Source organism: Cannabis sativa, chromosome 5 (assembly GCF_029168945.1).
Source record: "Cannabis sativa cultivar Pink pepper isolate KNU-18-1 chromosome 5, ASM2916894v1, whole genome shotgun sequence".
NCBI classification, from domain to species: domain Eukaryota; kingdom Viridiplantae; phylum Streptophyta; class Magnoliopsida; order Rosales; family Cannabaceae; genus Cannabis; species Cannabis sativa.
In genome coordinates this window covers 58077448-58149536 of record NC_083605.1, presented here as the reverse complement: position 1 = coordinate 58149536, position 72089 = coordinate 58077448, and the positions used below count along the sequence as shown (strand labels likewise).

Genomic DNA, 72089 nt, shown 5'->3' with positions numbered 1-72089 from the left:
TGCTAATTGTAAAGTGACGGTGGTTGGCCTTGCTTCTCCAATTCCCAACTTCCTAAAAATAGACATAGGCATGAGATTAATACTAGCTCCCAAGTCACAAAGAGCTCTTCAAACATCTCGACCCCCAATAGAAATTGGAATTGTAAAGCTGCCCGGATCTTTCAATTTGGGTGGCATTTTACTTTTCAACATAGCACTACAACCCTCTGTTAAAGTGACAGTTTCAAACTCACCAAGCCTCCTTTTCTTTGTCAAAATGAACTTTAAAAACTTCACATAGGTTGGCATTTGCTCCAAAGCTTCCACTAATGATATATTGATGTGGAGCTGCTTTAAAACATCAAGAAATCTCCGGAATTGACCATCGTCTTGCTGTTTCTTGAATCGTTGAGGAAACGGTGGAGGTCGCTTTTGCAAAGACTTTTCTGCAGCAGAATGCTGACCTGATGCTGTAACATCTATGGCAATTTAAGCAACTGATTTTGCTGGTTTTTTCTTCATTTCCCCCTCTTTTTGGATTGAAGAGTGCTCCGTACTGCATGTTGCAGCCACATTTGACTCAAGAATTTTTCCACTTCTCAAGGTTACCGCTTTGCAATGTTCTTCGCCATCTCTTAGTGGTCTATTCTTCAAATCATTGGCCAATTGTCCCAATTGAATTTCAAGATTCTGAAGAGATGCTGCCTGGCTTTGAATTACATCGTCATTCTTGGCCATATAATCTCTCATTAAGCTCTCCAAAGAACTAGTTTGAGAGCCTTGAGGTTGGTGTGGTTGTTGAGGTCTTGGTTGTTGAGAAAATCCAGGTGGAAATGATTGTTTTCCTTGTGCTTGTGCTCCACTTGAACTTGCTCCTTGACCTCCCCATGAAAAATTGGGATGATGCTTCCATGCCGGATTGTAGGAGTTTGAGTATGGATTGTTGTTGCGGTTGAAATTTTGATTACCCACATAGCAAACCGAAGCTGGATTTTAAGGGCAATTTTCAAAAGTATGCCCATCACCACAATACACACAAGAAATTTCTGCCCTTTGAATGGCAGCGGCTGGTTGTACACTTCCTCCCATATTCATGTTCTTCAAAATGTTGGTCATTGAGGCCATTTGAGCGGTTAGAGCGGTCAAAGCATCTACTTCAAGAACACCCGCTACTTTTCGACTTGTAGGAGCTCTATTAGTTGACCATTGATAGTTGTTGCTAGCTATCCTTTCCAAAATCTCAAAAGCTTCATTGTAAGACTTGGAAAGAATGGCTCCATTAGCTGAAGCGTCCAACACCATCCTAGATGCCCAATTGAGACCATTGTAAAATGTCTCAAGTTGGATACAATGAGGAATACCATGGTGCGGGCACTTCCTCAACAACTCCTTGAATCTTTCCCATGCATCACTAGTAGTCATATCTTCCAATTGTTGAAAGGACATGATCTCACTTCGAAACTTTGCATTTCTTGTTGGAGGAATGTACTTCCTCAAGAATTTTTCAGCCAAGTCATTCCAGTTAGTCATCGAATCGGGAGGGAGAGTATTAAGCCAAGCTCTAGACCGATCCCTCAAGGAAAATGGGAACAACTTCAATCTTAAAGCCTCTTCACTTACTCCTTGTAGCTTGAAAGAATCACTCACCTCCAAAAATGAGCGAATATGGAGGTGAGGATCTTCCGTTGGCGACCCACCAAATTGACCAACCGTTTGGAGCATTTGAAACATGACGGGTTTGAGCTCAAAGTGAGGTGCTTGAATTTCGGGTCTCACAATACCCGGATTAAGCTCATTGAACATAGGGGCTGCATACTCTCTTATTGCTCAGGCTCTATCATCGGCCAAAGCAATAGGATTGGCTTCATTATGAGCATCCCCAACTTCAAATCTGTTGGGTTTTGTGCCCTAAATAAAACCCATTTCAGTATAATCAGATTTACTTATTAATAAAGATCAGAAATAACATTTTATGTTGTATGGTTCACATGATTTATTTCATGATTATATATAATGTATGAATTCTATTTAAGTCCAGAACATATGAATTTGTTAATGATTATAGTGTTGTCAGCACAGTGGAATATAATCTTAATTATATGTTCGAAAGTTTATTCCCTGATTTGTCAGAACACTGGATTTAGACTGACATGGTATAATCAGCGATAGGTATTCTTACACCTTGGAAAAGTGTTATGTCCTTTCCAGGACATTGGCAAAGTTTACCAGTATCGGATGTATGGAGTATACATCGGAAGGGACCGATATTAAACTTTGATTAGATATATTAAAATTTACCGTAATATCTATTCAATTCAATATCACCCGTTGATCCTAGATCAAATGATCTTAATCCTGATATGGTTAGGTTCGATCTCAAGAGTACTATACATGTTCTTTGATTTGTTAGTTAAGTGATAACTCTATGAAAATAGAGTTATTTATAACTTTTTGGGTATTAAAGTAGCTTTGTTCTCAAGTATTTTTAGCTTATTTTAGTGAATTTTAATTAGTTTTGTTTAGTTTTAAATAAATATTAATTTTAATACTTTTTAGATTAGTTTTGGTTAAATTTTGTAATATTTTATCAATTTAGTTTAGTTTCCCTTTTCATAAGTGTAATTCTTAATGTTGTGTATTTTTGTAAAAAGATTAAATGTATATTTTGAACTTATTGTCAAAATTGAGAGAAATGATGTTAAAATCCATGGATTTACTAAAAGCCCATTTGATTTATTAAGAAATATTATCATGACTTTAATTGGGCTATTGTACAAAAGAATGAGATTTGGGCTCACTAAAAGAAAAAGAAAAAAAAAAACAAAGAATGAAGGGAAAAAAATAGGCCACGTGATATTGCAAGGTATTACCTATATGATCTAAATATATATAACATCAACAAAGAGGCGTGATAGAGATTGGAGAAGAGGCGGCTGCTACAGAGCTTCACACCAAAGAGAAAAATGAAGAAAAAGAAAAAAGAAAAAGAGAGAGAGTTTTATTTAGGGTTTTAATTTAGCATTTTTATTTTGGAGATTGGCAAATATTCAAAGGAAGAAGAAGAAGATTTTGGCAAGAAAAAGCTTGGAGTATTGTGACAACTCCAATATGGGTTTTTCTTTTCCTCTTTCTCTTATTTTAAACTTTGTAATTTTTGCACAATCCATTATGAGTTAATTTTTATTTTGCTAGAATTATTTTGTGGACTTAAATTGTGATTTGGTATTTTATTGCTATGTTTAGTGAATTGGTTTTGTTCATTCAAGAGTGTTTATTGTGCAATTACTTACTTTTGCTTGATCACCATTAGTAAATAGTAGCTAATCTTGATTTTGGAAAAAATAGGGTTAGTGAAATTGCTTGAATGATGCATGAATATCAACTTGGAAAAGTGTGATTTGTAAATAGCATAGGAATGTGTTATTTACCTTGTATGACTTGAAGGAATTGTGCTTAAATTGGTATTCTTAAAATTAATTGGGCATAGGAATATGTTAATTAATTAGAGAATCAAACCATAAACACTTTGGAAAAAGGATTATGACATTTTAAATTCCTAGTTGACATTATCAATTTACAACAATACTCATTAGCACCATTATATCAACTTTGCATTTTTAGGCCAATTTAATAATTCTAGCTTGTTTTCTTCATAGTTTGTGTTTGTTAATTTTTTACATATTCTCATCACTTTATGTTATTTTTGTTGAAACCAATTTGTGAGTAATTAGTTTTATAAATTAATTTTCAATTTTCAATCCCTGTGGAGACGATACTTGATATATCACTTTATTACTTGTTACGATTGCGTACACTTGCGTATACAATTTTTTACAACATTAAGCCTACTTTTGGGTCAGGGTGATACGTATATTTTGGGAACATGATAGTATAATTGAGTGGGAGCGCTAACATAAATATGGAGTCTATAACTTCTGTAGGAATTTAGAAGTGAAACGATGATATCCTTCGAGCTTGGCTAAACAGAGATAAATGGTGGAGATCTCATTTCACTACGCTGAAATATCATTTATACGGAGCTAAGTGTTTTAAGGATAAAATACATTGAAGGTGTAACGGTAACTTAGTGCCTATTCAATGTAGATCATCTATTAGAGGGTCATTGATTAAATTAGGATTATAACAATGGATAACTAATGACGTATCTATATCGTGGAACATATAGAGCATTCTATATGACTGAGATTGCAATTCCAAGTTCTAAGTGTGGATTCAATAAGGAATTAATAAGTTAGGGAATTTACTTGATAAATTCGGTTCGAATTATTGGAAGCTCGGAAATATAGGCCCATGGTCCCCATACTAGTTGAGACCATACTGCTTGTAAGACTCAGTTAATTGATTTTAATTAATCAATTATAATTCTAAAGTTAGACTATGTCTACTTTATGAATTGTCACTAAGCAAGGGCGAAATTGTATAGAAAAGAGATTCTAGGTTTATTTATTAATTAAGAGACTTTGTATGTCTTAATTAATAAATATATTAAATGACAATATTATTTAATAATTATATTTAAGTTATTAAATAATTAGAATTGACATTTAAATGGTTAAATTGGAAAATTGGCATTTTTGAGAAAATGAGAATGAAAAATAACAAAATGGGAAAGTTGCAAAGTGAGACCCAATTTCCTTATATGGCCGCCCACTATGCAAAGCCTTTACCATTTATTTTTTCATTATTTTAATGCCATACAATTCTAACATAAACCTAGTTGGCATTCTATAAATAGAAAGTGTTAGCTTCAGGAAACTAATGACTTTGCATATTGTTCCCATCACAAAAAGCCATGCGCCACTTTCCTCTCTCTTTTCTTCTCTTCAAAAGATCCTTGAGTGATAGAGTAGTGCCCACACACATCAAGTGGTATACTCAATCATATTGTGTAAGACTGTAGGAGAATCCAAACAACAAGAAGGAGAATCAGCATCAAATGAAGGAGAGAAAAAGATCCAGGTTCAGATCTTGATTATGCTCTGCTACAGAAAGGAATCAAGGGCTAGAGATCTGAACGGAAGTAGTCATTATATTCCGCTGCACCCAATGTAAGGTTTACTAAACTTTATATGTGTTTATTTCATTGTTTTAGAATTCATATTAGGATGTTAATGAAACATACTTGGTAGTAAATCTAGATCCTAGTAAAATAATTTCCAACAACTGGCACCAGAGCCATGGTAATGATTTACTTTCATGAAATATGAATTAAAACGATGTTTTGTGTTGATTTGGATGGTTTCATTTTGGTTTATGTGCTTATGTGATGAATGTGTGTTGTACGAAATTTTTCCATGAAAAATATTTTTTCTATTTTTGAAAATATTTTATTTGGATTTCTTGTGAAAAATTAAGCAATTTTGTTTTTTACGTAACTCGATTCCGATAAAAATTGAAAAAGTTATGAATTTTGGAAAATCGAGATTCTTGGCTGTCAAAGCTAGGTGCACGCATGCACCAGATGCTTCGGACAAGCAGAAGACGCGCGCGTGACACGCCCGTGACGACCCTGCCCGACCTCCATCCGCGCGCGTCCTAGGCTGATTTGTAGCCTCCTAGGGCTGCACCTGCAGCCCTTCCTGGGCAGCCAGCACCCATTGCGATTTTTGTGGGTTTTTCCCCAAAAATCCAATTTTTTATGGGATTGTTTCCCAAAATTCGATTTTTCCAATTTTAAATATTTCTAATTTGAAATATTTCTAAATTTTAAATATTTTCAATTTTAAATATTTGTAATTATGGTAAGATTTAAAAATTTGTTAACTTCTTTAATATTTATATATTATTTAACTATAAGATTAGATATTTTGATATTTAACATATTTTAAATTAAAAGATAATTTTGTCTTTTTATTTAAAATATTATATTAAAATTATCTTATATGACAAATTAAATAATTAATAAATTTGAAATTAACATAGATATTTTTATAGATATACTTACCATAATATTTTCAAATTCAAAAGTTTGTTATTTTGTTAAATGTTTAATTATTTATAAATTATAAGTTTAAAAATGATATTTTTCTATATATATCATTTTTTTCCTTATTGGAAATTTATGAATTATATTTTAAATATTTAAATAACTTCGATATTTTTGTAGAAATTTGAATATTGCTTAATTTGGATATTTTGACATATAATTATGGTAATTATTATTTATTTATTATTTTATTCCTAAAATAATGATTATCTAACCAAATCTATTTTAAAATTGGTTTATTTTAATTAAATTATAAGATTTGAAAGTGATATTGAAGATTCTTTCTTTCAAATCATTGATCTTATTTGATATTTAATTTAATTTGATTCAAATAAAAATTTTTGAGGTTTGTTTTTAACAACCCTAAATTTTTTCAAAAACTTAGTTGGTTAGTTTAAGAATAATAATTTAATTATATTAATATCTCATTTCACATCTGTTACATGAACATGTTTGTTTATTTATTTATATTGTTTATTCAATTTTTTTTTAACAAACCTATTATTTATTTGATTTAAATTGCTATGATTAACTTGCTGACAGATCCAATGATTAACTTGTCAATAGATCTTATAAATAATTGTAACATGTAAATTTTGTACTTCTTTCATCTGTGTAAACCTAGTAACATGATAGGGCCCATCCAAATCATTTGACATGTGTGAGCCTATATGTTTGCTATTGGGCTTAAATGCATATAGGAAGCCCATTTAAGTTTTACTAAGTAAATGGACTAGGTTGCTAAAATAAAATTTGATATAAGTAATTTATTTAGGCCCAATTAGATTTGGGCTTATTCTATGAATAACAATTGTTTATTTAAAGGTTAAATTCCTCTCTTTTGGGCCTTATGTGAGAGTTGGGAGCCAATAGAAGTGGTTACGGCATACTGAACCCAGCTCCCCTCACATGAACTACCCCAATTGTGAAGGCCCATTTGCCTTATTTGCCTTAATTATTTATTTCTTGAATTTAATACATTTAATTAAATTGAAAATTTCAATATTTAAGTTGATTTTCATCATGATACTTAAATATTGTTATTTTCATGTTATTTAATTAAAGTTGAAAATTATCTTAAGTTTGGAATCTTATTTCAGAATAACTTAAATTTGAATAATTTTCAAAATATATTTTATTTTATTAATCTTTTTCCCACTATTTTGAAATTGTATTTTTTTTAAATGCAGAAATTTCGAATTTTATTTGAAAAATAGATTAAAGTTGAAATTATTTATTTTAATTTTGGACCAACTTAAATTAATGATTTTTTCATTCAATGATTAATTAAAATAAATGAACTAAAATATATTATAATTAGAAATTGAATTAATTAGTCAATGAAAGTCTAGAGAGTTATTATCTGTTTTGCTTGAAGTATTTTTCTAGTGTATTTAATTAAATAGAAAATTAATATTTAAGTTGATTTTAATCATGATACTTAAATATTTGAAATTTTTTCTTTAATATTTAATTAAATAGGAAAATTATATTTTTGTTGTAAATTAATTTTATTAATTAATTTTGGGCCAACATAAAATTAAGATAATTTTTCTAGGATTTATTTTTATTTTATTTTAAAGCATTTTCGAAAGTAGTATTCTTATACACTTCATTTTTCGAAATGCAATATATATTTATAGAAAATTAAATTTGAGTTGTAAACTAATTTAAATTAATTTTGAAACAACTTAAATTGAATAATTTTCTAAATATTTATTGGAAATTATTACTGAAATGGAAATAATTCACGTTATTTTCATATCCATCTAAGTATAATTTATAAATATTAAATTAAAATTTATATTTAGAATTTTTTTATTCTAATTTGGAAATTTTAATTAAATAAATATATATTTATAATAAATTGATTAAAATAAATATTAGAAGAAAATACAACTTTCATTAAATAATGAGCTTTATTATTATTAGGGCATTCGATCTCCATTGTTGGTTTTACATAGCTATTATTTTAGTGAGTAATCCTCCCTAATGGAGGAACGTTCATTAGCAAGTTAGCACCGTTTAATCTCGAAAGATAAGTATTCTTGTAAGTTTTTTATGTAGTATTGATCACCCTAATGGCGGCGACTGTATAAGACTTGCAAGAGTATGAAACAATGGTGGACGCTCATAAGATAGAATAGCCTTGACTCTCGCCTAAACGGGACAACGCGGATTCCAATCTTGATCGAATAAAAGGTTGCTAGAATGTTTATCATTTTAGATGAGCTGACAACTCTATTCAATGGATGGTATCACTGACTCTCGCCTAAACGGGACACTGATATCAGTTTGTTAAAGACCTTGGAAATTATTTAGGATTGTATGTTTTAGTATTTTCACTTGTCATTCCTACTTGCTATATGTTTAATAATTTCTGATTTGTGTATGAATTTATATTGAACCATGTTATTTTCTGTTATTAAATTGTAGTTTAATTTCGAATCTTCATTGTTGGTCTAACTTGGTTTGTTGTTCTAATGAGATAAATCCCTAATGGATTTTCACCATTAGACAAACATAATAGTGTTAGATCTCGAAAGATAAATATTGTAAATGCAACATCTAGCCAGTGATAACAAAATTTCTTATGTGTTTATGAGAATTTTGCATTACTCACAATTTAAGTTCTAACACCTAGTTCCATATATTCCTATATCAAACCAGATTAGAGAACACTAATTATGCATCAATTTTTAAGTTATGCAAGGTAAATGAAATATTCCTATTCCATTTACAAAGAAAAACCAAAATCTAGGATTTCTCTTGCTCCATTCAAGTTGAACTACTAGATCTAGCCCTTCCGGAATAAGATCTAGCTTAGCAAATTGTTATTAGTGGCCAAGAAACAATAATCAATTAAGAATTAGAACTCACTTGAATGAACAAAGGCCAAAATACTAACATAAGCTTTAAAATTAACCATACCCAACATAGGAGTTCATAGCTACTGAAGCCTTAAGAAAATTAGCTCATGTTCAACACAAAAATTACAATCCAAATTCAAATTTTCTCATCCATGGCTGCTGCCCTTTTTAAACCTTAACAAGTTTTTGATATTCAAAGATAAGTAAGAAAAGAACAAAATATAAAAGGAAAGGGAAGAGAAATTCAAACAAAAAAAAAAAAGCTTGTGTCCTTCTCTTCTTTTGCACTTGGGTCCCCCTTCACTTTTCTTCTCTTTGTACTTTCTGCAATTAAAGCTCTTCTTCAGAAAAAAAAAATGGCAGCTGCACATTATGGTGGATGATGGTGTACTTCCCTTTTCTCCTCTTTTAGGTGTTGGGTCCTTAGGGTACAAAATGATACCCTAAAAATAGAAGCCCAATCTTTTTCCACTTTGGCCCACTAGGTTTTGTCTTTTTTCTTCCACAGCAGCCAGCTGGTGCATTTTAAGTGACTTGGACGAATTTGCTGATGTGGATAAGTGAAAGTCGTTCTTTTAGACTTTTTCCACGTTTCTTCCCAAACTGCCCAGAATGCTATAGCATTGCTTCAGCATTTCTGCCCAATTTTCAGCTTTTGTTCAAACTTTTCCTTTGCTTCACTTCCTTTTTCCTAGCAAATTAATTCTTCTTTCCCACAACAAATAGGCAACATTTAATTAAAAAAAAACACACTTAACACAATAATTTTTACAAGACTCAAAAGTTAGCTTCCTAACTAGAAATTAAACTAAAACTACTTAAAATTAAACAACTAACCACATTTTTACTACTCTCCTCACAATATTTTCAATTTAAAATCATAAAAAATAACTCTATACCATTGAGTTATCATAGTGCAATTGAGTGGGAGCGCTAAACATAGATATGGAATCTATAGCTTCTTTCTTGACATAGAAGTGAAATGTTGATTTCCTTCAAGCTTGGCTAAATAGAGATAAATGGTTGAGTACTCATTTCAGTGATTATGTTCACTGAAATATCGTTTGTAGGTGGCTAAGTGTTTTAAGGATAAAATACATTGAAGGGTGTAATGGTAATTTAATCCCTATACAATGTAGATCATCTATAGAGAATCATTGATTATTGGGATTATAACAATGGATAACTAATAGCGTATCTATATCGTGGAACATATAGAGCGTTCTATATAACTGAGAGTGCAATTCCAAGTTCTATGAGTGGATGCAACAAGGAAATAATAAGTTAGTGAATTTACCTGGTAAGTTCTTGGTCTGCTTATTGGAAGCTCAGATATATAGGCCCATGGTCCCCATAATAGTTGAGACAATACTACTTGTAAGACTCAATTAATTGATTTTGATTAATCAATTATAATTCTAAAATTAGACTATGTCTAGTTTGTGAATTTTCACTAAGCAAGGGCTTAATTGTGAAAAAAGAGTTTATAGGGTTCATTTGTTAATTAAGAGACTTTGATTAGTCTAATTAATAAATATATTAAATGACAATATTATTTAATAATTAATTTTTAGTTATTAAATAATTAGAATTGGCATTTAAATGGTTAAATTGGAAAATTGGTGTTTTTGAGAAAATGAGATAGAGAAATGACAAAATGGCAAAATTGCAAAGTGGGGCCCATTATCCACATTATGGCCGGCCACTTATAGTGCAATTTACCATTTAATTTTCAATTATTTTAATGCCAAATAATTCTAACCTAACCCTAGGTGGTTTCCTATAAATAGGTAGTGATGGCTTCAGGAAAAAGATGATGCATCTCATTCCTTCGGAGAAAAACTCAAAGCCTTCTCCCTATACCTAGCCGCCACCTTCTCTCTCTTTCTCTCTTCTAAAAACCGAACCCTATAGTGAGTGAGTGAGTGCCCACACACATCAAGTGGTATCTCAATCATAGTGTGGAAGATTGTGAAGAATCCAGATTCAAGAGAAGGACATTCGGGCTCAGATCTTGGTGATACTCTGCGACAGAAAGGATACAAGGGTTAGAGATCTGAGTCGAAGGAGACATTATAATCCGCTGCAACCACTGTAAGGTTTCTTATACTTTATATGTGTTTATTTCATATCGTTTTAGAAGTTCGTATTTAGGATGTTAAATAACATACTTGTTAGTAAATCTAAGATCCTGGTAAAATACATCCACAAATTCACACACCAGTCTCGTATTTTCAGGTCCAGATGACATAGGATGGCTAGTACCCACTGTAGTTACTAGGAATCCTAGACAACCTCTGCGCATCCGATCCTTAGCTTTTAAGAGTGTTATTCTAGGTATGCGCGATCCTTATACTTTACCCACAAACACTGCTGGATTGGCACAGTCAGGTTCAAACACCACCATCTTCTGCTTGCAGTCTATTGTTGCCCCATATTTAGACAAGAAATCCATTCCCAGGATTATATCAAAATCAGAGAATTGTAGCTCAATTTGGTTGGCGGTTAATTCATAACTGTCAATCCAGAAAGATAAAGACCTAATCCACCGAGTAAATACAATTAGGTCTCTAGAGGGTAACAGGGTACCAAACCCCGAAGCACATACATCACATAGTTTATGGAAACTCTCTATTACTCTATTCGATACATAAGAATGAGTAGCTCCTGAATCAAATAATACAGAGTAAGAACAACCGTTTATGGACAACTGACCTGTCACCACTAATGGACTAGCATCAGCGACAGCCTGAGTCATAGTAAACAGACGCCTGGATTCTGATTGTTGTTCTTCTTTGGTTCTTCTTTCTTAGCCCGCGAATAGTCTCTAATAAAGTGGCCCACCATACCGCACTGGAAACAAGTCTTAGCCTAGCACTCACCCTCATGGTGCTTCTTGCATTTAGGACACTCTAGGTATGATCTGAACGTAGACCCACGACCTTGATAGCCACCTCTATTTCCCCAAAAGTTTTTGTTACTTCCCGGTGTCTCAGAATCTTCAGCCTTCTATTTGTGATCTGGGTTGCCTCTATCGGTCCTCTTACTGACATTACCACCCACATTAGGGTTCGATGTTGTGATGACATCCTTAGCAGCTTGCTCTTTAATTACATGTTGTTCTGCCTCTTCAACAATCAACGCTAACTCGATCACTTTCTTGTATAATGTGTCATGATCGGTGGTAATTTTCAAGTCCCAACTGATAGTGGAATTCGGTCACCTTACATATTTTTTTTCTAGGTAAAGTCTGTCGGTACCAAATCACCCACGAACTTGGATAGACGATCAAATTCCAGGGTTTACTCGACCACTGTCTTCTTCCCTTGGGTCAGCTTCACAAAATCTTCCATATGTGAAGTTCTTACATCAATGTAATAAAAAATTTCTTCAAACATGGTCATAAACTCTTCCCAAGACATGGTGCTAACATCTCGGGTCTGACCCACAATATCCCACCAGATACGTGCATGATCTTGTAACATGAATGCAACACAATTAACTGGTCCCTCCCCGTCACCCTCATGTTATCTAGGATGCGGGTAATAGTGCCCATCCACTGCTCAGCCTTGATAATATCAGTACCTCCCAAGAACGTTGGAGGTTGTAGCTTCACAAAATGTTCGAACACAGAATCTCGGTGTGGCAGAATAAATCTTGGGTTACCCACCAGTGGAACAGGAGCTGGCGGTAACACTTGTTCTACTAGAGCTGCTGGTGTCGGTTGTCTAAACTGATGCAGTTCATCTTCTTGACGAAGTATAATGCTTCGCATTTTGTGAAACATTTGCTGCCAATCAGCAGGTAGATTAGCATTATTAACCCCCGCGTTATCCCCTGAATTCTGCGGAGGCGCAGGCGGTTCTAGTGGATTGGCTTGGTCATTACCAAGCTCTATGTGCTCGCCTTGTGGTCTAGATGATTGTAGAGGGTCCATTTTTTTTACAAATAGCCCTGAAATCAACAACTCTGGCGAGTCAGGCACCAGTACCACACTTACGCACTTATTGCCTTAACCTTAACTTAAACTTACTATTTCTCTTATTAAAGTAAACATTTATCGATTTAAACATTAATCATGCTTTTCATATAACTGTCACTTTTTGATGCTCATATACTGCCTAAAATGAAAAGTGGTAATTAAATAATCACATAAGCAGTTAAGCATTTACTCTCAACACTTACTGCACCACGAGTCGAGCTTGTCTTTAACGATGATTGTACATATTCAGCCAGTTTACAGGAAGTTTAAAAACCTTGGCACTCTGATACCGAATTGTAGCACCCTAATAATTAGGCAGGCTACCATTTTCAGATAAACATAAACTAATCCCGCTAAACAGAAATTACTAGAAATAACAGCGACATTAAACTTTAAATTATTTACAGAATGAAAACATAACTTGTAACTATTTAAACTTTACAAATCATTCTAAAATATTATACATGTTTCAGGATCTCGTAAATTTTTTTCACAAAATATTGCAAGTCATTTAAACTTGTCGACCTAAGCGACAAAACTGAGAATATAAAATACATCAGCTGGTAGACCCAACCCACATGGTCTAGTGTGGCCTGAACATGTACAATCGACCGCCAAGCCCTCGAACTTATGGTTGATCACAACCAAATTTACCCTTTCCTGCACAGTAGAGCACCCGTGAGCCAAGCCCAGGAAGACAGTAAAAAAACAGTATGCAATATATTCTCAATTTAAATAAATACTGATGTCACTGCATCTACTATCTATTTAGCATAGACCTACGTGTTGCTCTCACACGTCTATTTACAATAAGACCTTAGATTGGTTTATCTCGATTTTGATCACCGAGTCTAACCTAATTACGATTTACCAGCATAATTATTTATCTTAACATGTATAGCAATACATTGCATTCAAAATCATTTAATCACTAGAGTAATAATCTTAGACCATATAACCACTCACTTTAGGGTAATAACCATAATCTCGGTTTCTCACTTAATCACAAGCATAATATCAAACATGAGAGCCACTGCACTTAACTCTACGTGCTAACTACTGTCTTACATGGTATCCCAAGTATGTGGAGATTCCAAATCCCCGGGTGTTCTTGAGCAAGCATCGGTAGTCCTAGTCACACATTCCTAAGATTTCACAAATAGGGTTAATCCCAAAATTCACTTTCAATAATCACATAATTAGCATTCCATTTATAGACTAACATATAGAGTTCAAAACAAGCTTTCAAACGATATAAAGAACGTCCAAAACGGAGTCCCGAGTCAAAAGTTATGGCTAAAACAAAATTGGAAAAAATAAGTAATCCCACTGCGAAACCTAGTCGCGGGGACTGGGTCCAAAACACCCAAAAAATGCATTTTTAACGCCTAAAAATGCCCAAACACAAACCTAACTTCACCTAAGTCATACACAAGCAAAAACCATGCTAAACCAATGTATTTTCAGGCATTAGACTCCCAGAATATAAGCTCATACATAAAAGCATGATCCAAATATCAATACAAATTCTCAATTACACATGCTTGAACACAAAGCTTCAAACCAACTAAAAATACCCAAAAAAATTAGAGCACAATCCCATAAATTCAATCCATAATTTCAACCCTAAAATCACTTAAAACCATCTAGATGCAATCTTTATAGTCCCATTAGCTTAGATACACAAATAATTACCAGTATACCTTAAAATTACAACAACATGCATCATCAATCCAAGAACATCATAAAGAACAATTAGTGAACTTCAACTACCAGAATTTAAACATAATCAAAGAGGGATTAGAAGCTTGCCACAAACACAAGCTTCAAGAAATGAGATCACACAACAATCCCTCACCAAATCCACTCCAATTTAAGCTTGATTTTCCAAAATTGATTTGAAAATGAAAAAGGAAAATAGAGAGAGGGGAAGGTTGGCAAGGGCAAGAACAACCCAGAAATAATTTATCAATTTGTAAAAATTTCATTTTTATTGAAAAAGTCATATATGGTCAAATGACCAAAATACCCTTATAGTCAAATATAACCATATACACATAAGTAAGGGCAATGTTGTCATTCAAATTACACATGTATAATTCAATAAATTCAGATTTCTCATTTAACATATCAATGCCACAAATAAATCTCAAAAATATATTTTGGGCACTAAACCCGGTTCGGCCCAAAATACCGATTGTGATTATACCGTGCCGACTTGTCAAAAAATACCTACACATAGACAGAACAAACATGCTATATAATAATATAGTCAATAAGCACGATATATCATTAAAATTACAATCTTACCCTTCTCTGGTCAAAATTATGAAAATGCCCCTAATACACCAATGGGGTCTTAAAATGTAATTTATAAGTATAGTTTCACATATTAAATTTAATACATAATTGAACTAGTTAGGGTTGCTAATCCGGTTTCATAATCCCTAGGGTATTACAATAACTATGTCAGTGTCACTCTGACCACCATGTTCTGGGCATTCCTAAGGTGTTTTTCTCATTTTGTTTTGGTAGATTTCGATTCTCAAAATTATTTTAAGGTGTTTGGTGAAGTTTGATAATTTTTTGAATTTATTTAAAATTATTATAAATTATTTAGTTTATTTTAGATAATAATTATAATAAATAGTTAGATTGCTCAGATAATTATATATTAATTTTATATGTCTCACTATGGACTATAAAATATTGTAGAATTGTTAAATTTAGTTTTTTTTTTTAACATTTTTATAATTTTCATGAATTTATTTAGCTAATGTATAAATTAAATATGAAAAATACTTAGGTGATGCTAAAACAATAAAACGTATTTTTTAATACTATTAACTATTTATGCTATGAAATAGGGTTTATAATTTATTGATTGATGTATGTATTTATTTTAATTATTTGTGACTAATTAACTAATTAATTTAGTTTCAATTAGAATGAATAGTAAAATAGTGTTCATTGTTTGAAAACTGTTAATATGATATTACAACATAAATCTAGTGTCTAGAATTAATTTTAGACCAATTTGAGATATTTTATTACTTTTAGTTAATTAATTTATGTTTTGTACAATTTACAGTGTAATTTTGAACATAAATATGAATAATATATTATACATATTTTTTTAAGTAGATTGAATATATTTTATGATCTATATAAATAGTAAAGAAATATGATAGTTTATGATTTTGATAGTAAATAATTATATATTTGGTTATTATTGTGTATGTAAAGTAATAAATATTAAAAATTAAATGATGATGGAAAGAAAATAAATTTCTTTCTAAGTTTATCAAAATAAATAAACTTTCTAGCTAGATTAAATATTTAATATGTAATTATTGAATTTATTTGCTACTTTGTACGAAAATGGTATTTTAATAAAATTTCAAGTAAAAGTGTTTGTATGAACTAATATTTACATTAAAAATGTTTGTACCAGTACATGTAATGTGTTGATGTCAATCAAAGTGATAAATTGTTATGTTTGGTGTGCCATGCAAGTAAAATTGACTTTCGTGTTACGTAGTTTGACGTAAAATTTCATTATTAATATTGGGCTTTATGCTTGAATATACTTTAAGTGTTATTGTGTTATTGGGTATTTAGGATCTTGTTCTCAATAAAGAAACTCGACGAGAGGTTTGAGGGAGAGAAAAAAGATATACTTAGCAACTGAGGTAAGAAGAGTGAGCATCTATGAACAGGGTGTATGTTGAAACATGCGATTTTATTGTGAGTTTGTTGTTTATGTGCTTATGAGATTTTGTGTTATGGATTGTTTATGTTGATATTATTAGCATGAGATAGAGATAAGGTTTTTGATTGCTTGTGTGAGAATAACACTTGTAGGATAAGTTTTTCTGCTGCTTGTGTGAGCATAGCACTTGTAAGATATATTTTTCGTTGCTTGTATGACTTTACTAGCATGTTCTCTTATCATGGGTAAGTACAACTTGTGATAACGGATTTTCCCATTGGATGCAAGTGTGGGAACAGCACAAGGCAGGGCAGGTTACACTTCATGTCTAATCAACATGAGTGAGAGTAGATTATTATATGTGAAGATAATATACGATAAGATACTGTGTGATAAGTGTGTGAGTAGCATGTATTAAGTTTATACTATGATATGATATATCATATGTAGGAATAATGTGTGATACGATATGTTGATATAGTGTGTATTGATTTGATGTTAAGATATTGTTATATTGTATTCTATTGATGATTATGTTATCTAGTTGGGAGAGTTATGTCATATATAGTTCTTCTTACTGAGCTTTAGCTCACGGGTACTCTATGTGTAGGTAAAGGAAAAACCAAATAGCGAGGATGCGAGCTCAAAGGTTTGAGTCAAAGGCCAAGTATCCATTTAGGTCAAGGTCTTGGTACAGGATCCAAGTCCAAACCCATCAGGATCCGAGTCCAGGGTTAGGGTCCAGGTCTGAGGTTTGAGCCCAAGTCCATGGTCATGGTATGGGACTGGGATAAAAATCGACCCTAAACTCTTTGTGAATATTATAATACTAGCTAATACATGTCATTTGTTATGTATTAAATAATACGAGTCACATTATATTAAAATTTATAATCGTAATAATTAATACAATACAATATTTTATCCAAACAGTATTACTATTTAATACAATACGACCCTTATATGGTCTGCCAAACGAGCCCTAAGTTCATTAACTAAGAAAAAAAGATGGAACTAGTAGGGATGTCAATTCGTGTTCACAGATCGTATTCGTATTCATATCAAGACTCATGTATTACAGGTATATGTTTGTCCTGGATACGACTCGTATAATAATCGTGTCAAAAAATAAAACCCTTACATGACTCATTTATACACAACACAACTTGTGAAACCTTTTATATATAAATGTTGTTTACACATGTCAACCCATTAACATATTAATGACATGTTTAACACATGACAAATTAACACATTTATGACTTGTTAAAATATTAAAATAACTTTAAATATCTCGTTAACCAGTCAGTTTCATATTGGTCGTGTCAATTTAAACACGACCTCGTTTATTAAACAGATTAGACAAGTTAACTCAAATACAACCCAAACCTATTTAAAGCAACATTAACCTGCTAACTTTCGTGCGATCAACACTGCAAAGCTCTCTCTAGCACCAAAGTCGATCCTTGAAGAAGATGAACACTCCTCTCTCTCATCTATCCTTCTAGTTAGGACTGCTTCAATCAATCATATATCTACAGTGTTCTATCTCACCACATCCTTGTTCCTCCATAAATAAACAATGTCCTAGTCAATCCATCACCACATGCTAATTACTCAAGTTATTGTTAGCAATACGGAGCATGTGATGAATCTTCTCCTATGACACGTATCCTTCATTTGTGTTAGATATTCAAAGAAAATCTTTCCAGAGGGAGCACACATTCCGATCAAGAACCAGGTCATCTCTTAGAGATGCAAAACCATCATCTAACCAAAAAAAATACAATAGTCCCATTCCTTCCTCAATAGGAGCTTGGAACTTATTTCTCTAAGTCCCTCCACTACATGGTGCACAGATTCAGTCACAAAACATGAATGTTGAACCTGTACACAAACCACCTTTCCGTGGTTACAATAATTCTCAAAATACGATAGAATACGAGCATGATTCATTCGGCTGCAGCTGCAAGTGACTCTATCGTTCTGTCTCCCACATCAGTCATGTTGAAATGAGGCTTACAAGGGAACACAAAAATAGTAGACTCGCCACTTGATGGCTGAAATGCAGATGAATATCTGGTTGAAGTTACTGTAAATCTAGGCAACTGTTGCATGCCAGAGGCAAGTGGTACAAGCTTGTAACCAACAATTTGCTCAGACTTTGGAAGAACATAGATGGCATCATTGTGTGACCCAGACAAAACAAAACTTTGTGCATCAGCCAATGACAACTTGAGTTCTTGAAGCAACTGTGTTTGGTTCCTCACTTTAATATAGTATGTAAAGGGATCTCCCAGAACAGCATAAGGAGGACATTCTAAACTCACAACCAAAGGTGACAACTCGAGATTCACATCAGGAAGTCTTTGATCAGTCAAAACCAAAGATGCTGCTGAGCCAGGCTGGTCTCCAATCCCAGCATATCTTCTCCATTTGATACGTACACTTCCTAACATGAGTTTTGAGACATTCATCTTTGGCTTGACACTAAAAACCTTCTTAAACTCTTCTCCCGGTACAAGAGGCTCAGGGTCCGAGTGATCACCACTGTTTTGCACAGAACATAACTTTCCAATGTCATCATCTGATTCAACTGAAATGGATATTAACTGCAATGGTACATCAGAGCAATTTTTAGCACTAACAACAAGTATACTTGTTTCACTCAGAGGTAGTGTTACCAGCTGATCAGAATCAGGAACTGGCTTGATTTTTGAGGGTAACAATGGGTCATTCCTGAATGGCAGCATAAATTGATGGTTTATTAAGATGGCTGTCTTTCCTTCAATCTGTAAGCTCTTGTGGATGTTAACTATATGGGCAGTTGAATCATTGCCATCGGGGGAATAACCTAGTGATGCATATAGCATAACTGGTTTCGGCCTGTGCCACTTAATTTCCAATTTGCAAGACCACGAGTCTCCAGAATTTAGAAATGGAACAGACACCAAACCAAATGATTCTTGAATTTTCTTGATATTATCAGCACCCAGATTAGATTCATCCTCCCCTTCTGGTCCAGATATGCCAAGAAGTTGAACATGATGACTATCCAGAGTGATAGGTTCAGTTTCCCTCGGACTGAACAAACCACCACCCCTTACATCTACCAGATTGATCTTTAATTCACCAGAATGAACAGCATGTCCCTTAGAGGCCACGGTAACAGGTATCACAAAGCTCTCTCCAACAAATGCAGGGCCAGAAGCATCTATGTTTAGATCAACTTGTGGATCTGGTTCCTCAACCTGGGTCGCTTTCTGTCCAGTAAATGCCAGAGCACGATCCTTGGTTGGATAAGCCTCCACACGGTCTTCAAACTTCCAAAGAGGCAAATCACCCATCGAAGCGGGACTCTCAGCTCTGCAACAGATTGTGAAGTGGGGACCCATTTTCGCAATAACAGATATGCATTCAAGTTTTCCACTTTGATCTGGAATCAGTCAACAAGCTCACTTTATTATTAAGAAATGAGAACATGGAGATGTCACAAATAAGTAAAGGGAAAATGAGAGCAGAAACAAGAAAATAGCTAAAGGTAAAGTGACCAAATCTCGAAATAAGAATTGAACCCCTTGTAATGTAAATTACTAGCATTAATAAAATAACTAAATCCTTGATATCAACCTAATCTAAATGCTTGAACAATTCGTCCGATGTTGACACAATCACAAGGAAAACAAACTCAGTAGCATTTCAAAGGTCCAATGTTTTACCCTCGAATGTCATTTTAGTTGAAAGGCTTAATATAGCAGTTTCTATATAAAAAAAAAAATCCATATTTGACCATACCGTTTCATCGTAAGTTGAGTTTTTTTATATACTACTATTACTAATTTAGTTTTTTCAACCTACTGGTTGAGGTTAAAAACCATTGAAGAGAGTCAGTATGCCCTTTGACCATATTCTAGCAAACACTAAGCACCTTTGAGGAATCACTTGCACACATTAGTTAATCCAAACTGCAATTAATAATATAATTTTATGTGGAAGGGCAGGTGTACAATACTTTGAAGAGCAAATATATGTTTATTCTTGTCTATATGAAGGAAGATGAGATTAGAGTTGATTTACCAGATTTGATGTCATATGTTAGGCGCAGCCACCTGTTTTGAGAAAGTGACAGAGAAGGGGCAGCCTCTACTCGTTGACTCTGTTGATCATCATTTGCTGAATCTAACTGAGTTCGTTGAGAATTCACAACAAAATTGCAAGCAGACTGATTGAACTGGACTTCTAACTGATCAACTTCAACAGTAAGAGGTAGTTGTGATAGAAGTGACAATGTAATCAAAGTGGAGGAACCAGGTTTAACTATGTGTTCATGAAAAGCAACTGAAGCAAGAAGAACCACTCTGAGGGGGCTGACAAGATCAATCTCAAGATGAAGTTGATTAACTCCAGTTACTCTGAGATCAGCATCGCTTTCGAGTGAAGTCAAACTCAACTCTCCACTAATAAGCTCAAACACTTCCTTGTGTATTAATTCCTTTTGTTCAATACTAGCAGACCCAGCTGGATTACATTCTTTTCTGGAATACTGGACACCACCAGTATCAGATGATACAGGGAGGGCAGCCATTTCAAGAGAGTACTCTATAAAATCCTTAAGCTGACCTTGTTTCCTAGAGCATTCTCGCAAATAACCCAATACTTCCCACAGCAAGGAGACCCATCCTTCTTGTCTGTATAGATTTGCAATACCATCAAAAAGTTGTTTTGCACTGCTGAAATCCCCCACAACATAGTATTCTGAAGCCATCTGGAATCCACAAAGAGCAGCCATTCTCTGGACTTTAAAATTACTAAATGATTCATATGATTTTTTAAGCAGAGCAATAATTTCAATGGAATCTTGAAACCTTTTTCCTTCAGAAATGGCATAGTGAATATATTCATCATCAGTGAGGCTGAAAGTGAAGAAAATAATTTCAAGCTTTATAGAAAACCTAAGCCAAATCAAAGACAATTTTTAAGGAAAAATATGGCTGTACATCAATAAAACTTGACTTACGGTTGCATTAGAAATGCATTTCCTTGCTCAATTAATCGAGCAAATTGACCCACAAATAGTGAAGCTACCACAGAGTCAGTGCTATTATCACTATCATTGAAAGTTTCTGACAATGAGACGGCACTTTCCAAATATGATCTTTTCTCCTTCAAGTACTTAGCAGCCAACTGTTTCAGGTAAATGTTTTCATTCAGCTCAGCGATATGCATCAATAACAAAAACAAGTAGCTGATTTTCTAATTATTATAGTTGCATACTAACTTTACAGCAACTGGATAAGATAACTAACCAAGTTCAATTATAGGAGCCATCTAGTAAAATAGAAAATGAAGACTACAATTAATAATGGGAGGACAAGTGCATAGGTGAGCAAGTCCCATAAAAAATTGATAAAAATAACTAACCAATGGACAAATTGCTTGGAGAACAAAAAAACAAAAAACATAAAACATAGCCAAACATATGTTATAGAAATATATATTTATACATAGTATATTATCGGTATCTTTGTGGATTTTTAGTTCTACGGATTTTCATGTTTTTTCTACCTCTACTCTACTCAAAGATTGGAATCGGTGGTTGTAATTTAAGATTATCCCTTATCATTTTCTGTAATTCACCTTACTCTTTAATAATAATATTGTTCATATTTTTTAAAAAAATAAAAATAAAAAATAAAGAAACAAAAGACACGTATCCATGAGTGACCTCCACCAAAATTTATTAAAAACCCTCACATTTCTTTTTATATTTTCTGTGTGAAACTAAGATTCCCACCTAACTGTACACTAAGGAAACTTATTAAAAGCCCTCACTCACTTATGGTAGAGGAGAACTGTGGTGACAAACATTAACTTAGAAGTTTAAACAACAAAAACAAAAACAAAAATATAAAGCACGACATGAAACTCTCCATTGTTCTTATTTATTTTTTATAAAAAAAAAATACAAAGAGTAACGTGAGTTGTATAATCTAATATGTTTTGTAGATAATCTATCAAAAAGGTTTAAAAGGATTTAAGTTAACTATTCACATAATTCTAGTACCTTTAAACGTACTTTTATGTTTTGTTAATGATGACTAAAAGGTATGTCATGACAGGGCATAACATACTTACCCATTAAATGATTTTCCCAATCAAAATGCAGGAGATCTGAAGTTATGCCTCTCCAAATTCACATTTTCAAATGAGGAGTGAGAACATTGCCTGTTACAGTCTTACCTTACAACCGCTTATCCACTATATTTCTATTAGACAAATACATCTATATTCACCCTCCAAAAAAAACAAAAGACATTACATCTATACTCAGGCTATGCATGACGATGTATGTCCAAAAACATAAACCTCCTCGACAGACATCAGAATTCTTTGCGTGTGTGTGCACAAATAAAACTTTTTCATAAATAATTTTCATACTAAAGACGTTACATGCAAAGGGACAGATTTACCATTGCTTTCTTGATGTTACTTGTATGATGTGCTTACTTGAGGTGAATGGGAATCATTTGTATGGTAATGATTCCCGTTCACATATTTACAAAAAATTAGCACTGAAAAAATTAAGTGATACCCACATAAATTAAGGAGAAAAGACAAAGGAATGTCGTTACCCGTAATTATTATTTTTTTTTTTTTTGTCATTTTGTTTTGTTTTAGGGGAGTTCTATTTCCACCCCAAGTACACCCAAATATTAAAAAAGAAATTAAAAAATTACTACCATTTTATTTTACATTATTTTGCATTAATTTCAATAATTATTTTAATTCTTTTGGTATATATTTTTTAAAATCATGTATAATTTTTCTAATAAAAATTCATATATTTTTTTCCTTTTAATTGTTTTGTCTTAATATTTAAAATATATTTTATTTTATGTGTACATTTTTTAATAATATGAGAAGGAAGAAATGTTTTTAAAAAAATTAATATAAATTAAAGATATATATTTTATTTAAAATAAAATTTATTAAAATGGGACGTCTTTATAAAATTTTTGGGTACAAATAAAACTCTCCTTATTTTATTTTGATATTTAAAGATTAAAAGACAATTGTATCCTTAAAATATTTATGTTATCATGATCTCAATGTAAACTTTTTTATTTTTTTTGTTTCATTGTCTCTATTTGCAAAAAAATCTTTTTAAAAATGCACAATTTTCATTCGAATCTTTATTGCAACTTTTTTTACTTCAAACATGTTACAATGATATTTGTAATTATAATATTATTAACTCTGGAAAATAAGTCACCCATAATATGTACATTCATGTATTTTCTTATTCATTTTTTCATATTACATCTATTAATAAATAGAAAAAATGAAAAAATAAATAAATAAGGGCAAATTGGTCAATTTAAAATATTCCAATTACATTTTTTATATAGGGGTGGCAATTCATGTCATGACACGAACACGGCACAAACTCAATACAAATTATTGTGGGGTCATGAAAAATAGATGCGGGTTGAAATTACTAGGTCGAACCCAGATGACACCATTATTATTTGGGTAGGGTTAGATTTAACGCATGCAACACGAAATCGACAAGAATTGACCCATTTATATCCAATATATTATTAAAATAATGAATTTATAGTTAAAATATTATTAATTTTCATACAAAAATAGATAAATTAGAAAAAAAAAATGCTTACAAGAATATAAGATAGATAATTTATATTTGATATTAACAATTTTATTCATTGTATTGATATTTTGTAATAAATTATTTTATAAAAATTAAATATGCTATACCAATCATGTTGATCAACATGTATTGTAACAAAAGTATAGTCGACAAGAAAATACGACGGAACGAGTTAGGGTTGAGAGTTCTTGACACAAAATATATATGGGTCAGCTTATAATTCACCATATGTCAACCTGCATAACACGAACACGAATATGACACAACAACACGAATTGCCACCCCTATTTGGATATGTAAATAAGATAAATGATCATAGTTCCCTTTCAGCTATTTTAATTAAATAACATCATAATACAATTTTTTTTTGAAAAGTGACGAAGGTCATATGTATAATGCACTTTATATTTTATTCCAATTCATGTCTCCAATAAAGATTATGGTATAGTAATTGTGTCATTAATGCTTTAAATTCATGGTAAAGAGAACTGCTTACTTGATAGTAGTTTGCCGGACGAAATTCCCATTCAGTCAAAGATTTCTCTATGGTGCCTGCAATGAGAGATGAGATGCTCTGAATGGCTCCTGAACTTGTCTCTAGCAATTCAGCAAATACCAGGAATTGTCGACTCATCCACTCCCAATGAAGAAAAACCGCTTCTGGTGGTCCTATGACCTTTCTGTATGAAGCATTGTGCTGACGAAACCATGTAATGGCTTCTATAATCTTTCCACCATGCAATAACAAGGTTGATATTTTGAAGTGCACTTGCTCTGCAACAGTTTTAATCTCAATTAGCCGCTGTATAGCGGGTAACCTAGTCGATGTTCCAATCATCTGCATACAATATTTGACATAATCAAAAATGAAAAATGGAATCATTTTTATGAGATTAAGAAGTGTGATCTCTAGTTTCACAAAGAAAATAGTAGTCACCTGAAATACAAAGAAAATAGTAGTTGATTCACAACAAATTCAAGTATTAGCAAGAATCGCAATCTGTAAGTCTCCCACCAATACTTCATTGTATTCTTTAAATTACATTTGAGATAGAATCATTTGTTGAGCATAACTAAAGGGTTTGGAGTTTGGAGACTCTTCAATTGCACAAATAAAATATTGAGTATCATACGAGAATTGTTTCATTCAAGATTAAATCATGTACATGGAAGAGTTCTCCAACTGCCTATAGTTCACGGTTGGTGGAAAATTTTCTTATGCTGACATAACCTTATACATGCAATATGATTTAACAAGAAAGTTGAACAGCTTCTGAGCAAAATGGTCTGTTTTGGGTAGGAACTTGGCAAGCTACCATAAAACTCAACCAATCGAAAAAAAAATGACACTTTAAAGAAATAGGACTTGTATTAATAAAGAAGAAATAGAAGCTTAAGAGTGAATGTATAATCTATCCAAGAAGAAAGAAATCACATAACAAAACTCCAGTCCCTTGTAAAAAAAAAAAAAAATTACTCACTGATAGCATCTATGATCTATAAAAATTCTTAACGATGGAGTGAAAAGAATTAATAAATCAAGATATACCTCTCGCAGCGTGTGATAAGCATCTTCATAGAATCTAATAGCTTCAACCCAATCCCTTCTAAATTCAGCATACACAGCAACCTATATTTCAAAGGAGGTATGATAGAAAATTAGCACCACAATGAAGGTAGCGACAAACCAAAACCAGAAATATCCAAATTGCAACCCCAATAGTGCCAATAAAGGTTACAAAATTCTCAGACGACCAAGATCGTGCTGTCTTAGTTTTGGGGCAATGTTTTAACTTAGAGTAAAGGGGAAAATGCAGATTTTATACATTCCAAGAACCATTAATAAAGAAAGCAGACCAGCTCCCGCATTGCATCATTGTTTGATCTTTTAATGAACAAGCTATCTAAGAGGTTTCCCGCTTTACACCAACGAAACATTAAACTTACTGTTTGCATCAAATATTAGTAGTGCAAACAGATAAGAGAAAAAATGACCATAATCCTCTTCAGATAGTTCTATACATAATGAGTCAAAGCAAAAACATGATTTTTAAGAATCAAAGCAGTCAACAAAACAAACTAAAAAAAAGTAATGATAAGAAATTCACTAAAATATGTGATTCTTAAATTCTAAACTGTTACCACAATTTTGACCAAAATCTAAGCTAACGAGGCTTGCCTTGAAACAGTAGCGAACTTGCAACTCGACTGCACTGCAACTTTTCTTCTCAATTCGAGCTTTAATCCTTCGCCCTTCATCTCTATAGTATATGTTTGCTAATTCTCCAAATATGCTACCCAATCTGCACCAATACACAATTCAAATCAATTAAATATATTTTCTTTCTTTATTTTCCTTATTTGTCCAAAGAGGACCCTATAACATGAAAAATGCATACCTGTGAAGAGATTGTTTCAATTCAGTTTCATCATTTTGTGAGAAGGTAATAAAGTACTTCGAATCAATTTCAGCTCGCTTCCGTAGAGCGAGCATTCGATCTTCAGTAATGTCATCTATATCAAATACATTTCCTATTTGATCAAATTCTCCTCTTTCCAAAATATATACGAAATGTGTGTACAAATATACTGTATAAACACAAAAAAGAAATATACAAGAGATGACATGAAACTACATCTACAAACCTTTCGAATGAGAATGAACAACCACAAGTACCAATCTAATGTTTCGCGCACGAATCACCGTTCTGAAACAAAGACAGAAAGTTCATAAACACTTCTTTTTCGAAGGTAACGGCGAATAAGGTGAAAGAAAACATACTTGAGATTATCAAGATCAGAGCAAAGCTGAAGCCACTGAGCAGGATCGCCAGAAACGCAATCAGAGGATAAGAGAGCTGCAACGACGGCAGGAATCTTAGTGCGATGCTTGAGCAGCCAATCACGCTTCAAAATCCCGGCGGAGGCGGCGGAATCAGGTATGGAGGATTGGTCATCTTTGGGGTTAGGTGCTAGGAGAAGAGAGATCTTGGAAAGGTCCGGCAACGCAAGAGTGTTGATTGGGGGCTGAAGAGAGTGAAGGTGCGTGGATATGGTTTGGTGAAGGTCAGGGCATCCAGCGACGGAGACCAGACTCACCGGCGGACTACGCATCTCTTCTGGGTAATCCTCCATGGCTACCAAGGGAAGGAAGCTCGTTTTGGTTCCTCTGCTTCGTAAGTAAATCGCTTTTAGATTTAGCAGCGTCGATGATGACTTTCTCTTCAATAATATTTGTTTGGGCTTCATAAATCAATTGTTGTTGGACTTTCTGAACCGTCCCAAGCCCAGGCCTTACCCAATTTCAGATATAACACAGAAAAAAGATGAAATTACACTCTATACCCTTTTTTTTATATTGTCCTCTTTTATTTTTATCTTTTTTTTACAGTCTATCATTTTTACCTCTTTTTAAAGTGAAAATTACATTAAATATGGAGTTTTGTAAAATAATTACAAAAATATGACATTTATAAGTTTGTCACTCTTCTATGACATTTTTTCACATTTAAGACTTTATGGTATTTGATATGTCATATTTTTATAAACCTATTATCCAAACTCATATTTCATGTTTTTGTTTCTAACTTAATTAGTTTTTTTTAGTTTATTTTATATTTACATTTTAGGGTTTCTTTCTATTTGGACAATTTACACCAAATACTAATTTTTTTTTCAAACATTACATTTATAATTTGGCAAAGAAATTTTTACATTTATACTTTTCTTAATTTTTTTTTTCTTTTTTACTGTTTTTTACTTATTAAAGTTTTAAAAAGGTTTTTTTTTGTCATTTTTATATCTATATATATTTTAATCAATTCTGACTCTCTTTTTTCTTTTCATTTTTTAAGTCAGTTGCTTACTTTTTCTTTCTTTCTTTCTCTTCTTTCTCTCTAATTTTCTTTTTTATTTTTTTTTTCTAATTTCTCTTTGTGTCTCTCTTTTTATTTTTTTATTTTTTTCTCTTTGTGTCTCTCTCTTTTTTTTTTTTTAATTTTTTTTCCTCTTTGTATATATATAAATATATATAATAAGTGTACATTTTTATATCTCATTTATTTTACAGAAATTAATTTGTTTTTTTATTTAAACTATTATTTATTTTTTTTGTTAAAAAATAATTATTTTATTAAAAACAGTACAAAAAAAATCAGTTTCATCAACATCATCATGAAAAAAAATAATATAAAAAATCATAATAAAAAAAAATACAAACTTTAAAAACTAGTTTCATCAACATTGAAAGAAACTAATAATTTCATTAAAACAATAAAAAAATAGTTTCATCAACAAGATAATGAAAAAAAAAATTACAATCTAAAAATGATACTAACTTTAAAAACCAGTTTCATCAATATTAAAAGAAACTAATTATTTCATTAAAAGAGGCAAAAAAAAAATAGTTTCATCAATAACATAATGAAAAATACACAATGCATAATAACTAAACTCTTACAAACGATACTAAATTTAAAAACCAGTTTTGAACATATAAATTTTATATTAGTACCTAATAACCAAACTTTTAACTTCATTCTTTATTTTGGCATTTAATTTTTATTTGCTTGCTCAAAAAATAGAATTGATTTAAACATACATGATGTAGCAAATATAACAAAGAGAAACGGAAATTAAAATCAAAGAGAAAAAAAGAAACAAAGAAAATTAAAGAGACAAAAATGCAATAAAAACCATAAAAGAATAACAAAAAAATAGTAGAATGTGAGAAACTAGTTAGTAAAACAACCAAAATAAAAACAAGTTTCTTGAAATAATCAAATAAAAAATTGAAACTTAAAACTCAATTATGAACAACAATAAAAAAACCAGTTATGAAAACTAGTTACTTAAAAAAAAACCAGTTATGAAAATAATAAAATAATATATGTGTTAGAAACTGATTATTTAAAATAAAATAAAAATTGTTGTTCAAATATCATACAATAATAAAACTGGTTTTATACAAACTAAAAAAAATACAATAATATTCTAAAAATGGAGCAACCCCATTATAGAACAGTTAAAACCTGTGAAACCAATTTTGACGCTATAAAAAATCATAACAAAATATAAATATTAATTATAAAGTTAACTGAAACCAGTTTCATATGACAATCAAATAAAAAAAAACACACACAAAAATACAAAAAAAAAAATACTAATCACAAGTATAATCAAAACAACACACCATGCATACCAATATTAAAAACAAAATATAAGTGTAAGTTTCGAACCTAGAAACAAAATAATAAAAAAGTAACTTAAAATAAAAAATTTGTAATAACATAATGAAACTATTTTTTTATTCTTTTAATAAAATTATTAGTTTCTTTCAATGTTGATGAAAATGATTTTTAAAGTTTGTATTATTTTTAGATTATATTTTTTTATATTGTTTTTTTTTATCAGGATGATGTTGATGAAACTGGTTTTTTTTTCAGGATGATGTTGATGAAACTGGTTTTTTTTTTTTTCTGCTGCTTTTAATGAATTAATTAGTTTTTAACAAAAAAACAAACAGTAGTTTAAATAAAAAAAAAAACAAGTTTAATTTCTGTAAAAAAAAAATAACATCTACAGTTAAGATCATTTTTTATTTATTTTAGTGTTTTATTGTTTAATAAAAGAAAAAAAATAAAAAGAAACACAAATTTAAAGTTTTTTATGGCATTTCTCATGACTTTTTCCCATATTTGTAAGTTCTTTTAAAAAAAATGCCATAGTTAGAATAATTAAGTTTTTATACCATATATATCAAAATATATCTTCATTTTCCCATATTTTTGTAAATATTCCCTTTTTAAATATTGTATCAATTTTACCCTTGTCACTTTAAGATACTCTCCATGTGACTCTCTTGTGTCAGGATATTTTGGGTACAATGCATATAAAAAGATGTATGTTTCAATTAAATATAAAATTAGAGCTAAATTTAATTAATTGATTAATAAAAGTGGTATTTTTCAACTTACCCCACAGAAAAATAAAATTTTTCAAAAATCAAACAAAGAACTAGTTGATTGCAAGCACGTGTAGATTACCCTACAATTTTAGGTGTGTTTATATTGGGATAATTACACCATGAAATTTCTAACTTTTTTACTTTTATACTATGGGATGGAATTTTTTTCAGAAATACTGTGTAAGTTTTATACTGTGTACTGTGTTAAGTTTTCATTGTTGTTCTACGGTTATTTTTTAGTTGTTCTACTATTGTTTTTAGTTGTTCTGTTTTGTGTTTCACTATTGTTTTATAAAAACACAGTATTTTTGAAAAAATTTCCGTGTGACAGTATTTTTATAAAAATTAATCCAAATTTCAGTATTTTTGTAAGTTTCCCTTTATATTTGAACCCAACCAATCAAGATTAGTTTAGCTAACTGCCAAAAAAATAAAAATTATTTAATATACATTAATAATTTTATTAGTGTTTAAGAAGATGAGAATTAATATTTTATATCTAAATTATTTTTAATCTCATGTGTTAAATATATATTAAATATATAAAATTATAAATATATTTTAAAAATATATAAATATAATTAGATGACCATTGGATGATAATTGAATCTGTGCAGTTCGATTAACCATTCGATCAGATGTCTCATCCAACAACTAATCCGATCCATTGAATTTTTAAAATGGGGAATTTTTAGTTATATATGTAAATTTTAAAATTATTAACAAATATAACATTGGACATTTAAATGATAAAGTTGAGGGTAGTTGTAACGCATATAAATAACTATGTACAGTTTTTTCTATGAATAATTACATAAGGCACTATTTTTTGTAAAAAAAAATTACATTTTTACGTTTAAAGAATTTTTTTTTATATTTTTACGATTTTCATAGAAACAACACGAAAATAACAAGAAAGCTATATTAAAGTAACATGAAAATAATATCTAAATAACATCAAAACAACAACAAAAAATAACATACAAATAATAAAAAATCAACAACAAATTAACAAGAGTACAACATAAAAATACCGTATTTTCTGTAAATAAAATTAAAAAATTGTAATAATATTTAAAATTCCGTAAAATAATATTTTTGTAATTTTTTATTATTTTTGTGTATTTGTGAAATAATATCAAAATGAGTGCTATTTTTTTATGCGTGTTGTGAACGAAGAATTTTTATTTTGACTTTTTTTTACATACTTTTATTTTCTTTTTTATAATTATATAAAAAAAATAATAATTATATTATTAATTGTTTGATTATTTTAATATGTAGAAAATATATATTTAAAATAAAAAATAATCATTTACTTTATTTTATATGTTGTTAACAAAAAAAAGGCTAATTAGAATTTTTGCCCCCTGAACTTTGACATGTACCAAATCATGCCCCCTGAACTTTTAAGATCGTTGAAAATGCTCCCTGAACTATTTAGATTGTTGGATTTAAGGATTTTTTTTTCTAATTTTAGTAAAAAAGTCTAACATGGATGAAAGTACAGGGGCCATGATTTAGTACATGTCAAAGTTCGAGGGGCATGATTTGGTAGATATCAAAGTTTGGGGAGTATGATTTAGTATATAAACAATCACTGAAGTAGTAAAATTGAATGAAATTAGACAAAAGTCCTTAAATCTAACAATCTCAATAGTTCAGGGGGCATTTTTAACGACCTTAAAAGTTCAGGGGGCATGATTCGGTACATGTCAAAGTTCAGGGGGCAAAAATCCTAATTAGCCTAAAAAAAATAAACAGATGTTAATAAAAAAAATGAGACATTTAGATACTAATTAGTTTATATTTGTGTTACTTTTTAAGGTGGTCATTTTAAGATGTGTGGAAAGCATATATTTTTTTGATAGTATCAAAAAATAACCATACTTAAAAGTAACATTTGAGTTTTTTTTTTATATTTTATTAACATACAAGAAACTAAATTTTAAACTTAAATAAAATTTAGTATATTGTTAATTTTATGGTGGATTACTATAAATATCTTATCATTTCATATTTAAAAGTAGCTCGATAGTATCTAAATAAATTTATTTTAACGTGTAATACTTTGATAATTATTTTTTTTAAAAAAAAAATTATAAAGAAACAAAGTCGTATCTTAAGCATCACGGAATTAGGAATATTACAAAAAATATTATTTTAAATAACATTATATTATTTTATTGTTTAAAATACTTTTACTTATAATAATAATTATAAGTTCATTACATTCAAAACGTAGTTGCGAATTTAATGATAATGTACAATAAAGTATAAGTACTTACTGTTGGAATATATTTTACCAGGACCTAGATTTACTAACAAGTATGTTTATTAATATCCTAAATATGAATTTTTAAAATAATGAAACTTAAACACATATAAAGTTTGAGAAACCTTACATTGCTTGCAGCGAAATATAATGACTCCTCCCACTCAGATCTCTAACCCTTGTTCTTTTCTGTCCCGGAGTATTATCAATATTTGAGCCCGATTCTCCTTCAATTGTTTGGATTCTTCACAGTCTTACACACTATAATTGAAGACTAACTTGCTATGGGTGGGCATGCACTCAATCACTAAGGCTCGAAATTTTATGTGAAGAACACTCTAATGATTCGAAATTTAGAAGAAGAAAAAGAAATCTCAAAACTCTCTAGTTGTCTGACAAGATGTAAACTAGCTTTAGAGTCATTAGTTGGATTATGAGACTATTCTTTTCTTTTTATACTAATTCACTTAGGGTTATGATTGAATTATATAGAATAAAAAATGATAAAATAATAGCTAAAATAAGCCTATAGTGGTCGGCCATGATAGTGGCCCCACTAATTATATTTTTGCCATTTTTCTCAACCTTTTATCTATTATTTCACAAATACTATATTTTCCAATTTCAATCCTATAAATGCTAAAATTATTTATTTAATAATTATAATTAATTACCAAATAAAATTGTCATTTATATTATTTATTAATTAAACTTCACAAAGTCTCTTAATTAACAAATAAACCCTAAAATCTTTTTTCTTCACAATCAAGTCATAACTTAGTGAAAATTCATAATTAAAATCAATTAACTGAGTCTTACAAGTAGTATTATCTCAACTAGTATGGGGACCATGGGCCTATATAACTGGGCTTCCAATAAGTAGATCTAGAATTTACTAAGTAAATTCTCTAACTTATTAATTCCTCCTTGCACCACTATAGATTTGGAATTGCACTCTCAATTATATAAAGCGCTCTATATGTTCCACGATATGTTGGGTTTTGTGCCCTAAATAAAACCCATTTCAATATAATCAGATTTACTAATTAATAAAGATCCATTTTATGTTGCATGGTTCACATGATTTATTTCATGATTATGTTTAATGTATAAATTCTATTAAGTCCAGAACATATTATTTGTTCATGATTATAGTGTCGTCAGCACAGTGGAATATAATCATGATTATATGTTCAAAAGTTTAATTCTCATGATTTATCAGTTCACTGGATTTAGACTGGCATGATAATCAGGGATAAGGTATACTTACACCTTGGATAAGTGTTATTTCCTTTCCAGGGCATTGGCAAAGTTTACCAATATCGGATGTATGGAGTATACATTGGAAAGGACCGATATTGATCTTAGATAAGATATCATAAACTTATCGTTATATCTTTCTAAGTCAATATCAATGGTTGATCTAAGGTTTATGGATCTCAATCCTTACATGGTTAGATTCGATCTCAAGAGTATTATTTGTATTCTTTGATTTGTTAGTTAAGCCTACCTTTTGGTCTGGGTGATACGTACATTTTGGGAACATGATAGTACAATTGAATGGGAGCGTTAATCATAGATATGGAATCTATAGCTTCTATCTGGACATAGAAGTGAAACGATGATCTCCTTCGAGCTTGGCTGAATAGAGATAAATAATTGAGGCCTCATTTCAGTTTTTTTATATTAGTTTACTGAAGTATCATTTATAGGTTGCTAAGTGTTTTAAGGATAAAATACATTGAAGGGTATGTTGGGATTTTATGCCCTAAATAAAACTCATTACAATCTAATCTGATTTGTTATCAATAGAAGAATACAAGTCATTTACATTTACATGTTTATGGTTTAATATATATATACAAAATCTGTTAAGTCCAGAACATATATTCATTCACAATTACAGTGATGTTAACACAGTGGAATGTGATTGTGATTATATGATTCGAAAGACAAAGTCCCTGTTTCATCAGTTCATTGGATTTACATTGATTTGATAATCAGCGATGAAGTGTACTTACACTTTGCATAAGTGTTATGTTCTTTCCAGAACATAGGCAAAGTATACTAGCTTCGAATGTATGGAGTATACATCGGACTAGACCGATATTGATCTTGGTTAAAGATGTTATAATACTTACCGTTGTATCTTTCCAAGTCAATATCACTAGTTGATCTTAGATCAAAAAGATCTTAATCCTGATATGCTTAGGCTCAATCTCAGGAGTGCTATTCATGTTCTTTGATTTGTTAGTTAAGCCTACTTTTGGGTCAGGGTGAAACGTACATTTTGGGAACATGATAGTATGATTGAGTGGGAGCGCTAAACATAAATATGGAATCTATAGCTTTTATAGGTATTCAGAAGTTAAGTGACGATTTCCTTCGAGCTTGGCTAAATAAATGTAAATGGAAGAGCTCTTTTTTCAGTGATTATATTTTAGTTCACTAAAACATCATTTACAGGTAGCTTAGTGTTTTAAGGATCAAAATACATTGAGGGATGAAACGGTAAATTTATCCCTACTCGGTGTAAATCATCTATATAGAGGATCTTTGATTATTTAGATTATAACGATGGTTAAATGTGATAGCGTATCTATATGGTGGAACATATAGAGCGTTCTATATGACTGAGAGTGCAATTCCAAGTTCTAAGAGTGGATGCAACAAGGAATTAATAAGTTAAGGAATTTACTTGGTAAATTCTGGTTCAGCTTATTGGAAGCTCAATAATATAGGTCCATGGTCCCCATTCTAGTTGAGACCATACTACTTGTATGACTCAAAAAATTGATTCTAATTAATCAATTATTATTCTAAAATTAGGCTATGTCTAGTTTATGAATTTTCACTAAGCAAGGGCAAAATTGTGAAGAAAAGAGATTCTAAGTTTTATTTATTAATTGGAAGACTTTATTATGTCTAATTAATAATTATATTAAATGACAATATTATTTAATAATCTATTTTAGTTATTAAATAATTAGTTTTGGCATTTAAATGGTTAGAATTAGAAAATTGGTATTTTTGAGAAAATAGAAATGAAAATTGTCAAAATTACAAAATACCAAGTGGGGCCCATTAACACTATGGTCGGCCACTTGATAGGCTTTTTCCAATTATTATTTTCATTATTTTAATGCTAAGTAATTGCTAATCTAAACTTAGTGGTTACCTATAAATAGATAGTGATGCCTCACACTTAATAAGAGATTGAAAATCAGAAATTTTGCATTCAGAAAAATTTGAGCCATCTAACAATCCTTCTATAGCCAAACCACTCTCTCTCCCTCTTTTCTTCTTCAATTTTCGAAACCTTGAGTGATAGAGTGAGTGCCCACACACATCAAGTGGTATCTCAATCATAGTCTAGAAGATTGTGAAGAATCCAAACTGAAGAGAAGGACATTCAGGCTCAGATCTTGGTGATACTCTGCGATAGAAAGGATACAAGGGTTAGAGATCTTAGTGGAAGGAGACATATTATTCTGCTGCACCCAATGTAAGGTTTTCTAAACTTTATATGTGTTTAATTTTATTGTTTTAGAAATTCATATTAGGATGTTAATGAAACATACTTGTTAGTAAATATAGATCCTGGTAAAACATATTCCAACAACTGGTATCAGAGCCATGGTAATGATTTACTTTCATGAAATATGAATTAAAATGATGATCTACATTGATTTGGATGGTTTCATGTGGTTTATGTGCCTATTTGATGATAGTATAGAAATCGCAATGTATGTTACTGAAATATTTTTTATTTCGATCTGGAATTATTTTTACTGGAAAGTAGACAAAAAATTAATAAATTTACGCTTTTACAGAACCTAATTTGGATTTTTTATGAATCAGATATGATTTTTTGAAGTTGAATAAAAATATGAGGATTTGAAACACTCACTCGCGCGCGCAGGGTTTGGGACGCTCGGACAGCGCCCATTCAAACAAGGTGCTGGCCGAGGTTTCTCGGACACAACCCTTGTCTGAAGGGAAGCTCGCGCCCGTGTCCCTCGGTCAAATGAGGTTGCTTGCAGCCTCTGTTCTCGGCCGTTTCCCAGCTTCCGCGCGCAGGGTATGCATTGCATACCCATGTGCCTCAAATTCGTTTTCGTCATAACTTTTGATTCAAAAATCGTTTTTCATTGAAACAAAAGCCAATTTTTGGTAGAATTTTGTGTAGAATCTGAATTTTCAGTTAAAAATCTAATTGTCAGAATAAAACTAATTTTTATTATTTTTTTTAATTAATTAAAATTAGTTTTAGGTATTAGTAGGCTTTGAATTTTGAAAATTTGATTTTTCACAAAAATAGCCTTATGGTTAATTTTGAAATTTTAGATTTTTTATTTATTTTAATTATAAGATCTGGTATTTTTTTTATTAAATTTTAAATGATCTTACTTTGATATTAAAATATTATCCTTTTAAAAAATAATCTTGTACTAATTTCAAAATTTTGCTAACCATATCATATTTTTTTTTCAAATTTGTTATTTTCAAAATATATTTTATTAATTAAAATTATAAGATTAGGAATATGTTAGGTTTAACATTTTATCTTATTAGATATTTTTTTATTATTAAAATTATATTTTGGCAAAAATAACATGAAATTTGAAAAGTTAGTTAGTTTAGGTTTGAATAGAAATTTTAAGGTTTCTAAACCATAAATTTTCAAACTCGTTTTATTTTATTATTTTATTAAAATATTCTAACCATATTAAAATATCTTAATTTTTTAAATTAGTTTATTTATGTAATATTTAAATTTATTAAATTATAAGACTTAGAATATAATATTGAAATATCTAAATTTTAAAATTCAAGATATTTTATTGTATCATCTTATTAGAAATTTTAAATAAATTTAAATTTTGAATAAACTTGATATTTGAAAAATTGGTTAGATATTTTTGATTTTTTGTTAGAATTTAGAAAATTTAGGAGTTTGTTGAATTTTTGAATTTTTCAAATATTCTCTAACAACCTAAATTTGAATTCTAGTTAAGATATTTATTTTAAAATTTAATTTTTTTTTTAAATTTTAAAATTGAGATATTTTAGCTTATTTTCCAAAGATTCCAGATCAGTTACTTGTTTGTTTGTATTGTTTGATTATTATATTGTATACATTCAAATTTTTTTTACAAACCTATTATTTATTTGATCTAAATTGCTATGATTAACTTGTTGACATATCCGATGATATAATTTTAATTATAGTCCAATTGTCAATAGATCTTATAAATAATTTGTAACAGGTAAATTTTGCATTTCTTTCATCTGTGTAAACCTAGTAACATGATAGGGCCCATCCAAATCATTTAACCTGTGTGAGCCTATGTGTTAGCTTATTGGGCTTAGATGCATATAGGAAGCCCATTTAAGTTTTTACTAAGTAAATGGACTAGGTTGCTATTAGAAATTTCACTTAAGAAATTTTATTTAGGCCCAATTAAAATTGGGCTTATTGAATTAATAACAATTGTTTATTTAAAGGTTAAATTCCTCTCTTTTGGGCCTTGTGTGAGAGTTAGGGGGCCAATAACAGTGGATACGACATATTGGGCCCAGCCCTCCCTCACATGAACTACCCTAATTGTGAAGGCCCATTTGCCTTATTTAAATAATTGTATTAGGTTAATTATATTAGTATAACCTAATTAAAATTGAATTAGCAACATAATTAACTTTTAAAATATATGAAATTTATTTTTCATTTTAATATTTTGAAGTTAATTTTAGAAAAAAAACACTTAGTTAATTGAAATATATTCTAGATAGTTATTTCTAGTACTAGTTATTTTTCTAATATTAAATAGGAAGATATTTTAGATTGAAAATTAATTGTTTAATAATTAATTTTGGGTCAATTTAAATAAAGTATATTTTCCTAGTATTAAACTAGAATTAATAATTAAGTCTCATCTGTACTTAATTATTTATTTCTTGAATTTAATACATTTAATTAAATTAAAAATTAAATATCTAAGTTGATTTTCATCATGATACTTAAATATTATTATTTTCAAGATATTTAATTAAATTGAAAATTATTTTAAGTTGGAAATTTTTTTAAATTTCATAACAACTTAAATTTGAATAATTTTCAAAATATATATTTTATTTTATTTTATTAATCATTATTTTCGAAATTGCATTTAATTATGCAAGATATTTTTTGATTTTTTTTTGAAAAATAGATTAAAATTGAAAATTAATTTTTTATTTTAATTAATTTATGAGCAACTTAAATCAATGATTTTTTCATTTAATGATTAATTTAAAATAAATGAACTAAAATATATTATAATTAGAAAATGAATTAATTAGTCAATGAAAGTCTAGATAGATATTATTTGTTTTTGCTTGAAGTTTTTTTTGTAGTAGTGTTTAATTAAATAGAAAATTAATATTTAAGTTGATTTTCATCATGATACTTAAATATTTGAATTTTTCTTTATATTTAATTAAATAGGAAAATTATATTTTAGTTGAAAATTAATTTTATTAATTAATTTTGGACCAACATAAAATTAGAATAATTTTCCAAGATTTATTTTTATTTTATTTTAGAGCATTTCGAAAATTGTATTATTATATACTTTAATTTTTCGAAATGCAATATATATTTATAGAAAATTAAATTTGAGTTGGAAATTAATTTAAACTAATACAACTTAAATTGAATAATTTTCTAAATATTTATTGAAAAATTATTACTAAGATGGAAATAATTCATTTTATTTTCATATCCATCTAAGTATAATTTTATAAATATTAAATTAAAATTTTATTTAGAATTTTATTCTAAATTGGAAATTTTAATTAAATAAATATATATTTAAAATAAATAGATTAAAATAAATATTAGAAGAAAATACATTTTAAATAATGAGCTTTATTATTATTATTATTAGGGTATTCGATCTCCATTGTTGGTTTTACATAGTTATTGTTTTAGTGAGTAATCCTCCCTAATGGAGGAATGTTCATTAACAATTTAATGCCGTAGAATCTCGAAAGATAAGTACTTTTTGTAAGTGTTTATTTTAGAATGGATCACCCTAATGGTGGAGACTTTAATAGGGCTTACAAAATTATGAAACAATGGTGGAAGCTCATAAGATAGAATAGCCTTGACTCTCGCCTAAACGGGACAACGCTGAATTCTTGTCTTGATCGAATAAAAGGTTGCTAGAATGTTTATCATTTTAGATGAGCTGACAACTCTATTCAATGGATGGTAGTTTTGACTCTCGCCTAAACGGGACACTAATATCAGTTTGTTGAAAACCTTGGAAATTATTTAGGATTGTATGTTTTAGTATTTTCGCTTGTCATTCCTACTTGCTATGTGCTAATAATTTATGAATGAGATTTTGTGTTAAACCTTACTTGATTTCTATTTATTGTTATTTGTAGTATCCAATATGACAATGACCAATCCCATGTTGTCACTGTTGACTGATAATAAGTTGAGTGGATCTAACTTTCCCAAATGGAGAGAGAACATTAACATTGCTCTCATTGGTGAAAATACCCTGTTTATTCTTAGACAAAAATCACGGTACCTTGTCGTAGTGGGAGGTTTTCAAAGAACTCACCCTGTTATGACTTGGAAGACACTTGTGATGAAAATCCATTGTTAGTTTAAACAAGTAATGGATTGTCAGATTAAGAAACTAGGAAGAAAAGCCAAGAAAACTATGGTTAAAATCATTTATATGGAACAACCAAAAGTTTTCTATTACAAGGACAAGAAAAGAAATTTTGAAAAATAAGTCTATTCAATGGACTTAACAAAACTTCCTGTTCCTAGTATGATACGTTTGAGATTATCTAAACCTATGGCTTATGGTATGCCTAGTATTTACTTACTCTAATGCAAGCAACTTACTTTAGTAAGACGCTGGAGCATTTCTTTTCTAATGGCAATCTATAGAAGCTTCTCGACTTCTAGACATAGATTTTATTTATCTAAGGAAAAGTTTCAACTATTCCAGAAAAGATAAAGCCAATGAAAGAATTCCTTAGGATCATCAGTAAGAGGTCTCAGATATGCTTTTGTATGCCTTAGACCAGACACCTGCTGTTGAGTGTAAGTAATGAGTAGCTCCAGCTGCTTCAACTCGGATGCTATTTAGCGAGTTGAATCAGATGGTTGACAGAAGGGTGGAGTTAGTCCAAAATGAAGATGAAGCTCGAATTTTTTTTAATTTTTGAATTAATTGTTTTAGTTTCAGAACAATTTGGATTTCAGTTATTAGTTTGGGATTTTATTCCCTATTTTTCATATTGTTGGAGACAATTCCTTTAATTTTGGAGAATTTAATAATAAAGTTTTCTATTTTGGAAATGAATTGCACTCATGAATTGAGCTTCATTTACTTTATCTTGTGTATGCCAGTACCAATTATATTTATATGTTTTAATGATTGTATGTGTATGTGTTTTTATTATTGACACAAATTCTATAGTATCTTAAACTCTTCAAAGAGTTAATACTAAATAAACACTTAGAATTTATTTTCTATGTTTATGAATAATTGTTAATTCTAAAACAATTATTAAGAATTTGTTTAATAGAAAGATCTTTTGATCTGATAGGGGTAGAAAAAGTTAAGAATAATATGCAGTTCAACGATCTTTTATATTTATTGAACTCTGGATTATATTCATAACTCCACATGATCTCTATAACACTTAGAGATGGACCATGTTCTCTATATCCCTTAGGGGTGGATCATAATCTCTATATACTTAGGGGTGGACTATACTATTGAAATATGTAGTTCATTTTGAACTCTGGACTATATTCAATACACCACAGTACTCTTTGTCACACACATTTTAAACATGGAAGTAATATAATGAATTAGCAATTATCAGAATAAATTCTTGATCTTGATTTATGTTCCAGTTTATATTTACTGTTGTAATAGAAATTGATACCAATAAAGTTCTTTGACATTGTATCACACTACTTTAATTAAGTGGGAGAATTTTAAAATTCTTTACCCATCTTCATTTGGTTGACACTTGTGATAGGAACTTAAGAACACTACTGAGAAAGTAAATCTAACCATTCATATGGATAGAAATAACTTATCAGAATTATGAGAATAAGATAGTAGAATTCTTGCATAGTCTATTCGAATGACTTGGGCAAAAATTCCTAATCCTCATAAAATTTTATGGTATCTCAATTTGATTACTTAATCTCTAGCAAGTATTTTACACTTCATTTAAAATACTAGATTGCTATGTTGATGGCTTAGTCTAGAAGGAACTTACAGTTTCAAACTAAGGTAATATGTCACAACTAGATATCCCTCAAAACAATAGTAAGAGGTTAAATGTACTTTTATGTATAATTTAACCAGACACCTACTGTTGAGTGGGAGCCATCTGAGATGTAATCACACAAGGAACATTAAGGGACAATCAAGAAAGATTTATGAATGTGACCTATGTGTTAGATAATAAGAATGCATATATTAGTAGTCCTTATATCTACACCAACTCATAAAGAATCCGAGATGGTGGTTACTCTGGGGGTGGATGAGTTATTCTAGAAGAATGTAAAAACTTATCTATAATAATTCAAGCTCCATCAGTGAAGATATATAACTTTGTAAATTCGAAGTTATCAGAAAGTTATTCAACTGAAGAAAATTCTATTCTTTAAAAGAATGAGAGATATGTCTTCTGATTATTCAGATGTACTTAATAAGTAGTAAGGATTTCAGTAACCCTTGATGAATAATGCATATAGTAAAGGATGTTGCATAATGTTTTATGAACATGGTTCCAGATTTTTGGGTTGAGTCAAATATACTACACTTGATCGAAAGATCAAGACAATAGATTGATTGGAATGCACAACTTGTTTTATGTTAGTGCAAGTGGGAGTTTGTTGGGATTTTATGCCCTAAATAAAACCCATTACAATCTCATCTTATTTGTTATCAATAGAAGAATAGAAGTCATTTCTGTTTACATGTTTATGGTTTAATATATATATATACAAAATCAGATAAGTCCAGAACATATAGTCATTCACAATTACAGTGATGTCAACACAGTGGAATGTGATTGTGATTATATGATTCAAAAGACAAAGTCCCTGTTTCATCAGTTCATTGGATTTACATTGATTTGATAATCAGCGATGAAGTGTACTTACACTTTGCATAAGTGTTATGTTCTTTCCAGAACATTGGCAAAGTATACTAGCTTCGAATGTATGGAGTATACATCGGACTAGACCGATATTGATCTTGGTTAAAGATGTTATAATACTTACCGTTGTATCTTTCCAAGTCAATATCACTAGTTGATCTTAGATCAAAAAGATCTTAATCCTGATATGCTTAGGCTCAATCTCAGGAGTGCTATTCATGTTCTTTGATTTGTTAGTTAAGCCTACTTTTGGGTCAGGGTGAAACGTACATTTTGGGAACATGATAGTATGATTGAGTGGGAGCGCTAAACATAAATATGGAATCTATAGCTTTTATAGGTATTTAGAAGTTAAGTGACGATTTCCTTCGAGCTTGGCTAAATAAATGTAAATGGAAGAGTTCTTTTTTCAGTGATTATATTTTAGTTCACTAAAACATCATTTACAGGTAGCTTAGTGTTTTAAGGATCAAAATACATTGAGGGATGAAACGGTAAATTTATCCCTACTCGGTGTAAATCATCTATATAGAGGATCTTTGATTATTTAGATTATAACGATGGTTAAATGTGATAGCGTATCTATATGGTGGAACATATAGAGCGTTCTATATGACTGAGAGTGCAATTCCAAGTTCTAAGAGTGGATGCAACAAGGAATTAATAAGTTAAGGAATTTACTTGGTAAATTCTGGTTCAGCTTATTGGAAGCTCAATAATATAGGTCCATGGTCCCCATTCTAGTTGAGACCATACTTCTTGTATGACTCAAAAAATTGATTCTAATTAATCAATTATTATTCTAAAATTAGGCTATGTCTAGTTTATGAATTTTCACTAAGCAAGGGCAAAATTGTGAAGAAAAGAGATTCTAAGTTTTATTTATTAATTGGAAGACTTTATTATGTCTAATTAATAATTATATTAAATGACAATATTATTTAATAATCTATTTTAGTTATTAAATAATTAGTTTTGGCATTTAAATGGTTAGAATTTGAAAAATTGACGTTTTTGAGAAAATAGAAATGAAAATTGTCAAAATTGCAAAATACCAAGTGGGGCCCATTAACATTATGGCCGACCACTTGATAGGTTTTTTGCAATTATTATTTTCATTATTTTAATGCCAAGTAATTGCTAACCTAAACCTAGTGGTTACCTATAAATAGATAGTGATGGCTCACACTTAATAAGAGATTGAAAATCAGAAATTTCGCCTTCAGAAAAATTTGAGCCATTTAACTATCCTTCTATAGCCAAACCACTCTCTCTCCCTCTTTTCTTCTTCAATTTTCGAAACCTTGAGTGATAGAGTGAGTGCCCACACACATCAAGTGGTATCTCAATCATAGTCTAGAAGATTGTGAAGAATCCAAACTGAACAGAAGGACATTCGGGCTCAGATCTTGGTGATACTCTGCGACAAAAAGGATACAAGGGTTAGAGATTTGAGTGGAAGGAGACATATTATTCCGCTGCACCCAATGTAAGGTTTTCTAAACTTTATATGTGTTTAATTTCATTGTTTTAGAAATTCATATTACGATGTTAATGAAACATACTTGTTAGTAAATCTAGATCTTTGTAAAATATTATCCAACAGGGTAGAACGGTAAATTTGTTCCTATTCAATGTAGATCATCTATAGAGGATCCTTGACTATTATGATTGTAATAATGGATAATCATAACGTATCTATATCGTGGTACATATAGAGTGTTCTATATAACTAAGATTGTATTCAATTCCAAATCTATAGTGGAGCAAGACGGAATTAATAAGTTGAGAATTTACTTGGTGAATTCTGGATCTACTTATTGAAAGCTCCGTTATATAGGCTCATGGTCCCCTCACTAGTTGAGATAATACTGATTCCAGACTCAGTTAATTGATTTTAATTAATCAATTATAATTCTAAAATTAGACTATGTCTTATTTATGAATTTTCACTAAGCAAGGGCTTAATTGTGAAGAAAAGAGGTTTTAGGGTCAATTTGTTAATTAAGAGACTTTATATTCTCTAATTAATAAATTACATAAATGACAATTTTATTTAGTACTTATATTATAATTATTAAATAAATAGTTTTGGCATTTATAGGGATTGAATTAGAAAATATAGTTTTATTGAAAAGAAGAATAAGTGGTTAAAAAAAGTGGCAAATTGTAACTAGAAATTGGTCCACTTTAAGTGTACAGCCAAGAAGTATCTTTTGCCCAATATTTTATTCTTTTTTAATCCATATAATTCAACCTTAAGCTCTAGTTGAAACACTATAAAAGGAATATCATGCTCTCATCTCATCCACTTGACACTTTGTCAACTTGATGCCTTCAACCAAATCAAACCTAGTTTCTATGGGAGACAACTAGTTGATGAGAGAGTTCCTTCCTTAGTGTTTTTACCTCCTTCATTGTTCTTCCTATTTCAGTCTGTAGTAAGTGAGTACCATGCCCACACATAGCAAGTCAAGTACTCAATCATAGTGAGTAAGACGGTGGTAACCAAACCCGAAGGAGAGAAAGAGATCCAGGTTCAGATCTTGATAATGCTCTGCTACAGAAAGGAATCAAGGGCTAGAGATCTTGAACGGAAGGACTTAATATATTCTGCTGCAATCAATGTAAGGTTTTCTTAACCCTTATGTGTTTATTTCATTGTTTTAAAAAAAATCATATTTAGGATGTTAATCAATATACTTGTTAGTAAATCTAGATCCTGGTAAAATATTCCCAACAACTGGCCTCAGAGCCATGGTAATGATTTACTTTCATGAAATATGAATTTAAAACGATGAATATTGTTTGTGTGTTCATTTGGATGTGTTCATGTTGGTTTATGTGTTAATTAATGAATGTATGTGATTTACGAAAATTTTCCATGAAAATAATTTTATCTTCGTTCTGAAAATATTTTATTTGGATTCCTTGTGAAAAATTAAGCAATTTTAGTTTTTACGGAACTTGATTCCGATAAAAATTGAGAAAGATATGGATTTGTGAAGTTTCAAGTCCATTGGGTGTCATCGTGCATCACCGTGCGCGCGCAGGTGCTCGAACAAGAAGCCTTGTCCGCGCGCGGAGCTCAGACAACTCCAGTCTGAAGGCTCAGACAGTTAAATATTTAATTGTTTATAAATTATAAGTTTGAAAAACGATATTTATGCTACTTTATATCATTTTACTTATTAAAAATTTATAAATTGTATTTTAAATATTTAAATAACCTAGATATTTTTGTAGAAATTTGAATAATGCTTAATTTGAGATATTTAGACATATAATTAGGATACTTATTATTTGTTTATTATTTTATTCTTTAAATAATAATTACCTAACCATATCTATTTTAAAATTGATTTATTTTATTATTTTAATTTTATTAAATTATAAGATTAGAAAATGATATTGAAAATATTTATTTGGTTATTTTCAAATCATTTATCTTATTAGATATTTAATTTAATTTGATAAAAATAATTCAAATAAACCTATATATTTTAAATTAGTTTCATTTTTTTGAATTTTAATTTTGAAGAGATATTTAAGGTTATTTTTAACAACCCAAACAACCCTAAATTTTCAAAATTAGTTAGTTAGTTAAAATAATAATTTAATTATATTAATATCTTATTTCACATTTGTTACATGGATATTGTGTTTGTTATGTCTTTAATTGTTTATTCAAATTTTTTTTAACAAACCTATTATTTATTTGATTTAAATTGCTATGATTAACTTGTTGACAGATCCAATGATCTGATCTCAATTATAGTCCAATTGTCAATAGATCCTATAAATAATTTGTAACAAGTAAATTTTGTACTTCTTTCATCTGTGTAAACCTAGAAACATGATAGGGCCCATCCAAATCAATTTGACATATGTGAGCCGATATGTTTGCTTTTGGGCTTAGATACATATAGGAAGCCCATTTATTTCTAGATAGATAAATGGACTAGGTTGCTAAAATAAAATGTCACCTATGATAGTTTTGATTCTATTTATTGATAGGGTTATTCTTAGTTTTGATTCTAAATCCCTGATAAGTGTTTTAGCGTGTCTCTCATCGGTTTTCGAATATTGTGGTTTAGGGCCCTGTAAAGCGTCGAGCTCCACTCAAGCTGACCGACACACTTGAGCACGGAATGAGGTAAGATAGCATAAATAAAATATATTTGAATGTATGCTTATTATTAATTGTTTACACTATTAACACTAACAGAAATGTGATTATTAAGGGTGTTAGTACAGTGTAGGATTTTAGGGTAGTTACAGTGTTACCAACACGAGTACCAAGGGGTATGTCGTGCATGTGGTACAACACTTAGCAACTCTCGGGAGTACAGTAATGGCCCTACCAACATGAGTACAGGGTTGGTACTTTAGTGTATATGGTACAGTGGTCGTACTTCCATTAAGAACGTTCTTAACCATTTGGTGAGCTCGTTATTTGGGCTCGAGACAGCTTAAGCATAAAGCCGGTATAGCATTGCTTTCATATATGTTATGCATATCTTACTGAGTCTGTCGACTCATCAGTTTGCTACCTTGTGTAGGTAAAGGAAAAGCTAAGCTGGAGGAGCAGTGAGTTGGAGCTTGGCAGTGATTGTACATATCGCGGCAGTAGAACTTGGAGGGTTTCGGTCTTTCAATATTTTGGGTTATATTTTGTAAATGCCTGTCGGTTAAAAAATATATAATACTTTAAGGTTTTGTAATAGTAATTATAACTTCAACTATGTTTTAAATTCGGGATCCCGACCCTTAAGTCTATATAAATATTTTATAATAAGATAAATTTATGGTTTAACAAGTTTTAAATACAGGCGTTACACTACCAGTCTTAAAATTTTGGGACCTTGAAGTCATTAGTAGATTGTTCCGTAATGAGAAGGGCGCAAGCCTTTAAATTTATCTCATGTAGTAGAAAATCAGCTGCTCACAACCCCTATGGAAGGCCAAGGAGAATCTGGGGCCATTTCTCGATCTCAAGAGTTAAGATGGGTCTCCTAGTGATCGCTGTTAACACAACAAAGAACAAAATTTGTAAAGTATAAAAAAATATATATTAAACTAAAACTCAAAACCAAGAATTTAGTTTTCACTTACGTATAATTTGAAACTTTGTTATGTTGATTGGGAAAAGACCAGAGGTCCAAAAGAAGTCATCCTTGAACTCATTTTTGTTTGGTAACCTCACAATGATCTTATGGTTATTAGTGTGAGTTCCAAGGTAGTAAAAGCTTCCTACTCCGCGCTTTCTCGCAGGACAAACCTTGATAGAATAGAAACAAAGAATCTCTAATGGGGTTGGACATTCCCACAAGATATGGTAGAGAGACTTTAAACAGGCAAGGATCCTGTATGAGTTTGGTGCCAACTGAAAATGAGCAACGCCGAGATAATTACATAAATCTTTAACATAATCTTTGAGGGGAAAAACTGCTCCAACCCTTATGTGTTGAGGCTCGAAGCACCTATTTTAAAAGGCTCGCTGGTGCTGCAACCTTCATCTCGAACCAGAAATTTAGGGGGATAACAGCTGAATTCCCCCTGGGCAACAGACCTAATGCGAGATCCTTGTTCATTCCTGATGCCGCATTACCTTAAAATGTCCCCAACATATGGTCCAATGGACCTGACTTTGGATTCTATCAACTCAGCTTCAAAGGTGACAGTAGGATCCTAAGGGGTCTTTGATTTACGAGCTTTCTGAGTCGTTATCTCAAAGTCTAAGTCACCTGGTGAAAAAGCAACAGTGACAGGAGGTAAAAACATAGACCTCGCTAAGGGGATATCAACTAAATTGGAGGGTTCAACCCAAGCTACTTCTCGCAAATAATGACGCCTACCCTCAATAACCTCTTGTAAGAATCGCCTATAACAACTAGAGATTTCTTACTGACCAGATTTAACGAGGTGGGTCCTAATTTTTGCATCATTTATTTCAAGTATGGTCTGAGGTCTTCGAGGTTTAGGCTTAAATTCTATGGCAGAAAATTGAGGATAAACTGATTCTAAGGGTTCTGAGATAAATTGGGACATGATTATAAATAATAATACCCAAATTCTTGGGAAAATAGAGCACAAATAAAACCCAAAAATATGCGAATCGTATAACCTTAAATTTTCTAGCCCTAGAATTCTTCAAACATTCAAAAATAAATTACCCAAGCAGCAAAACAATGTAGACAAGAAAACACATACCAATAAATTAAGATTAAAAGCAAAGAGGAAAAATCAACAAGAAATAGTTTCACTTATTGTTTTGATGGGATATTCTAGGTAGAGAAGAGCTTCACAATGGAAATTCCAAAGATTGAAAAGCTGGGTCTTGATGATTTTGAAGAAAAGAAATGTAATCAGATAAAACCCGTAGAAAAAATGTGAAAGACAGAGAAGGCATGCAAGATATGAGAGGTTGGTTGAGAATTTTTCGAAGCTTAAAGGTTCGTGGGTTATAAATGACAAAAATAGTGTAAAGTTTGAAATTTATACCTAAAAGGTGGCAACTGTTTGATCAAAAGAAATCTGATCAAACAGATGGGAATTGTACAAGAAAAGAACAATATGAGCATTAAATGAAGAGATGATGTGCCTCAAAGTTTTATACCACCAAATTCTAAGCATGCAAATTTTAAATGAGAAAAATTCAATAGTACCCTTGAAGACATTTAAAAAATTATTTTTTTTAAAAAGCACTTTTTAGGAGGCAATTGTTATACCCAAATTTTGGCTAACAACCAGAAGCTGGCACGTTACAAGGGAAGGAATATGAGTCAACTCAATAATTTTATTATTAAATTTCATTATTAAATACAATTTAATAACTCGTTTAAGAAATTACGGTTGATAGAAATATTCAAACTCGCTACCATGTAAGCAGATGCGAGATAAGAGTAATAACTATTACCCGTTGACATTGGCGAGAAAATATGTCCATCTCGGGATAGACAGAGTACATAATAGAAGTTATTCAAGACGAGATAACCAAGAGTTTGCAGCCCATTAACCCACATACTTGGGAATAAGAGCTTGCAACTAATTAATCTACATATTTGTACGTGGAGAGAATAACTACATTCATCTATCTCGCCCTCCATACGTTGAAGTAACCACCTCGCTAATATCTTCATGGTAAATGAGGACTGCAAGGAGCATTTTATCTATACTTAACATTTTTCCTACAAAGATGGTAAAGGAGGATAACTCGTACTTAGTGAGGAACAACCAACATAGTCAGCATAACTGTTTAATGATAATGATAGAAGAGCGGTTAGGTGGTTATTAAATATTATTCCATGTGCATAAAAATGAAATGTAGGAAATGTCCACATTTCATGAACAATTATGAATGATTAGATCTCAAGGAAAAATAATTGTCACCCCATAAACCTACAAATAGAGACAGAATCCAGGATAAAAAAGACGACGAATTTGAGAAAAAAGCTAGATATTATATTTATTGAGATTATTGTACTCTGTATCCCAATTATTATCCCTAATAATATGGACTCATGGAGTATATACATTTTTACTTCAAAATCACACAAAAATATCTAGTGTTCATTTATTATTATAATTAACTATGTGATATATTTATTACAAAAAAGGTTTATATATTTGATTAACGAAAATTTGCGTTAACATATGAAATTTGAGAAAGAAAGATATGTTATTTAATAAAGTGGCAAAATTGAAACCCGTAGGGCCCACAAGGGTTTAATTTTAAAGCTATTTTATCTTTTTTTTAATCTATATTTAAACCCTAATCTAACCTTAATAAGTACAGTATAAATAGATAATTATAGGCTCTTATTTGTTAGATGCTGATAACCTAATTTTACTTTGTCAGACAAATAAGAGAGCTCCTATAATTTTCGAATTCCCTTATCTTCTCCCCTCTTAAATTTGTACCCTATAGTGAAGAGAGTACATGTCTACACATATCAAGTCAATACTCAATCATAGTGTGGAAGATTGTGAAGAATTCCATCACCTAAGAAGATCTAGGTTCTGATCTTGGTAATACTCTACGACAGAAAGGAACAAGGGTTAACAATCTGAACAGAATGAGCCATTATATTCTGCTGCCACTAATGTAAGGTTTTCTATAAATTTATATGTATTTATTTCATTATTTTAGGAAATTCATGTTTAGGATGTTAGATTATAGATTATAATCAAACATACATGTTAGTAAATCTAGATCCTAGTCAAATAAGTTCCAACAACAACAAGCATAGTACGACGATACTAGATCCTCTAGATACACACAAATAATTTCTCAAAAGTTAAACTAGGAAAACTTAATTAGAGCGACAGTAAAAATACATAAAAGTCCAAACTTGGAGAGATGATGATACACACAAAGCTAGCCATACTCTTGATATGTCTCAAAGAATCACAATCCTAAAGAGCATGATGAATAGTCTCCAGGCCTTTCAAACATAAAGGGTAAGAAGTAGCCAATTGAATATCTCTATACGCTAGATTGCAAAAAGTAGACAACAAATTATGACCAACTTTCCATAAGAAATGCTTCACTTTAACAGGTAAGTTCAATTTCCACAACTTAGACCATAACAATGTACCTTCATTAGATCCTGAAGCCTTACGAATCCCATGCTATTAATGAATTAAAATCATAATTATCACATAAATTATAACTATAATATAAAAAAAAACCATTATAACAATGAGATTTTATTTAAGTATAAAAGAAGAAATTTTTAAAAGTACCATTGTTAAATTCAATAAAAGGAAATCATCCATTGATTTTTATTTTTGTTAAGATAATACATATAAACGAGAGTGAAAAAGCAAAATGGTTGATTTTTTGAACATGTTTCAAATTGCGATAACTAATCGCCTAATGGCAGTCGAGCAAGTATACCCCCATCATGTAACCGTTTAGGACATCTCTCTTCCAAGGATAATACAAATAAAAGAGCAAAAATGCAAAATGATGTTAGAATTAATATTATGGACTAATATAATCATAGGTTTAATACCATAAACACAATCATTAACTATGTGCCCAATATTCTCAACAACTATAATGGGATGGTTAATAATTAATTAATGTATCAGAGGCACATGAGAGCACCCTAAAACTAAAATTGGCCCATTAAATTATAGCCCACCACTAATTATACACATTAACCTAATAAGCCCAATAAAACCCCTTAGGGTTAGGTGTTGGATATAAAATGGGCTAATATGTGTTTAGTATAAGGTGAGTGTGTGTGTGGTGATAAGGAATTGAGTTTGCTATCATAAGTTCCTCTTCTACCATCTTAGGGATACATTGAAGGATTTTGTTGTCATAGCAACAATAGAAAATGCCAATATGGGAGGTATGTGTATTTCATATTTTGTGTTTTGTGATGCTCTAAATAAAGTATTGATCTTGGAGTTAATGATTATGAGTAATAATGTTTAATGTGTGTTTGGATAGCTTATAATCTATGTGAATGTTTAACAATTGGTATCAAGAGCTAGTATATTTGATTTTAGAGCTCCATAATATTTTTTTTGAACTAACCCATTTTATTTTCCAAATCTAAAAATTATTATATTATTTTATTTTTCAGATTAATGTGTTTAAAGTTGTGTAAATATGAGATTTACTATTTTAAATGGGTCTATATATGTTTTGGATGGATATTTTGTTTATTTTCTATTGTTGTGGAGGTGAAACCCATTTTTGGATATATGTTATATGGGTACTGTTTTTATTTTGTGAAAATATATGAAATGGATGTTGGAAATTGATAGAGTATTGAAAATGGAACAAAACCCCTTAAGCGGCGTCGGTTTTGGTGACCGGAGATGGTCTATACGACCGGGTCACGAACCGGGTCGCGCCAATCCGGGTTGTAGACCCGCGGACCCATGTGTGGGTTTTTTGGGTGATAGGGACGACAGAAAATGACATGTCGTTTGCCTCTATCGGGCAAAAACGACATGTCGTACGCCTTTCGGTTCAGCCCTCACCGAGAAAAAAACGACGGGTCGTTTTTCCTGACCCTTTGGATGTCGTTCGGGGCAAACGACATGTCGTACGATAATAGGTCCAACCCCCTTTAGCAGCGCAAAACGACGGGTCGTTTCATGACCCCTGATGCATGTTGTTTTCACCAAACGACATGTCATTTTTCCAAAATGACATGTCGTACGACAATTTAAAAAAAAAAGGAGGGAAAGAAAATGAGGGCGTGAGGGGGCGTGCAAGGTCAAATTTTGGGCCATTTTTCACCAATTTATTATATTTTTAGCATTCTATCATTTCCACATCTTAATTTTATGCATAATATTAATTCATGAATTTATTCATAATCTTAGTTATTAATATTATCTTGTTATGGCATAAATTAATGTTTATTTAAACAATTAGTGCTTATTTTCTTACCTATCATAAGATCAAGCATGGAAAATTATTTGGTAATGAGGAACATTTAAATATTAATTTATTTAAATATTGTATCTTCCTCCAATATAAGATTAAGATCCTTATAAGTAATTAATTATCCTATCGATAATAATTGCTTGTTAAGGATGCTTAATATGGTGAAGAAAATTTATTAAATATTATGAATCACAATTTATCTATCATTTCAATAGTAAATTAATGTATTTGATTATAATATTTAATAGATTGTTCTTACCTGTGTATGAGTTCTACTTTATTAATTTTGTCTAAGAACTCTAGCATACATAATGATCATTTGTTATTTTGTGATCATTTATTTATGAGAAAAAGAGCATAAATGACATGATTTTGTAATAACATGCATTTAATGGTTATTGCTCTTGTTTCTCTTTCAACTTTAAGCATTCCAAGAACCTCTACCATGTTGACATTGAATGGAACCAACCACAAACAGTGGGTACAATCTCTCATGTTGAATTTGACTCTAATGAGAGTGGATTTGGCCTTGAGAATGGATACACCGCCTAAACCTGCTGATGATGCCACTGAAAAGGATAAGAAATCCTATGAGGATTGGGAGCATTCCAATCGCTGTTCTTTGATGCTTGCGAGGTATCACATGGATGAGTCCATTCGTGATAGTATTCCTCAGATTGAAAATGCAAAGGATTTTCTTGCTGCCATTAAGGAAAAGTACAAAAAGTTCTCAAAGAATGAGAAAAATGAGTGCTTGACTTTTTTCCATCGCACTAATTATGCTGATACGGGTGATATTAGAGCCCACATTGACAAGCTCATGGGTTGTTACCAAAAGCTCAAGGGCATGGGATTGGATCTTGGTGAGGATTACATGGTGTGGTTTATGATGGAAACCATTCCTTCTCAATTTGATTCGATCAGATTAAGCTACAATTCTCAAAAGGAGCAATGGATCATTGAGGAGATGACTGCTATTCTTGCCAAAGAAGAAGAGGACATGAAAAAGGGGAGAGCAAAAAGTATTTCCATGGTGATCAATCCAAACAATTCTCACAAGAGAAAGTTCACTCCCAACAACTCTGGTGACCTAAGGTTTCATAAGAAGAAAGCCACCAATCCTAAGGAAAATAGACAAGCAAGCTTTTCTTCAACTGGTCACAAGAATGAGTTTTTCAAAGGGAAGTGCGACTTTTGTCAATGCTTCGGGCATAAGAAAGTTGATTGTCGAAAGCTCAAAGCTCACTTAGAGAAGAAAGGTAATTGTCTTGTGATGGTTTGTTTGGAATCCAATATTATTAATGTGCCCTCAAACACTTGGTGGTTAGATACTGGTGCTACAATTCATGTTACGAATTTTTACAGGCAGTGACATGTCAAAGAAGGTCGAGTAGGTTGGAGGAGTATGTGTACATGGGAGACGATACTAAAGTCAGAGTTAAATTTTTTGGGACTATTAAACTGCAGCTGAATGAATACTAGGGATTTTTTTGGAGTTGCACGATGTTGCTTATTTACCCTCCATTAGGAGGAATTGGATCTCTATATCTATTTTGGATAGACTAGGTTATAGTCTTCATTTTAGATCTGGAATACTGACTTTGTATCGTGACTCTATGTTGGTTGGAAATGGAACTTTGTGTGGAAACTTATATAAGATTGATTTACTTGATGTTGTTCCTATTACTTCTCCCTCTTGTCCTTCTTCTTCTTCTCTTAATATTGTTGTTGGTTCTAAACGTGTAAGATCAGATTTGAAATCTTCCATGTTTTGGCACAAACGTTTAGGCCATATTTCTAGAGATAGAATGGAGAGATTGGTGAAAGATGGTCTACTTCAGGATCTCGATTTCTCCGATTTAACTGCCGGTGTTGATTGTATAAAAGAAAAGTTGACTGCCAAGGTTAGAAAGAGTAAGTCAGACAGATCCGTAGATGTGTTAGAGCTTATTCATACTGATATTTGTGGGTCTTTTGTTCCACCTGCTATGGGTGGTTATAAATACTTTATCACCTTCATTGATGATTTTTCCCGATATGGCCATGTTGAGCTCATTCGTGAAAAATCTGAATCTTTAGATGCCTTTAAGATTTTCAAGACAAATGTTGAGCTTCAAAAGGGAAAGAAGATTAAAGCTGTCGATTCCGATAGAGGTGGAGAATATTATGGGCGTTATGATGAAACTTGAAGGAACCCTGGGCCTTTTGCCAAATACTTGCTGGAATGTGGTATTGATGCAAGATATACAATGCCAGGGACCCCACCCCCCCAACAAAATGGAATTGCTGAAAGAAGAAATCGCACACTTCTTGACATGGTACGTTGTATGTTGATTCATTCTAGCTTGCCAGAATTTTTGTAGGGTGAGGCATTAATGATTGTTGCTTATATCTTGAATCAAGTGCCTAGCAAGTCTGTCCCAAAGACACCATACGAGTTGTGGTTAGGCAAGAAACCGAGTTTGAGTCATTTTCATGTTTGGGGATGTAAAGTTGAAGTAAGGCCCTATAACCCACAATCTAAGAAGCTTGATCCAAAGACTACCAGCGGCTATTTTGTAGGCTACACTATTGGTTCAAGGGGTTCTAGATTCTATTGTCCTTCTCACACCACCAGGATGATAGAATCAGATAGAGCTGTCTATTTTGAAGATGAATTTGGTTCAAGTCAAGGGTCAAGAGAAATTGTATTCAGGGTAGAACGTATTTATGTCCCTGTACCTGTTGCTTCCGTTTCCGCTCCTACTATTGATCCTGTGATTGAACAAATTCCAATAGAAGCTCATGATGAACCTCAGAATCATATTCAAGATGAAAATAATGATATTGAGGGTGGTAAAGTTGTGTTGAGAAGATCAAAGAGAGCTCGCAAACCTGCTATTCATGATGACTACCTTGTCTATTTGCAAGAACATAATTATGATGTGAGAGACGCTTCTGAACCAGTTACTTATCAAGAAGCCATGAGGAGTCCTCAATCTAAGTTATGGTTGAATGCAATGACAGATGAGTCAAGTTCCATGTCGCAAAACAAAGTATGGAATTTAGTTGTCCTACCGAAAGGTTGCAGACCCATTGGGTACAAATGGGTTTACAAGATCAAATATGACTCAAGTGGGCAGCCAGTAAAGTATAAGGCTAGACTTGTTGCTAAAGGATATAGCCAGAGATAAGGCATTGATTTCAAACAAACATTCTCACTTGTCTCTACCAAAGATTCTTTGTGAATTATCATGGCTATGGTTGCTCATTTTGATTTGGAACTTGAACAAATGGATGTAAAAATTGCCTTTCTAAATGGAGATTTGTATGAAGATATCTACATGACTCAACCTGTTGGTTTTGAGGAGCCTGGCAAGGAGCATATGGTTTGCAAGCTCAATAAGTCTATTTATGGACTTAAACAAGCATCAAGGCAGTGGTATCTCAAGTTTGATGCAGTTGTCACTGCAAATGGTAAATGGTTTCATGGAGAATAAAGTTGATCAATGTATATACATGAAGGTCAGTTGGAGCAGCTTCACCTTTCTGGTACTGTATGTTGATGATATTTTGCTTGCTTCTAATGATACAAAATCTGTTGTATGAGACAAAGCAGTTGTAATCTGACCATTTTGATATGAAAGACCTTGGTTAGGCTTCATATGTACTTGGGATACAGATCCTACGAGATAGAACTAAAGGTATTCTTCGTTTGTCTCAGAGAACTTACATTGATCTGATTTTGAAAAGATTCAATATGCATGCTTGTTCACCTGGAAAGGCACCAATAGTGAAAGGTGATAAATTCTCAAAGGGCCAATGTCCACAAAATGATAAAGAGAGAGATGAAATGAAAGTGGTTCCTTATGCGTCAGTTGTGGGTAGCCAGATGTACACTTAAGTATGCACACACCCTGATATTGCTTTTGTTGTTGGCGTGTTGGGAAGGTACTTGAGTGATCCTGGACTTAGCCATTGGAAAGCAGCTAAGAAAGTCATGCGGTATCTTCAGGGTACCAAGGATCATATGTTGACTTATCGACGAGCTGACACTCTTGATATAGTTGGGCTTAGTGACGCCGATTATGCAGGATGCGTGAATGATAAGAAATCCACATCAGGCTACATTTTCATGATGGTTGGAGGAGCTGTTTCGTGGAAAAGTGTCAAACAGACACTCACAGCATCCTCAACAATGTGTTAACTCAAACTTTTCGATCTCCTTGTTTTGATGATTAGCAAATATTTGATTATTATTTGTTACTAATGATTTATTGATTTTGTAGCAAATTTAAAAGAGAAAATAAATATTTTGGTATTTTTACCAAACTTTTAAAAGCAACACTAAATGGACTCAACAAGCATATCAAGAGCAAAAGATTCATCAAGGGATCAACAACTCAAGACCCTATTCAAAAGAGGTCTTCAAAATCCCAAAGTCAAAAAGTCAACCCGAAAGTCAAAGTCAAAGTCAAAGTCAAGGTCAACTCTCGGGAAAAATCAACTTGGGATCAAAAACATGCAAATCAAGCTAGGAGGCTCATCCACATCAAGACTACTCAAAATTAAATGGTATAAATCTAATTTAGTCTTGTTAAAGTGATTTGCATAGCACACTAAGTTTTTATAAATTTGAATTTTGGCCCATTCACTAACTTGTGCAACAAGTTTTCTCACACGATAGTTCAAAAATTTTTTTGATTGAATTTCTAAATTACATTTTGTTTAACTAAGAGAACAAAGTTGGAATTTCTGAAATCGGATAATCGAGTAAGAAGTTATGCGCGTTTAAGTCCCGAAAATTGGCACTTTTGCCCTTTGGTCGGTCATCGGAATTCGGATGGCAACCGAAATTCGGTTGCAATCAATCCGGAATTCCGGTTCCCATCCGGACTTCCGGTTCATGGCTGACCCCACCTCGGGAAACGTGCTAACGGCTATAAACGGCTAGTTTTTCATCAGGCTCTTATATAAACTCGATTTTTCTTTCAAAAAATAAGTTGGTTGAGCATTTATTACATATATCTAACCTATCTAAGTGAGATTAAGGAGCTTCTAAGTTTGAAATCCAAACCAACACATTTCACACACTTTGAGCAAAATTTTATTTTATTCATCTTAAGTGTGCTTGCTTTTCACTCTAGGTTTCCATTGTATCATCATATTTCTAGAGTGATTTTAGCTTGTATATCGAACACATTTCCATATTGTGATTGAGGTGAGGTTGGCACCGGTTTTGTAAACAACCCGGGAAATAGTGAGATTGGCACTTTAACAATCGAGAAAGAGGTTAATAGTCCTCGGGGTGCGAAACTATTGTAAGAGGTTTGGAAATACCTTGGTGAAAATTTCTCGGTTGTAAGGGTTAGTCGAAGCCCCGATTAACTTGGCTCGATATTGGAACTCAAAGCTAGGTCCATAGCTTTGAAGACCAAGGACGTAGGTGGCATAGTTCTACCGAACCTTGTAAAAATCGAGAGTTTGCATTTTCTAATCCTTAAACTCTTTACTTTACAAGTTTAATTATTTGTCTTAATATATTGATTGCCATACTACTTGCTTTTACTTGATTAATTGACTAATTGCATAATTTAGTGTTAAAAGTTTTAATTTTAAAATTAGTTTAATTTTCCAATTCACCCCCCTCTTGGAAACATATCTTGGGCTAACAATTGGTATCAGAGCAAGGGCTCAAATTATTTGATTAGATTTCACAATCTAGAGCATGGCGTTTCCAAGTAATTCACAAAATAACATGTTAGAAGGTTTTAGCACAAATAGAGCACCATACTTCAATGGAGTAGATTTTCCTTATTGGAAAATTAGAATGGAAACTTACCTTCAATCTATTGACTATGATTTGTGGCATATTGTGTCTAGTGGTCCTTATGTTGCTAAACATGTCATAAATGGTGTTGAAGTAATTAAGACTTATGAAGCATATGATGAAAATGATAAGAAAATGCTTTCTAAAAATGCTAAAGCTAAATATGCTCTTATATGTGGTTTGGATAGAGATATTTTTAAAAATATTGAACAAGCCTCTACCGCTTATGATATGTGGAAAATGCTTGAAGTTACTCATCAAGGAACTAGTGCTATGAAGGAAACTAAAATTCAAATTTATTCCACTCAATATGAGAACTTTAAGATGAAATCGGATGAAACCATTGTTAATATGTATACTCGCTTCACTTTACAATTACTAATGGTTTGAACTATCTTGGCAAGGTACTTACTCAAAAGGATATGGTGACCAAGATTTTGAGAAGTCTCACCAAGACTTATCAAGGAAAGGTGGTTGCCATTCAAGAAGCCAAGGATCTCTCGACACTTCCCTTGGAAGAACTAAGTAGCTCAGCTAAGCTCATGAACCATGAAATTTTCATGAGTGCTCGAAGAAGGAAGTTGAAAGAAAAAGAAGACTATTGCATTCAAGTCTTCCTCCTCCCATGCCATTAGTGAAGAAGATGAGGAAAGTCTATGTAGTGACATGGAGGACTTGGCACTCTTCTCTACAGAAATACAAAAAGTTCATGAAATTCAAAAAGAACTTTGGGAAGAGGCCACCTGAGGGAGTGACTCAAAGAAAGAAAAAGCAAAGATGATCCACCAATTTGCTTTGAGTGCAAGAAGCTTGGGACATATGAAGATGGATTGTCCAATGAGAAAGAAGAACAAATACAAAGGAAGGGCAATGTTGGCGGATTGGCTCAATAGTGACGAAGAGGACTCCGAAGAAGAAGGAAAGAATGAAGTGGCAAACATGTGCATGATGGCACTTGATGATGGGGTAAGCATTTCTAACCAAAATGATTGTGATAGTGAAAATGATGATGATAACTTAGAAATGTCATATGATGAGTTGTCTAATTCATTTAAGGAACTATTTGATGATTTTGGTAAATTGCTTGTTAAAAACCAAAACTTAGAGAGAAGACCAACATGCTTTTAAAAGAAATTGAGATTTTGAAAATAAATGAAAAAGAACTTATAGCTAAATCTCAATGTGCTACATGTGCTTCACATAAGAAAGAAATTATTGATTTGAAAGCCCATGTGAGAAGCCTAAAAAATGACATATACACCTTCACTAGAGGTAAGGAAGGCTATGATCTCATGGTGGGAAACCAATCATGTGGTTTTTCAAAAAATGGTATTGGTTATGATCCTAGTAAGAAACAAAAATTTTTGAGAAACTTTTTTGTGAAATCATCTAGTCTACCTCACTTTACATGCACATATTGTACAGAGATGGTCATACTATTTCCTATTGTCATGTAAAGAAATTTGCATATCTAGGCAAGACTAAATGGGTACGAAAGGGTTAGAACTAACATGAATGGACCCAAAGTTATATGGGTACCAAAAGCCAACAAATGAACTTGTTTTTGTAGGAATCAACAAGAAAGAGCCAAAGCTTATGGTTCTTGGATAGTGGATGTTCAAAGCATATGACCGGTGATCCATCAAGATTTTCAAGCTTCAAAAGCAAGGAAAGTGGCTTTGTCACTTTTGGAGACAATTCAAAAGGAAAAATCTTGGGCATTGGTGATATCGGTAACATATACTCTCCATGTATTAAAAATGTGCTTCTTGTTGATAATCTTAAACATAACTTGCTTAGTATTAGTCAATTATGTGATATAGGTTTTCGTGTTGTGTTTGAATCCTCAAAATGCTCCATTGAAAATGTTTCAACCAATGAAGTTATTTTCCTTGGAGTAAGGAAGGATAATGTGTATGTTATTGATGTTGACTCTTTTGATAGTAAAAATAAATGTTTAACCGTTATGAATGATAATTCTTGGTTGTGGCATAGAAGATTAGGACATGCTAGTATGGATTCTATTTCAAAATTGGTTAGAAAGGATCTCGTTATTGGTTTGCCATCTATTAGTTTGTTAAAGATAAACTTTGTGATGCATGCCAATTTGGAAAACAAATTAAAACATCTTTTCATTCCAAGAAAGAAATTTCAACTACTAGACCTTTGCAATTGCTTCATATTGATTTATTTGGTCCTTCTAGAATTGCTAGTCTTGGTGGTAAATACTATGCATTTGTAATTGTTGATGATTTTTCAAGATTTACTTGGGTTATTTTCTTGACTCTTAAAAGTGATGTTTTGGAAAACTTTGTCAAATTTTGCAAAAATGTGCAAAATGAAAAAGGATATTCTATTACCTCCGTTAGGAGTGACCATGGTGGTGAGTTTGACAATGATGCCTTAGAATTGTTTTGTGATGATCATGGTTTTAACCATAACTTTTCGGCACAAGAACTCCACAACAAAATGGAGTTGTCGAAAGGAAGAATAGAACAATTCAAGAAATGGCTAGGTCAATGCTAAATGAAATTTCATTACCAAAATATTTTTGGGCCGAGGCCGTCAATACTTCTTGTTATATTTTGAATCGTGTTTTCATTAGGCCCAACATGAATAAAACCCCTTATGAGCTTTGGAAAGGAAGAAAACCCAACATTGGCTATTTTAAAGTTTTTGGATGCAAATGTTACATTTTAAACACCAAGGACAACCTTGGAAAATTTGATGCTAAATCCGATGTTGGAGATTTTTATAGGGTATTCAACACATAGTAAAGCTTATAGAATTTATAACAAAAAGAACTAATGTTGTTGAAGAATCTATTCATGTTGCATTTGATGAGACTAACCCGCCTACGAGCAAAAGTTTAGATGATGATGTTGTAGGTTTGGGAGATGAAGTTCAAAATCTCGAAATAGGAGAGACTTCAATGCTCCTTCACAAACTCCCAAAGAGGAACCACCGTGGAAAAGGAAAATGAAAGCCAAGGTATGAACTCTAACCTTCCACATGAGTGGAAATTCAAAAGTGCTCATCCTATAGACCAAATTCTAGGTGATCCTTCTCTAGGTGTCACTACTAGAAACTCCCTTAGAAACTTGTGTAATTTCATTGCTTTTATTTCTCAAATTGAACCAAAGAATTTTAAAGAGGCCGAAGTTGATGAATTTTGGCTTCTAGCTATGCAAGAAGAAATAAATCAATTTATAAGAAATAATGTTTGGGAGTTAGTTCCAAGACAGTCACATCAATCGGTGATTGGAACAAAATGGGTCTATAGAAATAAGGTAGATGAGCATGGGGTCATTGTGCGTAACAAGGCTAGATTAGTGGCCCAAGGTTACAATCAAGAAGAAGGAATTGATTATGAGGAAACCTTTGCCCCCGTGTAGCAAGACTTGAGTCCATTAGAATGTTGTTAGCTTTTGCATGCCACAAGAATTTTATCTTGTATCAAATGGATGTAAAAAGTGCATTCTTAAATGGGTACATTATGGAAGAGGTTTATGTCTCTCAACCACCGGTTTTCAAAATCATAAATACCTAACCATGTTTACAAATTGAAAAAGGCTTTATATGGTTTAAAGCAAGCTCCTAGAGCTTGGTATGAAAGATTAAGCACTTTTCTTATTTCAAATGGTTTTTCAATGGGAAAAGCGGATAATACACTTTTTATAAAAAGAAAATCCAAAGACATTATTATAGTACAAATTTATGTTGATGATATTATCTTTGGTGCTACTAATGATGCTCTTTGTGAAGAATTTTCTAAGTGTATGCATAGTGAGTTTGAGATGAGCATGATGGGAGAACTCAACTTTTTTCTTGGACTTCAAATCAAGCAACAAAAAGATGGCATATTCATAGGTCAAACTAAGTACATCAAGGATCTTCTTCAAAAGTTTGACTTGGCAAATGCAAAGTCCATGAATACACCCATGAGCACATCCATAAAGATGGACAAAGATGAAAGCGGTAAGAATGTGGACATCACCAAGTATCGAGGTATGATTGGCTCTTTATTATATTTAACCGCTAGTAGACCGGATATTTTGTTTAGTGTTGGTCTTTGTGCTAGGTACCAATCTTGTCCTAAAGAATCCCACTTAAGTGCGTTAAAAGAATATTTAGATACTTGATAGGCACAATGAATCTAGGACTTTGGTACCCCGAAGAACTCAAACTTTGAAATAGTTAGCTACTCGGATGCGAGCTTTGCCGGTTGTAAGACGGATAGAAAAAGTACTAGTGGAACTTGTCACTTTTTAGGAAATTCCTTAGAGTCATGGTTTAGCAAGAAACAAAACTCGGTAGCTCATCCACAACCGAAGGCCGAATATATAGCCGCGGGTAGTTGTTGTGCACAAATACTTTGGATGAAACAAACTCTTAAGGATTTTGATATTGATTTTGAATGTACACCCATAAAGTGTGATAACACTAGTGCCATTAACCTCTCTAAGAATCCAATATTGCATTCTAGAGCCAAGCATATTGACATAAGGCACCAACTTCCTTAGAGATCATATCCAAAGAGGTGATATTATGCTAGACTTTGTAAGCCTTAGTGAATTCCAATTAGCGGATATATTCACCAAGCCTCTTAGTGATGAGAGATTTAGTTTCATTAGAAGAGAGCTAGGAATGACCAACTTAGATGAAATATAAGGTTTGCTAGCTATGAAAAAAAAAAAATTTCATATCTCTTTACTTACTTATTTATGCATAATTGTTCCAAATATGATATTAATGAGATTTATATGCATAGATGTGAAAATTTATTGATACTTGACCTATATGAACTATCCTTGTTGAAAAACTTAAAATTATAGGTCAAAATGTGGATTTTTGGTGAACTTTGGACTTGTTTTTAAACAAGTGAACATGTGAATTTTTGCATATTTGATTTTCTTATGTGTCTATATGCTTGAATATGTGAAATAGAGTGTATTTAGTATGCCTATAGGTTTGCATTGATTGAAATTTGCATGAAACAAATTTTTGGTACCTCACTTGTTGAATTTTTAGATTTTTAGGCCTAAAAGAGTGTTTTTCGCCAAACTACTCTCATTTTTCAACATTTTTTGATTCCGTAAGTTTGTACACCTCACATTTTATTTTATAAAACTGCTGGAAAAAGAATTTTTCAATTTCGTTGCATAAAACTCATTTTTGGTACGGTTCTAGTTTTCTTGGCAATTTTCGAAAAACTTACGTAAATCGTCATTTTTCATTATTTTTGATTTTCTTGTTTGGCAATTTTGTTTTATCATATTAAAGGTATTAGAATTGGTTTGGGGTCATTTGGGTCAAAATTGGATTTTTTAGCCCACTTTTAGAAACTTTTTTCTGTTGGTCTGTACCAACGGGAATTCGGTTGTACCATCCGGGAATCGGATGGCACGGGATCAGGCAAAGGGGCAGATTTTGTCATTTTATTGCGATTTTTTCCCTTTTTAAACCCTACCACCGAATTTTTTCCTCCCCCATTCGGAATATTTCAACCCTAATACGTGCCACTCTTTTTTCTCTCTAAAATTCTCTCTTTCAAAGCCTCATTCTCATCTTCCAATAATTAAAAAAAAAAAAAGTGTGTTCCTCATCAAAGCCTCACTCTCATCTCTTCAATGGCTTCCTCATCAGAGCTACTCGAAGAGAATGGCTAGTGCAAATCAACAAAGGGAAATAAGGGCAAAAGCAAGGCAAGAGCCCACTCTCTTCTTCAATGATGAAGATCACAACAAGTTTGTCAATGATTTCTCCTCTGAGAAAATTCTCAAAGGTAAAATTTGTGATCTCTCTAGCCTTGATTGTGTTGATTTTAGTCATCATTTTGATACCCTAGGATGGACATCTTTTATTCAAATTAACACTCCATTGTATCCTAGGCTAGTTCAAGGTTTTTATGCTTGTATTAAACCTACATTACAACCTTTAGGTGTTAGAGGAACCACTTAGAGGAGTAGCTTTTGAACTCGATGTAGCATCCGCCTTAATGACATGTTAGGAGCACCTAATGGTGGCATATTACTTGAACCCAAACTTTCTCTCAAAAATGATGCCATTTTTAACTTTGATGAGTGTTCTAGGAATATTTGTGGTGATGGCCCTTTTATTATGAGACCAAAAAGACACCAACTCACTTTAGAGGCTAAAATCCTCCACAAATTTATTGTTGCAAATCTTGCTCCTAAGTGGCCACCAAGATGAGATCAATTCCATTGATCAATTACTCATGCATCTCATTATAGCCAAAACCACACCCATCAACCTAGGCTATCTTATTTTAAAATTCATACTTGATGTGGACAAGCCTAATATGATTAAGGCACTTCCCTTTGGTTTTCTTCTTAGCTACCTTTTTCCTCTCTTAGGAATTCCTACCCTACATGAAAAGAAAAATGATCCTACCTCTAGTGACATTCTAGGATCCAAAACTTTCAAGGCTATGGGTTACAAATTCCTTAACAATGAATGGGTGTTCACACCCAAAAGAGGGCAAAGAATGCAAATTGATTTGGAGAGTGATGATGAAGAAATCAATTTGCCCGCAAGTGAAAGTGAAGAAGAAGAAGAAGAAGAAGAAGAAGAGATGCCTCCTCAAGCTCCTCCCATGCCTACTTTTCCCCAATTCAACCTTGAGGAAGCTTTCACTCGTCTTCACACTTCGGTTGACAACCAATTCCAAACCTTGCGAAATGATCTCAACTCACAATTCTCCAACCTCAACAATGACATCAACACCATGAGGAGTGACATGGTGCATGGGTTTGCTAATGTGCAAGAGGAGATGGCACAATGGAGGGCATACATGGATCGCTTTGGCCCCCCACCAAACTAGTTCTTGCATTATTTTATTTTTTTTTTTTGGCTTATTTAGTTTCTTTTTATTTTTATTTTTTTTGGTTGTGTGCAAAGGCTTCATGCCTCTTGACTTTGTGTTAGTCTTTTTTTATTTGTTGTTTGTTTGGTGTGTTGAATGTTATTTTGGATGTTATGTTTTTTTTTAATGCATTGGATTGTTGCTTTGTTTTTATTTTTATTATTTTTTTTTTCTCTTTTCTTTTATATTTTGTGAATTCCTTGCCACCCTTTTTGATGATTCAAAAGGGGGAGAACAACTATTGATTATTTTTTTGGCATCACCTCAAATTTTTTTTTGGTATCTAATTCTTTTATCATAAGTAAAAATTGAGGGGGAGTTTACAAATTCATGCAAGGTAAAATTAAAAGGTAAATTTTTTTTTTCTTGCACACATTAAGGGGGAGCTAATCCAACTTACTTTACTTAAATTTTTTCTTTCCCTTTCAAAATAATCAAATATTTGATATCATCAAAAAGGGGGAGATTGTTAACTCAAACTTTTCGATCTCCTTGTTTTGATGATTAGCAAATATTTGATTATTATTTGTTACTAATGATTTATTGATTTTGTAGCAAATTTAAAAGAGAAAATAAATATTTTGGTATTTTTACCAAACTTTTAAAAGCAACACTAAATGGACTCAACAAGCATATCAAGAGCAAAAGATTCATCAAGGGATCAACAACTCAAGACCCATTTATTCAAAGAGGTCTTCAAAATCCCAAAGTCAAAAAGTCAACCCGAAAGTCAAAGTCAAAGTCAAAGTCAAGGTCAACTCTCGGGAAAAATCAACTTGGGATCAAAAACATGCAAATCAAGCTAGGAGGCTCATCCACATCAAGACTACTCAAAATTAAATGGTATAAATCTAATTTAGTCTTGTTAAAGTGATTTGCATGCACTTTAAGTTTTTATAAATTTGAATTTTGGCCCATTCACTAACTTGTGCAACAAGTTTTCTCACCCGATAGTTCAAAAAATTTTTTGATTGAATTTCTAAATTACATTTTGTTTAACTAAGAGAACAAAGTTGGAATTTACGAAATCGGATAATCGAGTAAGAAGTTATGCGCGTTTAAGTCCGAAAATTGGCACTTTTGCCCTTTGGTCGGTCATCGAATTCGGATGGCAAGCCGAATTCGGTTGCAATCAATCCGGAATTCCGGTTCCCATCCGGACTTCGGTTCATGGCTGACCCCACCTCGGGAAACGTGCTAACGGCTATAAACGCAGCTAGTTTTTCATCAAACCTTATATAAACTCGATTTTTCTTTCAAAAAATAAGTTGGTTGAGCATTTATTACATATATCTAACCTATCTAAGTGAGATTAAGGAGCTTCTAAGTTTGAAATCCAAACCAACACATTTCACACACTTTGAGCCAAAATTTGATTTTATTCATCTTAAGTGTGCTTGCTTTTCACTCTAGGTTTCCATTGTATCATCATATTTCTAGAGTGATTTTAGCTTGTATATCAAACACATTTCCATATTGTGATTGAGGTGAGGTTGGCACCGGTTTTGTAAACAACCCGGAAATAGTGAGATTGGCACTTTAACAATCCGAGAAAGAGGTTAATAGTCCTCGGGGGTGCGAAACTATTGTAAGAGGTTTGGAAATACCTTGGTGAAAATTTCCCGGTTGTAAGGGTTAGTCAAGCCCGTTAACTTGGCTCGATATTGGAACTCAAAGCTAGGTCCATAGCTTTGAAGACCAAGGACGTAGGTGGCATAGTTCTACCGAACCTTGTAAAAATCGAGAGTTTGCATTTTCTAATCCTTAAACTCTTTACTTTACAAGTTTAATTATTTGTCTTAATATATTGATTGCCATACTACTTGCTTTTACTTGATTAATTGACTAATTGCATAATTTAGTGTTAAAAGTTTTAATTTTCCGAAATTAGTTTAAATTTCCAATTCACCCCCCCTCTTGGAAACATATCTTGGGCTAACACAATGGAGGCAGAGTATATGGTGTGTTATGAGGCTACTTGTCAGGCAATATGGTTGCGGAACTTCATTTCAGCATTGGGTGTTATGGACTTTATCTCGAGGCCGCTGAAATTGTATTGTGATAATGCCGCAGCAGTAGCTTTCTCTAGAAATGTTAGAAGTACTTCCTGTTCTAAACACATTGACATAAAGTATTATTTTGTTAAAGAGAAAGTTACAGAGTCTCTTATTTTTATTGAATACACACCTAGCACTGGCATGTTAGCAGACCCACTAATGAAAGGCTTACCCGTATGTGTATTTTGTTGGAAATTATTTTACCAGGATCTTAGATCTACTCACAAGTATGTTTATTAACACCCTAAATATGAACTTTCTAAAACGATGAAATAAACACGTATAAAGTTTAAGAAACCTTACATTGGGTGCAGCGGAATTAAATGACTCCTTCCGTTCAGATCTCTAACCCTTGTATCCTTTCTGTAGCAGAGTATTATCAAGATCTGAACCTGGATCTCTTTCTCTGAATCTTTGATGCTAAAACTCCTTTGCTGATGATCTTTCTTCACAATCTTCCTCACTATGATTGAGGTATTGTTTGCTATGTGTGGGTACTACTCTAATCACTAAGGGAATTTCAAAATATGAAGGAAGAAGAGAGAGAGAGAGGGTGGCGGCCAAGGCAGAGAGAGAAAGACTCAGGTTTTCTGATTCAGAAGTGCAATTTTCCTGAAGCCTTCACTACCTATTTATAGCAATCCACTACGGTTAGGTTTGAATTATTTGGCATTAAAATAATGAAAATATCAGTTTAAAATGCCTACAAAAGTGGCCGGCCATGGCTTATTGGGTTTGGGCCTTGCTTTTTGCAATTTTGCAATTTTAACACTTTTGTATCTGATTTTCTCAAAAATGCCAATTTTCTAATTTAACCATTTAAATGCCAATTCTAACTATTTAATAACTATAAATAATTATTAAATAATATTGTCATTTATCATATTTATTAATTGAACCATACAAAGTATCATAATTAACAAATATGCCCCTAACAACTCTTTCTTTACAATTTCGCCCTTACTTAGTGAAAATTTCACAAATAGACATAGTCTAATTTGAGAATTATAATTGATTAATCAAAACCAATTACCTGAGTCTTACAAACAATATTATCTCAACTAGTGCGGGGACCATGAGTCTATATAACCGAGCTTCCAATAAGTAGATCAAGAATTTAGCACTAAAATTCACTAACTTATTAATTCTTCGTTGAATCCACGCATAGAACTTAGAATTGCACTCTCAGTATATAGAATGCTCTATATGTTCCACCATATAGACGCATCATTAGTTATCCATTGTTATAATCCTAATTTGATCAATGATCCTCTATATGAATGATCTACACTGTAAAGGGATTAGATTACCGTAACACCCTACTATGTATTTTATCCTTAAAACACTTGACCCCGTATAAATGATATTTCAGCTTATGTGAAATGAGTACTCCACCATTTATGTTCGTTTGGTCAAGCTCGAAGGAGATCATCCTTTGGTTACTATTCGCCACATAGAAGCTATAGATTCCATGTTTATGCTAGCGCTCCCACTCAATTGCACTACCGTGTTCCCAAAATGTACGTATCACACTGACCTAAAAGTAGGCTTAACTAACAAATCAAAGAACACGAATAGCCTTTCAAGATTGAGCCTAATCATAACAGGATTAAGAACATTTGATCTAGGATCAACTTGGCGATATTGACTTGAATAGATTTTACGGTAAGTTTAATTAAATCTAAGTCAAAGTTCAATATCGGTCCCTTCCGATGCATACTCCATGCATCCAACTTGAGCTTTACTTTAACCAATGTTCTGGAAAGAACATAGCATTTCTCCAAATGCAAGTAAACTCTTGTTGTAGATTATCATATCAGTAAAACCCTATGTCTGATAAATCTAGGAAACTTTATTCACATAGTCATGTTTACTTTCCAATGTGATGACAACACAATAAACAGGATCAAGTATGTGAAAAGGGTTTAAGATGAATTTAAAAATTAAATAGACAAGAAATTGATAAAGTGAACCAAAACATACACAAATGAATGAAAAATACTTCTGTTTCTTTATTGATGTTGAATAAAATAGATTACATTGAAATGGAGTTTTATTTAGGGCATAAACCCTAACAAACTCCCACTTGCACTAATATAAAACTAATTATTAATATAAAACTAATTATTACATATCAATTAGTCCTAAATTCTGACGGTGCTTTTCAAAAGCTGTCACGGCCAGGACTTTGGTAAATGGATCAGCTAGGTTGTCCTCTGTGTCAACTTTCTCAACTAGTACATCCCCTCTTGCCACGTATTCTCTGATAATGTGATACTTCCTTTCAATGTGTTTGCTTCTCTTGTGGCTTCGAGGTTCTTTACTGTTTGCTATTGCTCCATTATTATCACAAAGTAAGACCAGAGACTTTTCCATTCCAGGAACAACACCTATCCTGGTGAAGAACTTTCTTAGCTAGACAAGTTCTTTAGCAGCTTCGGCTGCAGCTATGTATTCAGCTTCCATAGTTGAGTCCAATATTGCGGTTTGTTTAGCACCTCTCCAAACCACTGCTCCACCCCAAGGAGTAAACACCATCCTAGATGTAGATTTCCTGTCTTCAAGACTTGCCTAGAAATCTGAATCAGTGTAGCCTATGGGATTTAAAGCACCACCCTTGTAGACTAACACAAGACTCCTTGTACTCTTCAAGTATTTCAAAATATACTTAACTGCATTCCAATGTTCATGTCCTGGATTAGACTGATACTTGCTCACGATTCCAACTGCATAACAGATGTCAGGTTAGTGCATAACATTGCATACATTAGACTTCCAACTGCAGAGGCATAGGGAATTTTCGCCATGTCCTCTATCTCTTGAGGATCAGTCGGAGACTGTTCCTTAGATAGACAAATACCATATTTAGAAGGCATGTTTGCCCCATTGGTGTTATTCATGGAGAATCTCTCTAAGACTTTGTCTATGTAGGTTGTTTGAGAGAGAGCAAGATATCTGTTCTTCCGGTTTCTAATAATCTGAATACCAAGAACATAGGCTGCTTCACCCAAATCTTTCATATCGAATTGAGTGTTGAGCCATTCCTTGATGTGAGTCATTTTCTTGACATTGTTTCCAATAATCAAAATGTCATCAACATAAAGGACAAGGAATACTACTATTTGGTCTTCCTTGAGTTGGTAAACACAAGGTTCATCTTCATTCTGAAGAAAGCCGTAGGTCTTGATGATTTCATCAAACCTTTTGTTCCATGAGCGAGAAGCTTGCTTAAGTCCATAGATAGACCTATTTAATTTGCAAACTTTCTTTTCCTGCCCAGGAAGAACATAACCTTCTGGTTGCTCCATATAGATGGTTTCTTCAAGTACCCCATTAAGGAAGGCAGTCTTGACATCCATTTGCCAGATTTCATAATCGAAAGCAGCAGCTTCGGAGAGAAGAATTCAGATGGATTTGAGCATGGCAACAGGACTAAAAGTTTCCTCATAGTCCACACCTTCTCTTTGGGTATAACCCTTGGCTACAAGTCTAGCTTTAAAAGTTTCGACTTCGCCTCCAGCTCCTCTTTTCTTCTTGTAAACCCACTTGCATCCTATCGGATGATAGTCGTCAGGTGCGTCTACATATTTACAGACTTTGTTCTTTTTCATGGAATCCATTTCTGAATCCATGCCGGCTGACCATCGTTTCCGTTGCGGACTAGCCATTGCCTGTTTATAGGTTAATGGATCGTCTTCAATACCGTCACCTACGACCATATTGATTTCACCATCCAAGCCATAACAAGCAGGTTTTGTTGAAACCCTCCCACTACGACGAGGTACGGTGGTCTTCTGAACAGAAACTTTAGTAGTAGATTTCTCAGTTTGTTCAACTGAGGGAGTGGGATTGTCTTCTTCACGAGTGGAAGAGGACGGAACATTGGAAGGACTTATATCTGATAACAATTCCTCTAGAACAACTTTACTTTTCAGTTTGTAGTCTTTAATATAGTTCTCTTCAAGGAAAGTAGCATTTGCAGAAACAAACACTTTGTTATCCTTATGACTATAAAATAGTCCACCCCTAGTCTCTTTAGAATTTTTGACAAACATGCATACTTCGGTACGTGATTCAAGTTTGCCTTCTTTCTTTCTTAAGACATGAGCAGGGCACCCCCAAATTCTGTAATGGCGTAAACTAGGTGTACGACCATTCCAAAGTTCGACGGGTGTCTTAGGGACTGCTTTAGATGGAACAACATTTAAAATGTCATTTGCCATCTGTATAGCATATCCCCAAAAGGACGTAGACAGAGTTGAAT

General features: G+C 32.0%; 3 protein-coding genes and 1 non-coding gene across 4 annotated transcripts; 2 read left to right on the top strand and 2 right to left on the bottom strand.

Moving 5' to 3' along the window:
* Positions 1–108: 108 nt before the first annotated feature.
* Positions 109–1509, bottom strand: LOC115710785 (uncharacterized). Its single transcript, XM_061116559.1, has 3 exons — positions 1017–1509; positions 537–965; positions 109–449 (listed from the first exon to the last, which is right to left on the bottom strand). The coding sequence occupies exons 1-3, from the start codon at positions 1507–1509 to the stop codon at positions 109–111; spliced, it is 1263 nt and encodes a 420-aa protein (XP_060972542.1).
* Positions 1337–1443, top strand: LOC115711787 (small nucleolar RNA R71). Its single transcript, XR_004010662.2, has one exon. It is a non-coding gene; the product is annotated as a small nucleolar RNA R71 (small nucleolar RNA).
* A 16190-nt stretch (positions 1510–17699) lies between the features above and the next one.
* LOC115715697 (uncharacterized) lies at positions 17700–27495 on the bottom strand. Its single transcript, XM_030644361.2, has 9 exons — positions 27005–27495; positions 26869–26930; positions 26622–26736; positions 26402–26525; positions 25772–25852; positions 24719–25060; positions 21568–21734; positions 20628–21463; positions 17700–19986 (listed from the first exon to the last, which is right to left on the bottom strand). Exons 1-9 carry the CDS (start codon positions 27469–27471, stop codon positions 18503–18505), a joined length of 3678 nt encoding a protein of 1225 aa, XP_030500221.2. The 5' UTR covers positions 27472–27495; the 3' UTR covers positions 17700–18502.
* A 25960-nt stretch (positions 27496–53455) lies between these two features.
* LOC133038415 (uncharacterized) lies at positions 53456–55262 on the top strand. Its single transcript, XM_061116558.1, has 3 exons — positions 53456–54332; positions 54439–54463; positions 54659–55262. Exons 1-3 carry the CDS (start codon positions 53456–53458, stop codon positions 55260–55262), a joined length of 1506 nt encoding a protein of 501 aa, XP_060972541.1.
* The last annotated feature ends 16827 nt before the right edge of the window (positions 55263–72089 follow it).

What these genes read in the sequence shown, in the direction of transcription:
- LOC115710785 (XM_061116559.1), bottom strand. Translation starts at nt 1,509, where the DNA reads ATGACTAACTGGAATGACTTGGCTGAAAAATTCTTGAGGAAGTACATT. An exon ending in TCAAAGGGCAGAAATTTCTT is followed by an intron (nt 966 to 1,016) that starts GTGTGTATTGTG and finishes CTTAAAATCCAG; the next exon opens with CTTCGGTTTGCTATGTGGGT. An exon ending in AAATGTGGCTGCAACATGCA is followed by an intron (nt 450 to 536) that starts GTACGGAGCACT and finishes TAGATGTTACAG; the next exon opens with CATCAGGTCAGCATTCTGCT.
- LOC115715697 (XM_030644361.2), bottom strand. Translation starts at nt 27,471, where the DNA reads ATGAAGCCCAAACAAATATTATTGAAGAGAAAGTCATCATCGACGCTG. An exon ending in TCTGATCTTGATAATCTCAA is followed by an intron (nt 26,931 to 27,004) that starts GTATGTTTTCTT and finishes TCTTTGTTTCAG; the next exon opens with AACGGTGATTCGTGCGCGAA. An exon ending in AACATATGACATCAAATCTG is followed by an intron (nt 19,987 to 20,627) that starts GTAAATCAACTC and finishes GACTGATTCCAG; the next exon opens with ATCAAAGTGGAAAACTTGAA.
- LOC133038415 (XM_061116558.1), top strand. Translation starts at nt 53,456, where the DNA reads ATGCATTTAATGGTTATTGCTCTTGTTTCTCTTTCAACTTTAAGCATT. An exon ending in AGCTCACTTAGAGAAGAAAG is followed by an intron (nt 54,333 to 54,438) that starts GTAATTGTCTTG and finishes GAATTTTTACAG; the next exon opens with GCAGTGACATGTCAAAGAAG. An exon ending in GACATGTCAAAGAAGGTCGA is followed by an intron (nt 54,464 to 54,658) that starts GTAGGTTGGAGG and finishes TCTTCATTTTAG; the next exon opens with ATCTGGAATACTGACTTTGT.